General features: G+C 36.2%; 1 protein-coding gene across 1 annotated transcript; it reads right to left on the bottom strand.

Moving 5' to 3' along the window:
• Positions 1-12346: 12346 nt before the first annotated feature.
• On the bottom strand, positions 12347-63852 carry Syx8 (syntaxin 8). The gene is made up of 7 exons (XM_081750536.1): positions 63721-63852; positions 44477-44671; positions 41195-41281; positions 37915-38069; positions 33489-33581; positions 22797-22898; positions 12347-12705 (listed from the first exon to the last, which is right to left on the bottom strand). Exons 1-7 carry the CDS (start codon positions 63750-63752, stop codon positions 12647-12649), a joined length of 723 nt encoding a protein of 240 aa, XP_081606662.1. The 5' UTR covers positions 63753-63852; the 3' UTR covers positions 12347-12646.
• Positions 63853-72089: the final 8237 nt, after the last annotated feature.

Here is a 72089-nt window from a genome sequence, read left to right as displayed (position 1 = left end):
GAGGGATTACAATTGTCATAATTGGATAGCCATATCTCGAATATCATTGAGGTCACACAGTGTTTCTTTCAGAAACAATGTTCCGGGGGGCACACTTAGTATTCCAGGGGGCACTGCTGATACTATTATATATATTGTTATATTATAGACGTATTATTTTGATCTACTCCGGATGGGCACTCTCATAGCTCCGGGAGGGCAGTGCCCCCCCCCCAAAAAAAAAACAGGTCTGGAAGAAACACTGGTCACGAACATTAAATTTGGTATTTAAAATAACCAAAGAAGTGTTTGGGCGTTTTCTGTTTTCTCTAGAAGGGAAGAAAAAGGCGGGTAAAAAAAAAAAAAGAATGGGCATTTAGTTGTTAAAATAAAATGGCATATCTCGAAATCCGTTTCGGTTAGAGACATGAAAGGTATTTACAGTTTTCAGTTAAAATAATTAAAGACGTGTTTCAGTCTTTTTTAAAAATATTTCCCCTACAAGGAAAGAAAAAGATGGGGAGAAAAAGGAGTCGGGGTTACAATTGGTAAAATAGCATGGTCATATCTCAAAATCCCTTCTTCTTAGTCTATAGACCGAGCAAATGCGAAAGTCTGGGTGTGAAGTTAATCTGGTTGTATTGCAGAGTATGTCAAACAATGTCCCTCTCTCGATATTTTCATGGTACGAAATTTCAACGTTTTGTGTCCAGAGATGGCGAGGATCAATGAAAACTTGACTCATGACCCACAGATCCACCAACCATCGTGACCCACAACCCATCATGACCCACTCTAACCCACCATTCATTGTCATCAACTCTAACCCATTATCGAGCTCCTCCGTGGCTTAGCGGTTAGCGTACGCGCCTTTGGCGTGGGAGACCCGGGTTCGGTTCCCGGTGGGAGCTCATGTGGTTCGGATTCCACGTTAATCAGTAGGTCCACGTCTCATATAGCCTCGCTGCTGAACGGGACGTTAAACTCAAAATCAACTCAACTCTAACCCATTATACACGCATTCATCTTAACTGAAAAAAGAGCTTACACTTTAAAAAAAAAAAAAAGAATGTGAAATTATCACCAATCGGAGTTTGAATTTCTACGGTTAATCGGTCAAGCACTGCTCTGTTGTGTCCATAAATAGATAAATATAGCATCAGCGCTGACAGGGTAATTTAAACGCCAATCCAAGGAACCAATAGGAACCATCGTATGTTCCCATCTCAATCCAAGGAACCATCGTATGTTCATATATGCTAAGGCACAAGAATAACAAATAAAGAAAACAGATGGAACCACAGCTATCTGTGTAACTGTTGTCAGAAGATTCACAGGTTTACAACAATATTATTGTGACCGATTACAGAAAACATAGAACATTATTCGTTACTTGGCATAAGTGCCAAAGATATTTCGCAAAGCTTTGCTCATATTAAACGATAAATACCAATGCAAATTCTCTCAGGTAATAACTAGTTATTTCTGACATGCTCGGAAAGCGATCAAACATTCTTGTTTCTACCCTGCTGATATTGATATTTCTTCATAAATCTCTCCCTCGGTTTGCTCCAAGAAAGGTAATCGGACAAAGGCATGTTTTGAGGACACTCGAATAGACAATGAAATAATTAATAAATAACGTATACCAGATGGTTAATAGTTGTAGTCAATTTGTAGCTATGACATTTCCCTATTCCCATTGCTTTTTAAATCGTTCCAGATTACAAATGTAAATAATGTATCAAATTTGCGACTTAAAATTATCGTGATTTCCTGTTTTGTAGCTATTTCCTTTATCTACAACGCCATTTTTCATACGCAAACTGAATATTATCGTTCAATTTCCGCCTCTGACTATGGCAAAAAAAAAAAAAAAAAAAAAAGACAGGGAAAATGATCCAAGCGTAAAGAGAATTCGTAAGGACCTAGGGTCATTTTTTTCGGTCTTAGCTTCTGGAAGCAGTCGAGGTTTTGTGAACAGAAGCACACCACGTCCTGGAAGCCCGAAATCATCGGTAAAGTCCATAATGTAGTTTTAGCCGATAAATGATGGAAAGTGTGCGAGATAACAAAAGGTATAAGGATCTCAAAGGGATAAGGGTTTCACTTATTTTGCATAATGAATTGAGGAACTTTGCGTTTACTCACTTCAGAGGAAAAAAATCAACCAAGCTGCGATTTGAACTGCTTCCGCATCGTGCCTATTCAGGAGACCTAGTTCCCTCTGACTTTATCTATTCTTGAAGCTTAAACTTTCCTAGCACGACGTAAATTTGAGTCAAATGAAGGGATCATATAGGAAATAAACGAGTATTTGAAGGCTTCTCTAGAAAAAGCTCATTTCCGCGAAATAATCTGGTGAAACGTTGGAGTAAGTGCATTGAACTTCGAGGGGACTATGTTGAAAAATAAAGTACGTTAAAATACTCATTGTTTTTTTTCTTTTTTTATTATTTTAAACCAAATCACTCATCAAACCATCCCCGTATTATAGCACATATAGAAAATGGAGGACGAAATTATTACTTGGTAGTAGCATTGTCAAAGATTTTATTTGGAAGTCTCGTCCCGAAAAGGTCCAATGGAAGTGTCTTCTAGTCTCTAAAACGTGTATGCGTTTATATTGGAAGAACCCTGTCTCGTTTCGTCTCGTATCGTGAGGAACACTATTTGGAAATCTGAGTCACCTTCCATAATAACATCAAGTAACTGTTTCTGAGAAAAGGAACATGCGTAGGCGCACACAAACAATGTGCTAGGTTTTCGGATTCCGGGTCAAAATTTTCTTCTTCGAATTTTTCGTTTAGATTCCAAGTTATTCGAGTTGACTTGATTTTCTATTAACGTCCCTTTCAGCAGCGAGGCTGTATGAGACGGGGCCTACTGATCAACATGGAATTGGAACAACATGAGCTCCAGCCGGAATTTAAGTTATTCGAGTTCTTGGGCTTTCGGATTTCAGAGGATATATATATTCTTAACTTTAAGACACGATGGTTCAGTGGTAGAATGCTTACATCTGGTACGTGGGGTCCCTGGTTCGACGCCCGGCCAAGTAAGCTTGTAGTAGACGGCATCGTGTCTCGGGCTACTCCCGTTTTCTCCAACATTCTTATTTCACGATTTTTTTCCATGACCAGTCACTTGTCTTAATTATCGCCTCCCTTAGCCTAAAGGGCGCAATAGTGGGGACTTTAAAGTGAAAATTTTCATTTTTTTTTTCTTTCCTTCAAGAGAAGAAACTCTCGACAAACAACAATCAGGCGTGTTTCTGAAATATTTGGGCAGATACATGACTTAAATTGAAGGTTCCGAAAATTATTTAACATTTGTCTTCACTGAATTGGATTTTAGAACTTGTTTTTGAATTTATTTTTGCATTTATTAAGTCCTATTTTCTATGCTTTAAGTGCCTAAAAATCCGGGTTCTAGTAATAACTAAATAAATATAAAGATTATCTTAATAAATAACTTACTTGAAGGCAAGAAACGCCACGATTCTCATATAGATTTATCTTTTGATGTCTAAGTGTACACACACTTTAAACAAACACCCAACGAATGCATGAAAATGTAGATATGCGCGAATGCACAAACAAAGCACGAAAATGTAGATATGATCAAATACTAACTGCAATCATATTTTGCTTACAATTCATGGATACAGAATAAAGAGCTGGTGTTTGTTTGAAATCATGCAAAGGTATCCCACTGAATATTCCATTTATCCTCCTGTAGGTGTAACCATGTCACAGGTAGATTGACACACAAATTAATACAAAGAAAAATCTATACATTCATTACCCAACTATGTTGTATTTTAATGTGTCAAGCGAGGATATAAAAGTATTGATTCAAAGTGGATACTTTTTCGAGCACGAACACAAGAGGGCATTTAGTGCTTTGAATGGTGAAGATCAATATGTTATTCGCAATAATTTTTCATGGTCATAATAAATCTAGGAATGTTTTCACTTCTCTCCTATACAAATGAATTAAGCACAATATCTTGTTCTTATTGGAAGTTCCACAACAAATCTCAATATTGCGGTTCTGGAAGAAAAGCTGTTATCGAATTCAACAAAACATCTGCTATTCTATTATTGATGCTTTTAGCAAAATTACTTTTATAATTTCTTTTACAGAATATTACAAAGATTTATATTTTTTTCCCTTCAGGTAGAAAAAATAGCTCCGACAAACAAAAAGAAATATTAACCTTCAAATGCTCATTGACGTAACTGCTCCATAGAGGCTTTTAAACCCCAATAACTCAGCCCTTAATTAAGTAAGAAAGGTAATTTTGATATCAATGTATTCCTGAAGGATAAAGCTTTCCGACGATATGCATTTTATGTATGTGGGGGTACCACGGTGGAAAGGAAGGATAAACTTTTATTTTTTGCATGTTTCTTTTTGCGGGGGAGGACATTTACCCTTAGGGTATATGATATATGAAGCAATGAAGTGGTTCACTACATGGTAATACACTGTATGTATACTTGTTGCTTATATGGGGGGAAAGAAGGGGCAAAGTTGGCCAATTTTTTGAGCCTCAGATTTCTGATGTATATTACATTTTTTTGTTTCTTTTTCTACGAATAGGGCTGGAATTGCACAAATTTTACCTCGTTGGAATCTATGTTTCATAAGCTAGCCAGCGATGTACTTTATCACGACTCTGTGATAATTAGGGAGAGTTACTAGGGTCATCAGGGCGAAGTTCTGCAACAGTCCTTCGAAAATTATATACAGGGCGTTTTTATAGGAATTTCGTTCTGAATTTTTATATCCTTTTGTATTGAAGCTTTCGTGTATCAATCATTACTCTGTAATTATGAGGGGAAGGGAAGGGTCACCAGGGCTGCCAACGTGAGAGTCTACAGTTTCGTTCAAATCCATGGCGGGCGTAGAAAGGTTAAACTCATTCCGCTGGTTGGTGCCATAGTTGCCAACCACTGAGGACTTAAAATTCACGCAAATTTTAACTTCTAACAACGGGTTTCACGTGCTGATTCACATATCGTTGAAGAGAGAACGCTCTCATAATGGAAAGAACTCATGGAAGAAAACAGTGGAAGTAAAAAGGATTCCTGAAAAGACATAAATACGATACCTAGGTCAAACATACATAAGCAGAATCAAAGCAGGAACTTTTGAACTAAGTTGAACGATTTACGACTCAACCATCCTGTCTTTCAGCAATGAACATTTTTATTAAATTTTTCAGCAAGATTCTTTTTTTTATTTCTTTATTTTTAACTTACGTTTTCATTGCAAATTTTTAAATTAGAATATTCTAACTGCGGTAGAATTAAAGTAAAATCTGTAGCTTGTTATACAGGGTGGAAGGTAACTCCACCGAAGAACTTTGGGAGGTGATTCCTTATATGAAATGGAAGAAAAAAAAATTCTAATAAACCTGGGTCGAACAACGTCTCCTTTCAGAGTTATGAACCGCCTAAAATTCGAAAAATCGCGTTTCGAAACAGCGAAACGAACGCACCATTAGTACTTAAAGGAGTATCCATATAAGTCAATTTCCCTTTTACAGTTCGTTTTGTCGATAACGGAAGATGGTAAAACACGGATACTTATGGGTCCTGTAGTTTCAAAGGCAGGGCGTTTCGAAACATGATTTTTCGAATTTTAGGCGGTTCATAACTCTGAAAGGAGACGTTTTTCGACCCATGTTTGTTAAAACTTTCTTCTTTCATTCCATATAAGGAATCACCTCTCAAAGTTTTACGGTGGAGTTACCTTCCACCCTGTGTATATATATATATATATATATATATATATATATATATATATATATATATATATATATATATATATATATATATATATATATATATATATATATATATATATATATATATATATATATATATATATATATGGCTAGAATACACAGTACAAAATGTTGGACATCAGCACACACACACACACACACAGACATATATATATATATATATATATGTCTGTGTGTGTGTGTGCTGATGTCCAACATTTTGTACCGTGTTTCACTGCAATGTGGCGAATGTAAAACACAGTGGGACCTCGATAACTCGAAGTGAAGGTAATAAATAAAAATTCCTGTTTTTCGAGTAATCAAGGTTCTTGTTATCAAGATAGCTACAACAAAAATTCGATATACTGAGGTTCGCATTCTCATTAAAATCTCTATAACTGGAAGTGGTGAAAGTTCCTTAAATTAAATAATGATGACTAGTAAAAATAAAATTCTAGACATGAGTCAATAACACAATTACAGTGGACATTAGTAACAATGACAACTACGTAAAAGCATAGAGTTATATAGCTTCGAGTTATCGAGGTCATATCAAGAGAAATTCGAATGATAAAACTTCGACTCGTAGAGGTTTGCAGATACGAAATTTCTAGTTACCGAGGTTTTTTTTTTTTAAAAAAAAAAAAAAAAAAATATGACTATGAAGTCTTTAAAATTCGACTTATCGAAGTTGTAATTTTTAAATATTCGACTTATAGAGATTATTTTAACATTGAGTGTCATGGGGAGTTCAAGGGAATGTGAAAAATTCGACTCATCGAGATCTGACTGTACAAGGAGAGTCATAAATATTGCAATATTGTGGTAACATATCTATAACCATTACAGGACAATGAAAACAGGTTAAATTCAAAGTATACACCTTCGTGTTGGACTGTCTGTAGCTATCTTTCTGCCAGTTCTCGATTCCACATCGATACAGTGTCTTGTCTTACAGGCAAAGAAGTCAGTCACTAATATTTCCACCTTCTGCTGGTTGGTGAAGCATCGTGATTTAAGTAGAACCGAAACAGATAGTGATCCGAAGGGATAAGGTCAGGACTGTATGTCGAGTGTAGCATTAGTTGGTTACCATCAAGTTCCTGAATTTATTGTTTCACTTGTCGACTCAAGTGTGGCTTTACATTATCCTGTTGCAGCAAGGCGCGCTTTCGGTTTACCAATGCAGGATTTTTTTTTTGGCGTAGTGCATCATACGTCCCCTCCAATTGTTTTGAGATAAAGGTTGACATTCATGCTACAACCGACAAATACCCACTTTTCGTCACATATGAACATCCGTTTCATGCAGATTTTGCAGCAGTTGTCGACACATGTCAACTCTTTTCTGGCCTTGAGCTGCGGTCAACTCATGTGGCACAATGCGGGAGCTCTTGGTGGTTTTCCAGAGTTCGTGAAGGTAACGCACTACAGTGAATCAGGACATGCCTAGCTGATTTAACAATTGTCATGCGCCAGTGAGTGGATTTTCCTAAATGGCGTGTTGTGTAACTTCAGAATCTGTTACCTTGGGACAACCGAATCTCGGCTAATCTTCGAATTTTTTACAACCTACACGTAATTTTTGGAACCAGCGAGTTGCTGTGTTGTGGTTCACTGCACCTTCCCCTCTCGCATGACAAATGGTTTGGGTCGCTAAAGCAGCGTCATGCCCAAGTTCGAATTCCTATTGTAACCGTTTACGCATTAGACGTTGTTGAGCATCCATCGTCGTTGCCACTAAAAACTGACTGAAGATACTGACGGAGTGGTGGCCTCTATGTTAAACAGTCCGCTTGCCACACTACCTTTTGGGCGAGTTGAACCTTTTATTCACGGTCGATCACGGCGTATGCATGCGCCTGTTGTTTGGGTTGTGGGTATGTTGCAAGACTTATGACTTATCTTCTAGTGCGAAGTGAGAAAGGAAATGTTCAAATACTCTTTGATTTTTTTTTAATACGTATATACAAAATGATATAAAAAGATTTAACTGGACATGCATTTTAAAATGTGATAAAAATCTTCCACGTCTAACGTTCCAGAATTATGTCCTTTAGGCTAAAGACGATGATTAAAGCAAGTGAATTAATTTACTTGTTCGGGAATCGAGCCAGGGATCCCAGGCTCAAGCGGTAAGCGCTCCACTAACTGAGCCAGTGTGCTTCCCAAATGATATCACAGGCTTTCCAATACTAATGAAATTTATATATATATATATACAGATGGTGATCAGAAAAATGGAAACACCTGTAGTTGGCAACACGTCAGATGTATGGGTTGGCAGTGGTGTTGTGGCGCCCGCAGCGCCAGACCGCTGGTGGTGGTGTGTTAGGTCAGTCTCCATACTAGGTCAGGCGCAGTGGAACAGCAGTGTCCAGTGGCTGCAGCAGACGGAAGTAGTGTAAAATGGGAGACCTCTCAGATTTTCAAAGAAGGCAAATTGTTGGTGCGCGGTTATGTGGAGTGAGTGTGACGGCAGTGGCTACTGTGTTAGGTGTGTCGCGTGGGACAGTGTCGAAGGTGATGACGGCCTACACAACACACGGGAAAACCACATCGGGAAAGCGAAACAGTGGGCGGAAGAAAATCATGAGTGACAGGTCACGCCGGATATTAAAGCGCATTGTCACGCAGAACCGTCGTGCCACTGTGGAGCAAGTGACGGAGGAACTCAATCAGCACCTCCCCCTCCCTGTTTCGACAATCACATTCCGCCGCGAATTACATGACATGAACTTACGGGGTCGTGTTGTACGGGCCAAACCGCTCATCAGAGACCATAACGCTTTCGCACGCCACGACCATGCAACTTGGACCGTTGAGGACTGCAAACGTGTGATATGGTCGGACGAGTCATCCTTCACCCTATTCCCAACCACGGGCCGTGTTTATGTGTGGAGAACGCCCAAAGAAGCTTATGATCTGCAGTGTCTCCGCCCAATTGTGAAACATGGCGGCGGCTCGGTGATGCTGTGGGCCGCCATATCATGGTTTTCATTGGGTCCTGTGGTCACACTTGGCGGACGAATCACTGCCAACGATTATGTTGCAATTTTAGGAGACCACTTGCATCCTATGGTCCGGATGTTGTTCCCGGACAATGACGACACCTTCCAGGATGATAATGCACCCATTCACACAACTGGCGTTGTTGCAGCTTGGTTTGAGGAACATCGGGATGAAGTTCAACAGCTCTCCTGGCTCGCCCAATCCCCAGATCTCAACATAATTGAACATCTGTGGTCCGTCTTGGAAACACGACTCCGGCGACGATTTCCACCTCCATCCTCTCTCACAGAACTGGCCGATGCCCTGCAGGAGGAATGGTGTAAAATTCCACTTGCTACAATTCACGACCTCTATGCCTCCATCCCACGTCGCATCAAGGCTGTTCTGAAGGCGAAAGGTGGCCCGACAGCATATTAATCTGGTAAGTTGCAATTTCGTTCAGGTGTTTCCATTTTTCTGATCACCATCTGTATATATATATAGGAAATCACGACGAGGAAATATAAGAGGTTTCGTGAAGCTGTGAAAAAGGAACATTTCAATTATTTCCTGAAACATTTTGAAGGAACATTTTGAAAGAACAAGGAACAAAAAAAAAAAAAAAAAAAAAAAAAACTCATATAACAATATTTTTACCTTTCGGAAGGAACATTTCAATTATCCAATAGGTAGAAATAATAATTAAAAAACATGGAAATTACACAAATTGTTATATGAACATAAATCTACTCTAAATATAACTAAATGAGTAAATATCTCGTTGCAAAATTTTATACGAGTTTCTTAGGGTTTTCGTACGTAGCTCAACAGTACTAAGCAACGACCATACTGAAACTGTATAAAGGATTTGCATCAGAAAATTAGTGTTTGTAAGTATACGTGCAAAAAGTACAGATACACCTAAATAAATTAATTTATAAGTCTTTAAAATCACCACTCCATAGAACTTTTTAATGAATATGACGAAACTAGTTTATTTTTTGTTCCATTTGGTCGGTATATGAATATTTTTTGCACTAACTGTATATTGTTTGGTATAATTATCTTTAGACAATGAACAGGAAAGGACGAAACACAAAAGAGTCTCCATTCAACCACCGTACTGTGGAGACAAAAGGCCCTCCAACCATCCACACCTTATTTCCTTAAGTTATTTTCACAAGTGGAAGTAGCAATGCCACAAAAATATAAGAGGTTTCGTTAAAATGTAGGAAATATAGTTTATACGAAGAGATGCGAATATATAGGAAAAATAGGAAATATAGGAGCATTGGGAAGCCTGATATCATAAAAACGCGGCTCGATTCGAGTGCTAACACACTCATTCTATGGCACATGGAACTCGAAGATTCAATGCCACGTTTACAATAGCTCTCCACTGACTTCTGTTCCTAGTCAACTGGATTCAGTTTCTACCTTGTATTTTTTATTTCTGCGAAGAGTCTTAACACTCTCCTCCCATCTGAGCCTAGGTTTTCGTAATGGCCTTGATCCGACTGGCTTTCCAGTTAAAATTTTGAAAGCGTTGCCACTTTTTTAAATTCTGGCTACATCATCTGCCCACCTGAGTGTCCTAGATTTAATAACCCTAACAATGTTAGGTAAACAGTTTAAATTATGTATTTCCTCATACTGATGTTTCGGCTATTCCCTATTCCCGTCGATCTTGGGTCCGAATATTCGCCTCAGTACTACGTTTAAAACTTCACTTCAAACGGCTCAGCCGTTTTCATGTGCAAATGCGACATACAACTTCGATGTCTCATTTTTATGCACAGAGATGAACAAAATTATAAGCGTTTCCGAAGTCTTATCCGAAGAAAGCTTACTCCGAAAAGTAAATCACACCATACAGATTTCATGCTAAAAATTGTAGGCCTGGCTGTATTTTAAAGGCACATTCTCCCAACTCTGGGCAGGAATTTTTAATACTATGACTTAAAGAAAGATATGTACTGAAGATGTATTCATTCCATCAATTCTTATGGATTCACATCTTTTCAAAGAAAAATAGATGACCAATTTTTTATAATATAACAAATTGAGCAAGAAATACAAGAACTATTTTCAATATTAATGTAACTTTTCATAGAAACAAACTTATCCAGAGTTCCATATATTTTATATTATGCTCAGATAAAATAATTTTAGCAGTACACTAGTTTGTGGCCTTGTTCATATAATATATACAAATGAACGTTTGGTAGCACACAAAAAGCTTTTTCTGTCTTCATTTCCTGCCATTTTGTGTTACTGTCACCCTAGCGGCGAGATGCGTAACTAACACATCAGCTTTGCCAGATACTACAACTTTATGAGTTTCTATTTCATTTGATATCACTTTCACGTAGTATGTGTTAATAAACGTGAGTTATTGAAGTTTCTGATCGGGAAGATCATTTTGAATAGCCCTGAATAACACAACCACAAAACGTTACCACCAAGAATGAAAATACGCTCGATGTTCTTATATTTATATTTCCATTCTGATACTTATGAAAAAGTTTGGACTACAAATTCGTGAACAAGATGGCAGACTTCGCTTGAAATATAGAACATGCACAAGTAAGCATACGTCACATCAACCTATTGGACAGGAAAAAGGCGGAGTGCACCTTTCCCTCACAAGCAAGCATTACAGAAGGTAACGAAATAGAACTTTCATCATTCTTTTAGGATAACATCTCACAATTATGCACCGAGGGTAAGAGAGACGACGATGAGCTGCATATGCTGGAACGAAGAAAAAGGGAGAAAACCCAAGAAAATCAGGCACACAGTGTTTGTCCACCACAAAGCTAGCTCACTTAGCAGGATCAAACCAACTCCTGACATCAAATTAAGAGGGAAAAAAATGAAATCCTTAAGTTTTACGTCCCACGTTTATGCCGGTTAGCTTAAAGGAAGTGGTGATGATGAGAGATAAGTGAAATGAAGAAAGTGGGAGGAAACGGGAGAACCCCGAGAAAACCCACGAGCACGGTGTTTGTCCACCACAAAGTCCACGCGGCGTGAGCTGGGTCAAAATAAGAGGAAAGTTCATATGGACCTGAGATCGGAAGTGCATAGTTTCGTAGTTCTACTACTCCAGGATCGATCGTAGTTGGGACAAGACATCATTGAGAAACTAATACGTGAACTATCAAAATATCCATCTTTCAGAACCTTCGGTATTTGCACAATCATTTTTAGAGACGCTGTTTGGGAGTACTTGATCACTCTCTACCTACATCTCTAAAAATTAGTGAGCAAGTACTGAAGCATTCTTAAACATGGATATTTGGATAGTTTATATACCAGTTCCTCAGTATGTCTTGACCTGACTACCATAGGTTCCATAAAGGGATTTTAAAAGTTCATTTGTTTCACGTTTACGGCACCCTATAACTCCGAAATTATTACCTTTGAGTACAGGTCCATATAAACTTTTTTTCTTATTTCGATGTGAGAAATATGTTCCGAAAATATTGTGAAATTTTTTTGTAACACCCTGTATAAAGATGTTTAACCGAATAGAATAACTACCTTACAATGCGCAACAAAAGACAAATTTAGGTGATTACAATTGATATATATTAAAATATATATATTACATTTTTTATGCATATATTTACATGATTACCCGTAGTTAACAGGATAATTAAAATTACGCTGTACATCACTCATCGTTGAAAAATTATTATACACAAGGATACTTCTTTTTACACAGTTTCAGTATTGCTTTAAAAGTATCAAAACACATCTTGTGATACTGAATTCACTAGTAAAACAGTCTTTTCCGGAGCTCTTGTAAGTTTAAGCCCAACTTGGAATTCTTCCACTTCTTTTTGATACCATCACAGCCATGGAATTGAAAGCTCAGACGAGTGCAATAATTACAATTGCAACTAGCAGTAAAATAATTATAACCCAATATACTGAAATAAAAAGAGAACATGAAATCAGTATCAAATTTCTATACTATTCATGCTTCTAAGAAAATATATGCTGGGAAACAAACAAAGAAACTGAGAACTGTTTTTTTGCAAAGCTTGCTTACAGAGGGGAATATTTGTTTTCTTTAAATTAATTTCTTTACACACACTGTTTGATTTTGTAATTAACTTATATTACATTAATTCTATAAAACTTTTCCTCAATAAAGAACTAAACGAGCTAGAAACAAGTATGTACAGTCCGCAACAAAAAAACCTGCAACGTGAGCATGTAAGTTTATTGTGAATCTACGCCAAACAGCACAGGGAATCAACATAACGTGTAAGTGGCACGAATCACGCCAGAAGAAGCCTCGTCGTCCGCTCCTGCACACTTATTTTGGAGTAAAAGACTTCGTCGTTTCACAATAAACTTACATGCTCATGTTGCAGGGTTTTTGCTGCGGACTGTATCTTTGAAACATGACCCTGAAAAAAACATGTTTTGTGGGGGGCTTTTTTTTTTTATTTTATTTACAAAATCAAGTTTTGCATAAACGGTCTTCAATTATTCTCAGTAGATGCCAGCAAAAACACACACACAACTCTGTGAGGTAATTTTAGTAACTTCGGGGCGAATTAACCAATTTTAAGACAAAACGTTTTAGATTCGTTTTTTGCTTTGATTTGAGTTCAGTGTCCTTTTCAGCAACGATGCTATATGAGACGTGGACCTATAGCTTACCGTGGGATCCGAACATGAGCCCCTACCAGGAATCGAACCCGGGTCTCCCGGGCAAACGGCACGTACCCTTATCATATAGTTGCGTAGGAGCCCTTAAAATGTATTTGCATTAGCGAGAACATTTATCCGTCTGCTTTCATTATTTCTACATTTACTTTTCAAGTTTTGCTTATAACTGTAATGCACTAAATTTTCGGGTCTGTACGTGTCCATTGACAAACTGTTTAAGAGGGAGAACAAAATGATCCCAAACGGCCTTTCCTAGTAAAATAGTGAAATCGGCTCTTGAAACAAATTTGGTTGTTATCGTATCATACATACTCAAAATTTATTGAAATTCTGGTTGGGTGATTCAAATAATTTGAAAGTTTCACAGATTGTAAACACCATGTAGGTGTAAATATGAACATTTAAAAAACGATGCGTATTTTCGTTTTTTTTTTTTTTTTTTGTGTGTGTGTGTGTGCTGAAAATTTAAAAAGAAATCGTAAAAAAGAATTTGGACGGGGGAGACACGTAGCTGATTTTTTGTTCAAAATGTAATATCCTTAGGTACAACATACATTATTTCAGGGTCTGAAAGTGGTGGCAACATAGTCAAACAAAACTGAAAAAAAAAAGTTTTTTTTAACATTTTTTTCACCATTTTGGGACTCTCAATGTCAAAACTTGGTATCCAACTTAATAATTTAAAAATAGTACTTTAAAAAACTTTAAAATAAAATGTGAAAAAACGTTTTCAGTTTTTTTTGACAATGTTATCATCACTTTCAAACCCTGAAAAAAATATAGGTTGTATCCAAGGATATTTCATTTTAAACAAACGAACAAACAAAATCGCGATGTGTCCTCTCCCAAATTTTTTTTACGTTTTTTTTTGAAATTTCCACGCAAAAAAATACACATCGATTTTTTTTTTAATGTTCACATTTACACCTACATAGTGTCTACAATCTGTGAAACTTTCAAATTATTTGGACCAACCCACCAGATTAAAATATTAAATTTTGGGCATATATGAAAAGTTAGTAATTTAGTAAGGGGTGGGGTTAGAGGATTGAAACAATTTTGAGTTGGTTTCCAGTTAAAACTAATATTTCGGGTCGATAACGACCTAATTGTATGAAGGGTCGATTTCACTATCTTATCAGCAAAGACCCTTTACTGGAAGGCTATAGTAGGTATAGTCATAGTACACTCACTATGCAAAACTCATTGCATAGCAGGTCACTGATTCGCAGACGGACACCACGTGTGTTCCACGCCCACTTCAAGGCTCTATGACGGCTGTAGTTGTGTGTGAGACATTATGGAAAGTGGCTCTTTGAGTGATTCATGTGAAGTGCAACACAATCACGAGTTGACGGCATTCGAACGGGGCATGCTGGTGGGTGCCCGATGTATGGGACATTCGATTTCGGAGGTGGTGCAGGAATTCAACTTCCCACGTTCAACTGTGTCCAGAATATACCGAGTGAATGAAGGCGTCATAGGCCATAACAGGTACCATACTCGCGAGTCCAACAGACCTCAATGATCGTGACCGGCGACGAATGGTCAACAGAAACAGGAGAACAACAGTCCAACAAATCACGGCTTAATTCAATACTGGCCGTAATAGAAACATCTCCTAGTGGACAATCCGTTGGAACATGTGCCCTCGGGCATGGGAGGTATAACCCTACACTGGTGCTACTGCTAACCCCGCGCCATCGAACACTCCGACGTGCATATGTCACCAATCGCTGCGGATGAACATTGCAGCAGTTACGTAACGTTATATGGTTCAATGAGTTACTGTATCAACTGTACTATCTCGATAGAAGGCACTTTTTGGTGCAGACGGCATGAAGCGATGGATCCTGCATGTCAAGACGACGTGTTCCAGGGCGGTGGGGTATCAGTCATGGTGTGGGGTGGGTTTACTTGGCAAGGAATGTGCCCCTTAGTTGTCCTAGAAGACAAGTTACTGATTCGCGGATCGTCAGGTGCTCGGAGACCATCAATAGTTTGTGGCCTTTCAACACCATGACGACACTGCGGTCTTTCAACAGGAAAATGCGCCGCAACATCGCTCCAATGTCATCCGTGAATGGTGTGAAGAGCATGCAGTGGAGGTCCAACGACTGAACTAGCCATTTGGGGCCTTAATATGAACTCCATCGAACATATCTGGGATATCGTTGAACTCAGGCTCCGTGAATTGAATCCTCGACCCACGAATAAACCGCAATTGGTTGCCGCTGTGAAGACCATGTGGTGTCAACTGTCTCCGGAAGTGTAGCCTCAGTTCCACGCCATATCGCTGCGCTCCGCAGGGTCACAGTGGACGCCATCAAATATTACGTGGGTATCCTAAGAGTTTTGCTAAGTCAGTGGAAATCTGTTTCTTCTTACACAACCGAAGCCATCATTTAGTAGAATACCATTTAATGCAATTTAGTTTTAGTATCCCCAGAAAACGATCTGAAAGATAAATTTGAATTTGTCATAGATTTAAGAAACAATATTATCATTGTACGCTTGTACGCTTGACCTGCAATAATTACTAAGTGCTAGCACTTTTTTTTTTTTTTTTTTTTTTGAACGATTGCTTGATGGGAGCCAAAATGGTCACACTAGTTCTAAACCTTATACAATGCTGAAATCATACTACTGGTCCCTTTGTTTCAAAGTTATTGACAAGGAAATGTAAGAAAATTATCTTATTCTTCGGTATTCTTTTCTAACCACTCAAATATATTTTCCCATAGGTTTTCAACTAAAATTCATGCACTGCTTCTATTTTCCATGTAGCTATTGTAGTTTCGCGCTGTGTAACTTACACCGTTTACAAGTAAATAATTCTATAGATTGTTTAGAGTTACAGAACGATTTAAATAAACGTTATGAATGGTCGCTGAATAACGAACTTAATTTTAATGTAAGTAGGTGTTTTGCAATTACATATTCTAGGCAATATGCTTCTCTTAATTCTAAATATTTAAAGGTAACCAAGAAAGTTCTATCGCTTTTTCACCCACAATCTTCAAACATCGATATGTCACCTTTCCCATCAGCATCGACGACCTTCTGCCAACGTTCTGGAAGGCCATGGATTCCATCGTGGTATTACTCGGTATAATTTTAGACACTAGATTTACTCATCATCGACATCTCGAAAAATGTGTTAATGAAACATACAAAGCTCTTGGTTTTCTATTGCGGAATTCTCAATTTCAATAACATTACTTAACAGTACGATTAGAAGTAAGCTAGAATATGTCTCGATAATGTGGAATCCATATTACAAGTGTTACATTAAGAAAATTGAGAGAATACAGAATAGAGCTCCTCCGTGGCTAAGCGGTTAGCGTACGCGCCTTTGGCGTTGGAGGCCCGGGTTCGATTCCCGGCGGGAGCTCTTGTAGTTCGAATTCCACGTTAATCAGTAGGTCCACGTCTCATATAGCCTCGCTGCTGAACGGGACGTTAAAATCAAGTCGTCACGAATACAGAATAAGTTTTTGCTATATCTATACTATAATACAAGAAATCCTCAAATAAAGAAAATATATCATACAAAACATTATTACAAGAACTTAAGCGCAGTACTTTACGTGACAGAAGATAAATTGCAGACCATTAAAACGGAAGATTGTAAAAAAAAAAAAAAAAAAAAAAAAAAAAAAAAAAAAAAAAAAATTCGTGATCGTCTTCTACTACGTAATGTTGTGAGACTTCGTACTTATCAATTATCCCGCATAGTGGCTCCCTTACTACGTAATGTTGTGAGACTTCGTACTTATCAATTATCCCGCATAGTGGCTCCCTTACTACGTAATGTTGTGAGACTTCGTACTTATCAATTTTCACGCATAGTGGCTCCCTTGTTAAGACTGTATTCATGAACTCGTTAAACATGGTGCCATCTACTGGGTGCGCAATGAATTATATGAAATAACGTGGTTTAATTCATCCTTATAAACGGTGTATTTGCCGTCTTATCAGCAGCGAATGGTTCAAACTGAGAGTATGTCTAAATAAGTTTGTTAAGTCTGATCATTCAGTCATGGTGTGGCATTTTTGCAGGCGTTATAGTAAGTGATGAAGAGGAAACTGTAAGTTATGCCAATATGAGCATTGATTACGGGTGTTCTCAATCAGATTTACTTTATATATATATATATATATATATATATATCTTTTTGCTTGTAGTAAACTTGAGTTGGTTTTATTGGGGACAACTTGTAGGTGATGGCCATATCGGCTTATTAGCATCAGATTTGGATGATTGGCATTATGAAACCTTTTGGATATTAGTAATCTTTCTAAATATGAACCTCAAATTTATAAAATTAAATGATTTGATTGCTCCTATAATATATAAAATGTATGGATATGAATGCTACTTTCGTAAAGGACGTTTCTGAGGTTAGATGCTTCGTAGTTTTCTTAGTTGTTGTTTTGAGGCTTTATACATTTCTTGTTAAATATTTCATCTTGTTAAAAATAAATGTTAACATTATTCTTGAAACGTCCGCTTAACGACATTATTTGCATATAACATGTGTTCTACAAACACATACAGCTGCTTAACGTATTCAACCGAGCATATAGTCCTCCAATCTCGCTCCGAGGTCAAACGCGGACTTACCAATAAAAGAATTTAGTTGACTTCAAACCGAAGTACGTTACACCATATTTCTATATAAATTAGTTAATGAAATATTTGAAAATGGACAGAAATTACACTTTAATATAAAAAGAAATTAAAAATTACCACCAAAACAAACATTCTATTGTAAAAAAAAATCTAATACGATATTATATCAAAACTCACCATTTGTGAGAGTTACAAGGCAATACAATTTCTTAAATAGAGATAATACAAGTGTTGATTTTTCTATGTCATGTAGTAAATTTATATCTCAAATAAAAAATGTATTTAAAGATTCAGTATGAGAACGAACTTCTCACAATTTTATATTTTGTTTTCTTGTCTACTGATGTATGTACCAACTAAGCATATATGTCGTATATTGTTGTTTCTCGTTTTTATTGTATTTTTCATTTTTATTCTTTTTTCTTTCTTTTACAATTTCATTTACCAGAGTTCCTTACTTTGCATTTTAGTTTGCATTATTATCATTATTACGTGTCATTTTGTATGCATTATGGAGGAGCGCGGTGGCTCAGTGATAAAGCGTTCACCTCCGGTGCTTGGGGGTCCCTAGTTCGATCCCAGCTCGCGCCGTGTGGACTTTGTGGTGGACAAACACCGTGCTCGTAGGTTTTCTCGGGGTTCTTCCGTTTCCTCCCACTCTTCATTCCACCATTTCATTCATTTCTCATCACCGTCTCCTTTAGCCTAATCGGCATAACTGTGGGACGTAAAACTGAAAGATTCCATTTGTTTTGTATATTACATACTGTTAATTTCATCCTAATGTATTGTAATGTCTATTGTAAAAGGAGCAATAGCTGTTATATGCAACAGATACATAAATAAATAAATGAATCTGTTTGTCCGTTTTTGCTTCCAATATATATACAGTTTTTCAAAACACCCGACCTTTGGCCGCAAACAATACTAATCCCCTGGCCTGGATACATGATTCCTTTCAAAGTAGCCTCCTTAGAAGTGTATATCCTTTTCTGAGTGGTCCTGCCATTGTTGAAGTGGAAAGGTCTTTGGAAAGGGTGCCCCCTCCCCCTATATTTCAGAAGCAGAATTTACAACTTATTGTAAAACATAAACAACTTCTTTTCCTCTTCGTTGTTTTCCAATCCAATTTTTTTAAACACTCGCTTACTTCCCAGTTGTTAATCATTTCAGGCGGAAAGACATTTGTGGATTACTTATAATTCCGTCAGTTTTAAAAGAGAAACATAAAAAATGAAATCTTTAAGTTTTACGTCCCCCGGTTATGCCGGCTAGGCTAAAGGAGACGGTGATGATAAGAGATGAGTGAAATGGTGGAATGAAGAAAGTGGGAGGAAACGGGAGAACCCCGAGAAAACCCACGAGCACGGTGTTTGTCCACCACAAAGTTCACTTGGCGGGGGCTGGGATCGAACCCGGGACCCCAAGCACCAGAGGTGAACATTCTACCACTGAGCCACCGCGCCCCCCAAGAGAAACATAAATATGAACTACTTGATGATTTTTATATTATTATTATTATTATCGGTATTCTGCCATTATTGGCAGGTCACTTGACGCAACTGAGAACTTCCCATTTTCCACGGCCTTCCGCAAACCTCTTCGTCTTTACATACGATTTTTCCGTGTTGATATCGTCCATTAATTGTAGCCTCCTTCGCCCTCTCCCTCTCTTTCCTGTCACCATACTCTAGCACGTACCTTATAACACAGTTCCTTGTTATCCAATGCCACAACCAGTTTCTCTTCTTCTTCTTAACATCTAAAATTGTTCTTTCAACCCCCAACATTTATAAGATCCTCTCATTCGTTTTCCGTTCGACCCAACTAGTTCTCTCCATTCTTCTCTATACCTACATTTCAAATGCTTTTAGTCGTTTCTTATTATCTTTGCGTAATGCCCATGTTTCTGACTCATACAGTACAATACTCCACACGAAGGATTTTATGACTCTTTTTCTCAACTTTTTAGGCAAGGTCCTACAAAAAAAACTTTTTTTTTTACCTCCTAAAGATTTCTTTCGCCATTCCTATCCTTGCTTTGATTTCACGTTCGCACTTCGTATCATCACTAATAGTACTACCCAAGTATCGAAAACTATTCACTTGTTCTATTTTTTCCCCTCCTACTTCTATATTTGTCACCGACCGCTTCGTTCCGATCACCATGGCTTTTGTCTTTCTAACATTTTATTACATAAAATAACTAAAGTACTTATGTTTATACTTATTTATAACTTAGCAATATTCAGGATGCGATATTACCGTCACTAAAGCGACCTCTCTCTGCCATTTTCCTACGATCACAGCCACCTATATTTACATCGGTAACATATTGTCTGTTGAGAAACAGAAATAGAGAGACTTGTAATATCTGTTAAGAGTAGTTCCTATTGTGTGGGGAAACGTGTCGGACAAGCTTTTACTGAAGAGCGGTGAATAAACACGACGAAAGAAAAATATCGGTGTTCCAACGTGGAAAGAAAAAGGACAATAATCGGACAATTTTTGACATATGATCGTAAGGTAGGATTTAGGATTTAGATTACTGAGCTTTTGGCATCTAAGGTCATTTAGCCCATCACGTTTTGAGGGATGACATCCCTCGGCGAGCACATTATCCGGGGAAAGGGAAGGAAGAAAGAATTGGGTGAGAAAGGAAGCGGCCTGGGACCTATATGTTAGGTACCACCCCGGCATTCGCCTGGTGTGAAGGAGGAAAACCCAGGAAAACCTCATTCAGGGTGGCTGGCCTGAGAAAGCGTTTTACACCTTTTCGACTTAGTGTCCCCACCGGAAATCGAACCCGGGACCGCTCACACCAAAGGCGAGAACGTTAGCGACTACGCTACGCGGGGGCACTATGATCGGAAAGTGTTAACACTTAAGTTAAAGTGTTAAGTTAAAACGGAATTCTACATCAAGATGAAACAGTTAGTGGAAGACCGTAGAGTATGGACACTCAATCTGCAGTAAGTGATCTGTTGGAAAATACGTAATTTAAGTTAAGTGAACTTAGTTTTCTAAATTGAAACCACAGTGAAAACTTCACTGGAACTTCTCCTTTATAAAACGTGAAAAAATAAAGAAATCCCAGAGCAAATATCACGGTGATTTCAATTCAGGAAATTAAGCCCACTAAAGATTTAATTTGTGGACACTCAAAATTACGTTAGAGAAGTTGTGTTGTAAAATTTCCGTTAAATTTTAAACCTGTTGAAAAAAAAAATCCGGAAAACTAGGAAAAGAACAAAAATCTTAGTATTAGGTTAATTTTACTAGGAACGGAACATTCTTTTCTTCGAACGCGTGAAAAATGTAAGTTGAGAAATTTCAGTACTGCGAAGAAAAAAAAAAAAAAGCACTCGAAAATAAAACTGCTGCAATTATGCTTGAAAATTAATGGTCTGCACTCATTTCCTTTATGTGCTTCCTAGTCGTTTATACGTGGATGTGCACTAATTATAGAACTTTTACAGTTACATACAAGTCTACCATCATTAAGCTTTTCTGTTAAAACATAGGTCTCTTGAATGAAACTGAGTTCTTAATATGCTCTTTGATCTGGTAAAGCTTTGGTTATTTTAACCAAATTAATTCTTAAAAGAAAGAGCAGTAGGCAAGATTCACTAATACTCATGCACTAAAACATATAATTACTATTATTAAATATTTTAATATAGACTATTATATAAACTTTATATACAAAATTCTGTATGAAAATAAGTAACTGTTCTCTAGTTAGACAAATTATTTGCATTAATAACGAAGTATTTTGACAAAAATGTAACGCATATTGCTGAAGAAACTTCAACATCACTATCTGAAACAAACGTTTTTCATTTTGTTATTGTCGCATTGTGTTGTAAACTTTTGTAGTTATATATATAAATTTCCCTATTCTAATACAAGAAACGTAAGTAAATGAAATCTTTAAGTTTAACGTCCCACGGTTATGCCGGTTAGGCTAAAGGAGACGGTGATGATGAGAGATGAGTGAAATGGTGGAATGAAGAAAGTGGGAGGAAACGGGAGAACCCCGAGAAAACCCACGAGCACGGTGTTTGTCCACCACAAAGTCCACACGGGGATCGAACCAGGGACCCCAAGCACCGGAGGTGAACGCTCTACCATTGAGCCACCGCGCCCCCCAAGAAACGTAAGTACTCAATGATCTTAACTGTAATTTAGTAAATATGAAATAGTTTCCATTTTAAATGCATAATATTCGCATATAATATTAAAAGTATACATTTAAATATTACAAAATTTATATTTTTACCAAACTTTTTTTTTAAACTAAATACTGGTTTCTTACCCAAAATTTCCAGTTTTTTTTCCAGGCCTTTATAACGCTATACAAGAGACAACCATGTTTCTTGATCTAAGGGTGGACATACAACAAACTAAGGTGATTTGTGTAGGGGAGATAGTTATGGAGACAAGTGGTACTTTTTGTTCACAAAACTCATGCGTTCCACTTTTATTTTACAGGACAGTAACTTTCATTAAACATCAAGTAATGCCAACGAAAAGATGCGGTTGATTGAAATTATTCAGGATTAAAAAGGATATTCGTCGTTGTACAAAGGTAGGTCTACTGATGTTTCGATAAAGGTTATCGATTTTTGCTAGTTAATGTACAACAACGAATAGTTGTTTGAAAAATTCGTAATACATACTATGAATTAAAATGTTACTTACTCCACGTTCGATCTTTCCGATCTATCACACGAACATGCTTTGTTTCCGAAAGCAATCGAGCGTCAGTTCTATCCATGTGGTCAGCTAAATCATCAATGATTTCTGAAAAATAAACAACAATATTTAATATATACACACATGTATATAATATAAATATAAGCACGATATTCGCTTCAGAACACTGTGTATAAGCATTACTACAAACAAAAGAAATAAGGAATTTAAGGAATTTAAGAAATAAGGATTTCAGGATGTTTAACACAGCTTTTCGTTCATCACTACGTTCCTTGTTTGCCCCAAATTTGTAATAAGAATAGACATCTCGCTCCAAGTTCTTAAGGTTAGTGTAAAGTTTTGCCGATAGATGGCACTACAGTCTTCGTATCTCTCCCATGTATTTTTTACCTTTCACGAAAATTTACAATTTCTCTTACAAATTTTTAGAGAAGGAACTTCATAACCTGCCGATTTTTTATTTTGAATTTTCTTCATTGTTGAAATGGATATCAAAACCTTTAACAATGGAACTGTTTCAACAATGAAGAAAATCTAAATAAAAAATCGGCACGGATTATTGCCTTCCATAGATTATAAAGTTCCTTTTCTAAAAGTTTGAAGTCTGTAGATTGAAATTTGTAAGAGAAATCGTGACATTTTGTGAATGGTAAAAAAATACATGGGAGAGATACGAAAACTGTAGTACCATCTATCGGCAAAACTTGTCCCTTTAAACCAACCTTAAACTAAATCATGCTTCTTCAGTTATTACTAAATCACTTATTTGTGAAATACAAGCAAAATTCGTTCTCTATTGCAGTTTACTCTATAGCGATCAACGTTAAAACCGGAAGTAGTTGATTTCTACCACTGCCGGTTTGAATAGAGGATAAAGAGAGAATATGGTATCTATTCTTAGAACGCTATACTGAAACAAAGAACGCTTCTAGCTATCTCTCATCGTTTTTTTTTTTTTTTTTTTTTATGTAGAGCAATATTGAAACGAGAATTTCTAGTGAATTTCTATCACTTCAGGTCTTAGTAGAGTGTTAAAGAAAGAAGTCTCGGGGACGCTTAACGGATTTCAGGAAACCGCTTTTTGCTATATATTACTAATGTTGCTCTATAGTGATCAACGTTAAAACCGAAATTATTGATTTCTACCACTTAACGATTTGATTATCACCTACACAAACGAACTCAATTCTTAACTTTCGACATTCTATTTCCTGGCCCAGTGTTGGTTGGTTTAAACTAGTGGTGAGCACAAAAACCGGTTTTTCGTTGAAAATTTTCAAAAAACCGGTTTCGGTTTTCTGTTATCGGTTTCCTTCAAAACCGGTTCGGTTTTACACCGAAACCGGTTATCGATTTTCTCCAAAACCGGTTCGGTTTTTTAGCTGGTCCGGTTTTGGTTTTCTTCAAAACCGATTCCGGTTTTTTCCCAAAATTTGTTCTATTTCTGACCAGAATGGTGTTTCCTTGTTCTCCGAAAACCGAATCCATTTCCACAGAAATAGTTGTGTGTGTTTTCGAAAAGTTTTCACCGAAACCAGTTTCGGTGAAAAACCGAACCGGTTTTGGAGAAAACCGAAATGTCGGTTTTTCTGGTTTCGGTTTTTATAGAAACCGGTTTTCGGTTTTTATAAAAACCGGTTTCGCCCATCCCTAGTTTAAACCAGCTGGTTTAAAAAAACAACTGGTTTAAACCAAAAAAAAAAAAACGAAAAGTGCTTTAAATCGTGTGAACTTAATGGTGACGTTTCCACATATCAAACCATCCGCATTTGGTTTATCTACTTTTCACCTTTTAATCAAGGGGTCCCGTGTTCGATTCTCGGTCGAAGCACAACCCATTTTTCAAGTGTAAACCAGGTAGTGATTCAAGGTGTCCCTTTAAGCGAAAGTCTTCTCCGTGATAACCTTGGTATTTCATTAGAATGTTAAGCCTAAACATACAAAATGAAAACAAATTATATATTTCAACTTGAATGAATGCCTGTTGTTTTATAAAGAAGCCAAACTTGCCTCTTGTTGATAGAAATGGGCAAAATATATCAACTGCCTACATAACTTCCAACATCAACTTGGATTTGACTTTGTTTTAATTTTATTGAATGATATATACATACCAAATTTGTAATTTAATACCTCAGTTTTAGCGTAGTGATTATGATATGTTGACCTTAGAATTTTACATACAAATACATTTAAAGTAATAACAGGATTTTTCCAATGGCTAAGGCGGGAGTTTTCCGATTTATGCATAATTCTACTTGTGTAACTCTTTATTTGTTTTATTTATTTTTTTTATTTTATTTTATTTTTTATTTATTTATTTTATTTTATTTATTATTTTTTTTTGTCCTTTTGAAATGACTCTTGACAATTATAATAACAAATACGCCTATGTAAAGATCAGTACAACGTATTTTTATCAGGAGTCCTTCGTGAGTGAGTCGGCAATCGCATTTGTGACCAATTAGTCCCGGTTTCGTGTCCAAATGGACAATTTCTTTTGGATGTAAGTCGAGAAGCGGTTTGCATTCCGCTTTCAGCTTATGTGACCCTTCCAGCATAACCCTGTTGTTGCATAATATCACCAAGACGAAACAAACTAATTTCTGTCCATATCTAATATAAATACATAGAGTAAATTATTTAAACCAGAAAAACCTGGTTTAAACCAAAAAAACAGGGTTTAAACAAAAAAAAACTGTTTTTTTGTTTTTTTCAATAAAAAACATTGTTTTTGCCAACCTTGTCCTGGCCAACATTGGCGATTTTCCATCAAGTATTTCTTGAGATTTCTTGTCTCCCAGACAGACTGACAAACAGACAGGGTAAATATATAAAGGTATTCTGGAATTCCTTAAAAATAAACATACTGACGTGGAACTGCTTTTGACAAAGTTACTGAAACACAAGTAAATAAAGTGGGATTTGTAGGGTGATAGTATAAGGAGCGATCAACTGAAACCCGATCGTTCCATGTATTATTGGTATAGTATGTAGTAATGACTACTATCCATTTCATAAAGATAGGCCCCTGACTTCGTGGTGCTGCCGTGACGTTCAGTCAAAACTTATATTGCATTGTCGTACCTCGTTGGAATTCCTGAAATGTTGTCTTTTCAATACTTAAGACATAAAAATTTTCTTTGTACTATGTAGTGAGAAAAAAATAAAAATTAATGAAAAAGTGCGTATTTTTTCGTACTTTTTTGGTAGATCAATGTTTATAGTACTATATCTCAGAAAAGAGATCACGTGAAATAATTTCCTGTGTACAATATGTAGATGCATCCATTAACTGTAAGTTGTGAGAATTTCAATTTTCATCACTTGATACTTTTTGTGTAATTAAAACAAATGTACGACGCTCTGATCTCCTTTACCATGGTAGTTAGAGAAACGTACAAAACACTGCTCGAAAATTTGGAAGTCTAGTGTTCCAAATATTTGGAACTATTAACAAAAAAGGGTTTAGTTGTAGAGTATTTATTTTTTTTAAAAAATTCTTTTACTTCAACATGTTCTCTGCGTTAAGCGGTGAGCCATGTTGCAGCCCAATCTTTAAATTCCCCGCGCTTATATGAAGAAACAGCATACAGTAAGTGGAAGTGCGGCAACGCTGTCGTGCAGTGTTGTCGCGTTCAGGAAGCTTGTAGCGCGAAGCTTACTTCATAAGAATGTAATAGGAAAAAGTATTTATTATAACCTTTCACAACATCATAAAAATAATAATAATGCATTACACATCTCAATTTAATCGAAATAAAACGTTGAAGTAAAACATCCAAAAACTCATCTCTTAATCTATTTACTTCATTCACTTTCGTAATGGGTTTGTTGACTCATCGCTGCTCCTGTTATCTTCCTGTACACTTATTAACAATGGCTCCATTTTTACCTCAAGATCTATCCGTATACACGCTTTCCAGCTTACGAACATGTTAAAGGTTAAAAAGAAATGTATCCTTGGCAATCACGTGTTCACCCAAGTTCTGCGATCAATTCCCCTGCCGAATGTATACAATAACACAGAATGGGTCCTTTGTTTTCTTTCAACGAAAGAAAACTATGCAATGTGTAGGTGACGAGGGCTGTATTTGCGTCTAATCACGTTGCACTGATTACGCCTTCAACACTTCCCTTCGGTTCGTAGGCGTCAAAAACTTAGACATGCACTCACACCATATGGGTTCATTGCAATGAGACGGACGAATGGGCATTTATATTTTTCTTAGTATATGTCGTGGTTTTTGATTAAAATATATATATATACACCCTCCATTCCAAAACAAACCGAACTTTTGAAAACAAATACTACCACTAGTGCCATCTGTTGTAATATTTTACCGGTAGATGGCGTAGTCCCTCATTGACAACTGGTATAAATGTCATGACATTTGGATGCACGGCAACAAAGTTATTGCGTTTCAACTGTCAGTGTGTTGTGTACATCGGTCGGAAAATGAGTTTCAAACAACGAGCTGCAATTGAGTTTTGTGTTAAACTGGGTAAAACTTTTAGTGAAACGCACCAAATGCTACAAAATGCATATGGTGATGAGTGTCTATCCCGTACGCAAGTTTACGAGTGGTTCAGGCGATTCAAATCGGGTAGAGAGACGCTGGATGATGACGAAAGATCAGGCCGTCCCAGAACCGGATTATCGGAAGAAAACATTGAAAAAGTGTGTGAATTCATCAAACATAACAAAAAATCGTCGGTGAAAGTTATTGAAATGGAATTAGGCATTCCTCAAACAAGCGCATACCGCATTTTGACCGAAGTTTTGGGCCTTAAGAAGGTTAATTCGCGGTTTGTACCACACAAACTCCCGAAGACCAAAAAGTTGATCGAATTGCGCATTGCAAAGACATCGTTAAAAGTGCTCGGCAGGATCGAAACTTCTTGAAATCGATTGTAACTGGTGACGAGACGTGGTGTTTTGAATATGAGCCCGAAACAAAGCGGCAAAGTGCTGAATGGAACGCCGGATGAAGGAACACCAAAAAAAAAGTCGCTTGGTGAAGTCAAAAGTTAAGGTGATGCTGATTTGTTTTTACGATTCAAAAGGAATTATCCACAAAGAATTTGTTCAGCCCGGCCAGACAGTCACTGGAGAGTTTTACTTGGGCGTCATCAAGCGTTTGCTGGCAAGAATTCGTCGTATTCGGCCCGAATATCGCGAAATCGGCAGTTGGACTCTTTTGGACGATAATGCACCATCACATCGTTGGCGACTTGTAACTGAATTTTTGGTCAAAAATCACATTATTCGGTTGCATCATCCGCCATATTCACCAGATCTCGCTCCGTGCGATTTCTATCTGTTCCCGAAACTGCATTTGGCGATGAAAGGAAAGTGGCACGCATCGATTGATGCCATTGAGAAGGCGACGACCGCCGTCCTAAAGACCATTCCAATAAAGGACATGGAGAAGTCGTTTGACAACTTGTTGGAGCGTGCAAATATCTGTATCGATGCAGAAGGGGAATAAATTGATTAATAAAAATGATTTGTTCCAAAATGTACATTGTTTTTTTTGTTTTTTTGAAACGTTCGGTTTCTTTTGGAATGGAGGGTGTATATATATGGATATTCCTTTACGAGCGGCGGTATTACAAAAAGAAGAGGCAAAATTTTTAGCGATAATGAAATTGCAGAACTGATGAATGACTCCGACTCAGACGGTTATGAGTTAGTAATGATAGTAATGACATTGATTATTCTGTGCTCAGTGGCGTATTCGGGAGTGAACAAGATAGTAACTCTATTTCAAGTGAATCTGCGGCTGCGCCGGGAAAGAGAGAAAAAAACGTGTCGTTCCTATTCAAAGACAGATTCTGATGTAGCTTGGAGCGATAAAATTCAAGTAAATGCAAAACCCCTGTTTAGTGGTATCCCGGGGATTGATCAAAATGCTGGGTTATCTACAGAGTATTCCGCATATAAAGTGTTTCAGCTGTTTTTACCGATAAAGTTTTATAGTAAAAAAAAGAGTTGAATTGATTTTGAGTTGAACGTCCTGTTCAGCAGTGAGGCTATATGAGACGTCGACCTACTGATTAACGTGAAATCCAAACTACATGAGCTCTCCCAGGAATAGCAGTAAAAGTTATGAATCAATGCGCAAAACAGCAGATTGAGAAAAAGAAAAAATACTAAAACAAAAATCTGTGTTTTCTAAATGAAAGCGTGTTACTTTATTTAAAAACCAGGAACTTTTTACACTAATTATTCACATAAGCCTTGCACGGAAGCCAGCTTTACGCGATTTTTACAAATCAACTACGCAAGAGCTATTAGTATGTCTGTCAAGTGGTGGAACAGATCTTCTGTGAAGTGTAAACGCAGTATTACATATCAACTAAGGTTGTATCATATAATAAAGTTTATGCTTGTATTTGTTTCTGTGCAAGTGTATTTTGTACTGCGTGCAGTAAGTGAAAAACTGATAAAAAGCAACAAATTTTCGAAGACCATCACATGCAAATCCAAACAAAATAAGAGTTCGCTTTTCTAATTTTGAACATTTGGCATATATTCTGTATATCCTGTTAATTTCTAAGAAATTGGTTTAAAATCTGTGGAGACATAAAATTTTAAAAATATATCTAAAAAGTGCCGGACAGTGTGCGTGACAAGTTTAAATACCCGTCCGTCTGAGAGTGTATACGCGCCAGGAAAATGTGGCAACGTAGCACTCCGTATAAACTGCGATAGCGAAGGGCGCAAAGCTGAGAAAATCATAATGTCATATTTGTGATTGTTTATCTTTTAAAACAAGTCAAAACAGTTTGGTTGAAAAAGCTACTTTAAGATCTTTCTAAAAGTTTTTTAAGATTGTTAATACACCGCAGCAATTCAGAGATAATGATGCCTCACTTTTTACTGAATAACAAGAAAACTACTACGTGTTCAGTAATGAAATTTTCAGAACTTACAGGTAACATATGCATCTACATATGGTGCACAGGAAATTATTTTATGTTATCTCCTTTCCGAGATATAGTCCTATAAACATTGATTTACCAAAAAAGTACGAAAAAATACGCACTTTTTCATTAATTTCTATTTTTTTCTCACTACACAGTACAAAGAAAATTTGTATGTCTTAAGTATTGAAAAGACAACATTCCAACAATTCCAACGAGGTACGACAATGTAATATAAGTTAGGACTGGACGTCACGGCAGCACCGCCAAGTCAGGGGCCTATCTTTATGAAATGGATAGTAATCAGGATGTCTACTGAGTTTCATTCTCAAAATTCCAGTATATTCAGTATGACTATCAGCTAAAATTCTTGTACCTAATAGAATATTTTTTTTTTAAAAAAAAAAAAGTTCTTTAGGAATAATTACACTCTTGATGATTTCAGGTTTGTAATTGTTTTACCATCCAAAGAATATTTTATTTTTAATAAATTTAGTTAACCCTGATTTTTTAAATACAATAATTTTTTTTAACATTTTAAAGGACCTCCCAATTCCCCTCACAGCTCTCCACTCCACCCACTGCTTTAAATTATACTTACAAAATGTATACAACTCTTGCTTTGGAAAGTTTTACAATCTCAATGGTAAAACAATTACAAAAAAGTATTGTTACAAATTAACAGTTTCATGATTTTTTCCAGTATGTGGATCAAAATTCCAGTATATTTCCAGTATCAAAATTAAATTCCAGTACAATTCAAGTATTTTTAGTATCACTAGACACCCTGCCAATGTCCCTGTGTGTTGGGTGTAGGAATGTTGTTGATACATGTTTCCGTTTTGCAGGTATAACGAGTGAAAAATGGCGTTCAAGATCCCCAATCCGTCTAAACAGGACCAGCGTGCCGTCATCCAGTTTCTGAGTGCCGAAGATTGTCAACCAGATGAAGTGTTCCGGCGTATGGTGATGCATGCGTCTCCAAAACAACAGTGGTGGACTGGGCCAGAATGTTTCGGAAGGGGCGTGAACAAACCACTGATTATATCCGTCCTGGTGAAGCCCATGTTGTTGCCCCAGAAAACATGCGTGAAAAGGTGAATGCGGCTATAGCTGCGGATAGACGCATTAGTATTCAATCCATGGCGAACGGGTTAAACATGAGTTATGGTACTGCTCAGAAAAGAAAATTGTGAAAGATCTGAGGTATCATAAAGTGTGCGCGCAGTGGATCCCCAGGGTGTTGACGGAAGACCAAAAGTCAAATTTTATATGGACGGCACTTGTAAGTTAGTGATACAGCGGGACAAGTGTCTCAACGCTCATGGTGACTTCCTGCGAACAATATTTTTACTGCACGCTACCCATAGACGCCTCTAGATAGTGTACAAGTTTCCACTCGAAGTAAAATTTATTTCATGAATTATGACCAATGAACGGATTTCAGTTGATCGCCTCTTATATTACAATAGTCAGACTTAAAGAGAAAGATCTTGTGACAATATAAACATACGCGTAGACCAATGAGTACGTGATGGAAGAAAATACAAAATTTAGAATTCCCACACACAATAAAACGAATGCATACAATATGCTAACACGATCGGACGTTTTAATAATCATTTTACTTATGTGTAATTCTGATTCCTGAAAATCCCTTGCACACTCTAGCTTTCGGCTTTACCCCTACAGCCTTGTTTACCGAGGATAAAAACAAAAGGAAAAATGATAAACATCAAAAAAATGAGAGATACGGACTCACTAGGGTAAAGCAGTGCGAAGAACAGTTTGTCTTAGCTGCCAGTCACACATCAAATGGTGGAGTAGTACACTGAAATGGCGAGTTCAATTTGTTTAGAAAGGGAAGGGTACTAACTCATATTAGTGTTTTTGTTTCTGTACCAATGTTGTATGTACTTTTTAATTATTGTCTCCCATTCATTGCTTAAGCAACTCAAATCTGTGTTAAGCTTTTTTTTTTTTAAAAAAAAATGTTTAAATTTTTTTTTTCTTTTAAATTCCATTCTTGGAAGAACAAACGCTTTTGTGACCAGAGTATACACACATATTTATTAAAACTAAAATAAAGCGTTACAATTTTGATAACGTAATTTTCATCAGACACAATGTCTGATGAAGCGTGAAGAGTTAAGTGTCTGATGAAGATAACGTTAAGTTATCGAAACTGAACGCTTAATTTTAGTTGTAATAAATAAGTGTATATGATTTGATCAGAAAAGTGTCTGTTATTCTTGTAGTAAGTTTCAGAGTCGTGATGGATAGAGCTTCATTCTTGGCTCTAAATAATACGTATTTTTAAATCAGCAATATTGTGTTACGTTTCTTTCAGATATTGCGAAAGGCCTGAAACCGTTTCGTCCTGTATTTATCCTCCGTGAAGAAGGCTGTAGGGTAGAGTCGAAACTTACAAAGTACACGGTATTTTCAGGAATCACAATTACATGTCAATAAAATGAAACGAATGCATTTAAAATTGTAAAGGGAGATGTATATGTATATGATTTTCCGGGAAATCATGCATCACTCCTGACTCCAATCATCTACTATAAATTCTAAATGGTTAAATCAAGTGTTCCTATCGATGGATCTGTTACCACGCAGTAATAATACATGTTCTATGAAAAATTGTAGGTTCCATAAAAATGAAATACAGGCTTTCAGTTTAACGTCCCACGATTATGCCTTTTGGGCTAAGGAAGACGGATGATTAAGGCAAGAGAATGATAACAGAAGAACTGGTAGAATGAGTGTGTAAGAGGAAAAGGTAGTACCACGAGAAAACTTACGGACATAATGTTGTCCACCACAAGCTTACTTGGCCGGTGATCGAACCAGGTACCCAACGCACCAGAGATAAGCATTCTACAACTGAGCCACCGAGTCCCCCTTCCATAAAAATCAGGTCATTACAGACAATAGGCCAAGTTAACTGAGTTTTACTAAATCAACGAAACACACACTGAAGAAAATATTAATGTAAAAAAATGTGTTTTTATGTTTTAATATTCTACTACGATTTTCTCTTCTTTACACGTCGCATTTCGGAAGCGTACATCATATATTTATATATACAAGGTGTTTCAAAACAACACCGACAACGTATGGGAGGTGATTCCTCACACCAAGATAAGACAAAAAGTATTACACCAACCTGGGTGCACAAATGCTTCCTTTCGGAGTTAAATGCTGCAGAAAACATGAAAAAAATGAAATTCACAGGTCCATAGCTTTAATACTATGGAACCTACCGTAGTCGGGTCAAGACTTTATTTAGGAACTAGTATGTGCCCTATCCAAATAGTCATGTTTCAGAATCCTGCAGTACTTCCACAACAATTTTTACAGAGGTAGTTGATTGAGTGCTTCAAATTATATGCCGGTAGCCAAACTGCCTCTATAAAAAATTGTTGCGTGAGTACCTTAGAATTCTGGAAACATGAATTTTTGGATAGCGAACATTAGTTTCTAAGTGAAGTCTTGACCAGACTATGGTAGGTCTCATAGTTTTGGAGCTATGGATCTTTAAAGTTCATGTTTTCAATTTTTCGCCAGCCTATAGTATTCGAAAGGAAACATTTGTGCAACCAGGTTCGTCTATACTTCTCGTCCTATCTTGGTGTCAGGAATCACCTCCCAAACGTTGTCGGTGTTGATTTCAAACACCCTGTGTATCATCCATTACTATGAATTCATTATCAATAGAAAATGTATGTATTACATACTTACCATTTTGTGTGTCTACTTCATTGCCAATTACTTGTGCTATTTCCTTCTGCCGAGAAATTACCTTCGATAACGCTTCCAGCCCTGCATCTTGATCTGTAACAATATACATTAGAAGAGATCAATTAGTAAACATACATATATATGTTCCCTCTGTAATTGAAGTTAAACAGATATTACCAACTAAAGCGGTCTTCTGGGCGTACCAAAAGTTCAACATCATTGCACTCTTGAAACAAAACATTTACTTCCGTTTTAAAACATCTTTGTTTCTTGCTTTCTCTCTCTCTCTGTCCATTTTATCTTATTCATCTTCCTCCAACAGCACATTTCGAATCTCTCTAAATATTTCTTCTCTCATTTCTGTAATGTCCAAGTCTCTGAACCATACAGTCCAATACTCTATATATAGCACTTGCCCAACTTCTTCCTTATTTCCACATTAAGCCTCCAAGTTAAAATTGATCTTTTCTTGTTGAATGCTTCTTTAGCTATGGCAATTCTTCACCTGATCTTGGATGCAGTAAGCATCTCTCGTCAAAATACTTTCCACATATTTCAAATGATCGACCTCTTCAAGTTCTCTTTGTTCTACTCTGACCCGTAAGGACACGTCACCACGAGATATTCTCATGACTTTCGATTTTTCGATGTTGATTTCCATTATATACAGTGTCCCAGTGTCAACTATCTTGTCAATCACCACCTGTAGTCCTTCGATTCTAGCTATAATAACCTACCATCTACATATCTGATATTGTTAATGGTTTGCCCTTCAATCTTAAAATGTCCCAATCCCCATTAATGCTTCCTTCTTTAAACACTCACTGTAAATGTTAAGTACTTTGGGCGATATAGTACATTCTTGTCTGACTCCTTTTCAAATCTCCACACTATTGATTTCTGTTTCATTCAAACACAACCTTATTGGAGGTACTTATTTGACTCAGTTGTTGTGCGCTGAGGTCGTATACTGCATGACAATGCTCCAGTCTACATGACTGTTGTTACCAAAGCTGCAGTGAAAGACTGTGGCTTCGAGGAGATTCAGCATCTATCCTATAGCCCAGATTTAGCACAAGGCTGTACTGAAAGACTATGACTTCGAGAAGTTTCAGCACCTATCCAACATCCCAGATTTAGTACAAGGCTGCAGTAAAAGACTGTAGCTTCATAAAGTTTCAGCACTCATCCTACATCCCAGATTTAGCACTAAGGCTGCAGTGAAAGTCTGTGACTTCGAGGCGATTCAGCATCTACCCTATAGCCCAGATTTAGCACCGCAGCCTTGGCAACAACAGCCGTGTGGATTGAAGCGTTGGCATGCAGTATGCGAGCTCAACAGAGCAACTGATTCAAATTATGCTTCTAATGAACTGGCACAACTAGGCAGTTAAAACTCGTGTATTATTTCTTTCATAGATGTCACTAATATCAGTCAGGTCGAAAGCTTTACGAAGTACCCTCATAAATCTCGTTTTGCTGATATTTACATTTGAAAAAGATAACAGATGTTACTGAAACAGTCATCCACTTCAAAGGTAGACGGAAGTGAATGATCGAGTAGAACTTTCTTTTAATTTTGATTGTTTCCTCAGCCCTGTACTACCAATAGCAGTGAATGAGGTTGAAGTTAGTAAAATGTTAACCTTACGAAATTACCCATAAAAATGGATCACTATTATTAATAATCACCTCGAATAATAGACAAATCATCAGAATCTGACAAAAAGTTTACAAAAGTTCTGACTTTTTAAGTAGCACGTTGGTACCAACACAAGCAAATTTAAGTAAGTTATATTTGGTTTAGTGTTGTTGTTCAACCTTTTAACATGTGCTTTTTTTAAAAAGGAAATTTTAAACTTTCAGTTATGTAGCTACTGCTTCAACGATATTGACACGAGCAACATAATACGTATGTCTTCTTCAGAACTTTCACGTGGTACCATGTACTCATGTGCCTGACGTATATGGAAACAAATTCAGATATAATTCGAGAATTCTCCTGGAGTGGCCCTAGCTAAAACTACACGAACATAAGGTAAACTGAAAAATACTACCGGGTGTAAGTAATGTCTGTGGTAAATTTCCCTGTTAAAACTTCAATAGGTATGAAGAAAAAAAAAATAATTCTTTCTCTCGTCATAATCGCTTTCGAAGAGATACTATCAGAAAATAGAACTCTTAATCTTTTGGTATTAACAAGCAGAGCATTTAAAATAACCCAAACCAACACCAGCTTCTCTAAAATACACTCTCTGATACTAAAATCAGCTATCTTTTGAAGCAGAACTACGCGCGAAGCAAAAACTTTCTAAACATAGGGTGGAAAGGGGGTATGTTAAAATATTATTTTTACTCCATATTTTCGGCCCCTACTCGCAACATTGCATTTCCTGTTATTGACAGACCGTTATTTTTAAGAAATGAGAAAATAAAATAACTGTCATATTTTCTAAGGAATTTTAATAGATGGTATATGCATCTATCAGCGCGTGCTACATACTCGTTAAAAGAGTAAATGAAAAAGCAGTACACCTGTACATTTTTGATAAAATTATACATGGATTCAAGAAAGTTCAGCTTGTAAAGTAGATCATCGCATGAAGAGGAACACAGCTTAAGAAATTTTCCGAGACCCAAAGTTTCAAGTAAGATACAACTATTACCTCGAAGTACCAGTGGAAGTGACAAATCATTTGTGTATTTAAGTCTCCATAGTTATTACAAACTATTCACTGAGGTTATTATTATTATTATTATTATTATTTTACTCTTTAATTTGTTTGAGCATGTTACCGATAAGCACAACTTTACCGGTAAAATTTTTCACAATAATGTGTAAGTGACTGCAACAAGAACATTAATGTAGAATTTGCTATTAAATTTTGTTACAAACTATTCATCAGTTAGAATGTTAAAAGTTAGCTTAACTCTACCTGCAATTTTTACTATTATTATTATTACCATACACACACAGTAGAACCACGAGTTACTAACCTCACCGTTTAGAAACAACTTTTCTCTCGTCTTACGAACAATATTTCGGAGTACGAATGCACACACATACGAGTGTACTCACAATCGCACGCGCCCAGTATTAGTTTTGTGTGTTTGCCGTAAACATAATCCGTCAGCATTGTGATCAAAAATGACTCTTTTCTGTATTTTTTGTGTTTTTGTAAACCTCATACAGTTTTATTTAATTTACTTGTCTTTATAATGTTGTATTGTCTGCATATTGTTAATTATTTGTCTTTAAAAGGAATGTTATTTTCATTCTATAATCTTCATCACAGAAACTCTTAAAAATAATAATAATAAACATATAGTACCATATTTTTCCGGTTAGAACGGATTAATTATATTTATGTTATTTTCAATGGGTAAAATAATTTCAGTTTACAAATATCAAACTTCATTAGGGGATTATGGAATTAGATTTCTGGGCTTCCGGCATTTATGGCCATGTTAGCACGTCACACATAGAGGGATGACGTCCCTGGACGACCACACTGCCCGGGGATTTGGAGAGGATGAAAGGAATGGGGGAAGGAAGGAAGTGGCATGGGACTATGATGTTAGGTACCATCCTGGCATTTGCCTGGTGTGAAGGAGGACCACCTCATTCAGGATGGCTGGTCTGAAAAAGCTGTTAGATCTTTTCGACCGAGTGTCCTAACCGGGAATCGAACCCGGGACGCTCGCACCAAAGGGAGCCCCAAAACTACGCTCTTTGGGGCACAAAATATTTAAGTCCACGAACAGCGTTACGAAACGGATTAAATTCGTAACCCAAAGTTCTACTGTATCATGAAAGCCAAGAGATGTGATTAAGATAGCAATGAGTATTTATGTATTTATAAACAAGTCACTGCCGAAGGTAGAGTTTCCTTTCAAACTTTCGGTATTAATAAATATTTATGTGCTACTGACCAAAGTAAACTCTAAGTAAGTTTGAGAGTCGGAAAATATTAATAGAAATCTTAAAAGAAAACAATTAAAACTACAAAAACTTTAAGTTCTACGTTCCGCGGTTAATGCCGGTTAGGCTAAAGGATACGGTGATGATGAGAAATGAATGAAATGGTGGAATGAAGAAAGTGAGAGAAACGGGAGAACCCCGAGGAAACCCATGCACATGGTGTTTGTCCACCACAAGGCTTACTTGGCGCGAGCTGGGATCGAACCAAGGACTCCATGCACCAGTGGTGAACGTTCTACCACTAAGCCATCGCGGCCCCTAATATTAAAATTACAGAATGAGAGCTTTCATCACTGATAAACACTAATCTTCCCATTCAAGAAAGTACACAGTTACAAATTAACTTGCTTCCACAATTATATTTATGTATGTATGTAATAGACATTCCATACAGCTTTTCAAATATAAATTCACAATGACATTGTAACATTATTATTATATTACCTGCCATCATTCTTTGTTGATGAAGACGCAGGTCTGATATTCCAAGGTTTTGTGTATCATCTGTTTCTTCCTCTGTACCCCAATCCGTCGTTCCAACGTCTGCAAATGCTGAGCCCGATAACAATTTTGATCTCTCCATGGAAACAGCAGACACCCTGTTAGAAAAAAAAAAAAATACTTATTAAAATTTGAATAAGCGGTGCTTACATGCCAATTATGAAGAGAAGTAAACACTGAAAAGAGATTTTAAAAATTTTCTTCTAACTGCTCCTTCCCCCTCTGGAAATTATGGGGACATACATGGGATAATCCATGCTAAATCGACCATTTAGAGAAGTTGTGGCTCGTGTGTTTCCGATTTTTATTTAAAAAAATGTATGTGAAAGCACATCGTAATAGGAGCATAAATGTGGAGTTTTGGCCCTGTCACTTGGGACTACGAGGGGGACGGATTCAAAATGGCTGACCTGAATATTTTGACTTATTTTTAACATTTTATAACTTCGGATCTACTGGTTGGAGTTAAGCTTTCGAAATATCGCTGGAAAGTAGATGGACAGTATATTTTATTGTGATTAACATATTTTGGATACACAATTGCATTCACACTGAAAAAAATGTTAATAAAAAACAAGAAAAATGTCCGAATATCAAGAATTTTTCTTTCTTTTGACACAGAGGTACAAAGTGTTTATAACCTACGTAAGTCAAACTATGTGTGTCATGTGATTCTAACTTCAAAGTTATTACAGTTATGCTAAATCTGATTACTCCAGGCCTAACGTGCTCCTACAGTTACCAAGTCTACACTCGCTTTCATTTTATAAGAAATGGTAAAGGATTTTTTGACTCATCCTATATATATATATATATATATATATATATATATATATATATATATATATATATATATATATATATATATATATATATATGAACATAAATGAACCACACAAAAATTCAAATAGGAAATACTATGGGGTAAGTCAAATGGTGATGTCGTGGTGCCACCTAGGGCAGCCCTTCATGGGAGCCCAGGGCTCAACTTTAAATTCTAAATAGAAACAAGGGACGAGTGATACCTCGTTCGATAGATTTTTAAAAATTAAAAAGCCTGTGGCAAAAGATTATTCATATCGGTCACCATGTTCAAACTCGCGGCCAAGATGTATTATCTGTATCAGACAAAACGTCCAGTACCACTAATATGAAAACGATTAAAGATAAATGAACAGAACAAAAATTCGAATGGGATATTAAAGAGGGTATTTATCATTCCACGACTCGAGAATGTTACAACAGAGGAAAAGATGGTTTGAGTGAAAGTGCCATAATGCAAAGGAGGAAATCTAATTCTAGAAAATTATCGCTCCAACCTCCCTCCGTAACTGGGTGAAGCGGGAAGGGACGTGTGAAATTGTAAATGAAAACCTTCGATTTTGAAAATTGTATCTACAAAACAAAGTTACCTGAAATGTGTTTTTATAAGAGATAGATGTCTCTGTTATGGGATAAAGTATGTAAAACTCTTGTTAAATGGTACCTTTCATTTTGATTGCAGGCAATAATTTGATGCAAAAATGAATCAGCTGAAATGCGAAACAAATTTGTCGAACAATGCAATTTTAGAACAACGTGTACAAACGTTGGTTTTGTTCAACAGTCGTCTGCACGATATTGGTTCGATTATTTTCCTTCTATGTCTTCTTGCATGTGATAGAATATGAGCTTCACTGAAATGTTGTCCAGTTACATTCAGAATAACTTTCAGCGATAATCTCAGTTGTGATCCTCAATAACGAAACGGTACATACTCATGCAGATGTCTTCAAACATCTTGCACGCATTGCGTTAATTGATCAGGGGCGGGCAAAATGTTTGCAAGTTCCAAACATGTTTTATTAAAAACCTTTCCTTCTCATTTCAGTTGATTCTTCTTTCCCATCCAGTCACACTTTGCAATACAAATGGGTGTTAAACTTGAATTTCACCTTACTTTTCATTCATTATAGTACCACTCACTTGAACACACAAGTGTTTCAGACAAACCACACCTATTGCAAGTAAAAGTGGAGTTCTCATTTGAGATTTTACCATTCATTCCCACTTCACCTACTTACGGATGGAGATTGGAAAAATAATTTTCTAAGAATTACATTTCCTCTTTTGCATTATCAATTATACTTTAATAATCTTTTTCTCCGTTTCATTATTCTCGAACCGTGGAATGATAAATAGCCTCTGTGATTTTCTATTCGAGTTTTATTCTGTTCATTTATCTCCCAACTTTTCCATATTAGTGGTACTGGACGTTTTATCTGATACAGGCACCATGTCTTGGCGGTCATTTTGAAAACGATGACCCATATGAAAAATCTTTTGCCACAACGCTGTTTAGTGTTTAAAAATTTATAGAACAAGGTATCACTGGTCCTATATTTCCGTTTAAAATTTCTAAGTTGGGCCCTGGACCCCGTGAAAGGCGGCTCTGAGGGCACCGCGAGAATATTATTCGACGTACCCCATGTCATTTTCCTGTTTCACTTTTTGACTGTTCGTTTATCTCCAACCGTTTTCATATTAGTTGTACTGGACGTTGTATCTGATATAGGTACCATGTGTTGGCGGCCATCTTTTATACGGTGACCAATATGAAAAATCTTTTGCCAGAACAGTTTTTAGTTTTTAAAGATCTATTAAACGATGTACCAGTCGCCCCATGTTTCAATTTAAAATTTGGGCTCTGGGCCCGCATTAAGGGCGGCCCTGGGAGGCACCGAGACACCATTCGGTGTGCCCTATGGAATTTCTTATTTGAGTTTTTATTCGGTTCATTAATGTTCAACCGTTTTTGAGATATTTCCGTGAAAAAATTAAAATGGGCCATCCTGTATATACGAATATAACCACATAAGAGAGTACCTAATTATTAATTCTTTCCCTATACACTCCAGATGTCCTTTCACTGATGTAACTCAAGGTTTTCCCCGTAAATTAGCTTCATAGCACATGAAAACAAATCGATGAATTACGTTTCGTTAAAAAATTTCGGGTCATATCAGTAGAAGTTTCTATAATCTGCTTAAAATTCGTATATTGAAATACGAGGTAAGCACTACATACCACCGATATGTCAAAAGCTCCAAAGCCTGCCTATAGTATAAGCACCAGCTTGTAAATTCCCAATCTCCTTAAAACAATAACAGCATTAAAAAACAGAACTGAAGGAAGAAACAATAAGTAGGCATATCAATGACAACAGAAGCATGAATAATATTACCTATCATTGAACAACTGTTGCAGATGAACTTCTTTGCTTTGTAATACTTCTACAAGACGGCCTCTTCTTTCTTCTTCTCTTTGGGTACTGTAAACCCATTAAGGAATATATTTCTCTAGTTTGCATATTAACGTACAAGCAAAAGAAAATGAAAATATTTGTGTGACGTCAAATACATTACACATTTAATGAAAAAAAAAAAAAAAAAAAACTGAAAATGTAAAACCTACAGGGAACATTCTGATGTGGTGAATTCAATTGCTTAAATGATTGTTGGCACTGGATTCAGCATCAAAAGAAACAGAGAAAAAGAGGGTGTTTAGTGGCAGACCGTACACAGGGTGGGAGATAAATGAGGGCAAAGTGCGAAGATAGAACGTAGAAAATGTCTAGAAATGCCACGTTAATTTTGAACCGAGAAGAGGGATTGAGATCAAATGTTAGATATGAAGAATGCATGTAGAGCTCCACTGAATAGACGTAATGTGAATCATGGGGGACATCTGAAAAGCCGCCATGTTGGAATTAGCGCAAGAAGAATATACGGGAAAGGGATCATGTGACATGGCTCTTGACGCACACAGTCTATTGAAATCAATAGTGTCCAATAGTTTGAGACCTCTGTTTAACTGCAGCTGTTTTGGAACATAAGAATGATTGTGTAGTTGATACGAAAATGGAGGGAACAGTATGCGCATTTGAAAAACTATAAAGATGGACAACTGGGCTCGTCATAGTTGTCTCCGGTATTGAAATTGAACCAGGTGTCATGAATGCGCCAGGTGCTGTTTAAAATATCCAGTTTTTTTAGGAAACATATCAAATCATAGCTTGGAATCTTGGTGCTGTAAACTGGAAGTGAGTGAGTGATTGCAAGTTAATGAAGTTGTCCCGTTGTCATATTTTGAAGTCAGATGACAGAAAAACAGTGTCTGTTATATATTTTATGAAATTCGTATATGGACGGAAGAAGAACATCCAACGGTTGTATGAGTGACGTTCAACCATCAGGAATAAGGAATCGGGTTAGGTTCAACATTGGACGGTTTCTGCACCAAGTCATCATCTTTAGTGGTTCAACATCAATCAAAGAGGAGCAACAGTTTTATCTACTCTATAGAAGGCCAGAAAACGTCAGTCATGAACTCTTTCAGGTGGTCTTTGGTCATATTTGCACCTTTACCAGCATGTAAACGAATACTAGGTGGATTGGAACTCTTGTTGGCTGGAAAGCCACCTTTACGACAGTGTTGCTACGTTGCCATAGCGTGGAACGACTTCTGTTGCAGAGGTCTCAATCAGTATTAGCCACTATTGATTTCAATTGACGGTATGCGTCAAGAGCCATATGCCACATGACCCCTTTCTCGTATATTCTTCTTGCGCTAATTCCATCATGGCGGCTTTTCAGATGTCCTCCATGATTCAGATTACGTCTACTCAGTAGAGTTATACATGCACTCCTCATATCCAACATTTGACCTCAATCTCTACTCGTTTCAAAATTAACATGACATCTCTAGACATTTTCTACGTTCTATCTTCGCACTTTGCCCTCACTTATCTCCTACCCTGTATACGGTCTGCCAGTAAAGATCCTCTTTTTCTTTCTTTCTTTTGGGGCTGAATCCAGTACTAGTAATCATTTTCAGCAACCGAATTCACCAAATCGGAATGTTTCCTTGTTAGAAGTGGATATAGCAGTGGTTTTCAACCAGTGTGCCGCGAGATTTGGCATGTATGCCGAGAAAATTTTGAGGTAATATGACGCTGAAAGTGAAAAACAATTAAAAATACAATAATAGTCGATATAAATTTGAGAACAAATAAGAACAAGAAAAATATTCTAAAAGCCAACACATATCTATTTTCCATAAATGTTTCAAAAATGGAGACTAGTAATTAGGGACGCACACAGGACTTTATTTCGGAGGGATCCAAATTTGAGGATAAATAATATAATAGTTTGTAAAATTACCCTAAAAATTAGTCAAAATTTACAGTGTAATTACCCTAAAAATTAGTCAGGATTTAGGAGAAGGGATCCGGACACCCAGGACCCATTCCTTCTGATAGTGGCAAGAAGCCTTATCTTCGACTGAGGACATAGGTGATCATGCGAGAATGATATGAAATCTTTATGTCCCACGGTTATGCCGGTTAGACTAAAGGAGACGGTGCTGATGAGAAATGAATGATGACAGTGGGAGGAAACGAAAGAACCCGAGAAAATCCACGCACACGGTGTTTGTTTACCACAAAACTCATTTGGCGCGAGGTGGGATCGAACCACGGACCCCACGAAGATCATCATTCGAGTCGTATAAATAAAAATGAAATGAAATCTTTGAGTTTTACGTCCCACGGTTATGCCGGTTAGGCTAAAGGAGACGGTGATTATGAGAAATGAATGAAATGGTGGAATGAAGAAAGTGGGAGGAAACGGGAGAACCCCGAGAAAACCCACGCACACGGTGTTTGTCCACCACAAAGTTCACTTGGCGGGGGCTGGGATAGAGTCCGGGACCCCAAGCACCAGAGGTGAACGCTCTAGCATTGAGCCACCGCGGCCCCACTCGAAGGAACCAGGAGTTTCAAACTGGTGAAATAAATAATTTTAAAAATACACGGTGCTCGGCAAGTCTCTATACACATGATTCTGGCATATTCAGTCACAAAGACAAATATTTTATGCAAAAGTTTGCGAGACTGTTTATGTTTATTTGAACTTTGATAGTGGTATCAGAAATTTCGATAAATATAGGTTAAATGTAAATTATATGTGTTTCTTTCAATTTTCGATAAGATTTAATCGAACTCACACAGATTACTAATAATACTCCAACTGACCAAAGCATTGCTGTATTACATATATGCTGTCAAATTGGATATTTCTCTCATAATGTGTCTAAGGAAGGCTATGTTACATTGCCGAAACTTTAACACAAATATATAATTTTAATATATACATATACTGCTTTGGTTAGTTGGAGTTTTATTAGTAATCTTTAATTTTCCAAAGCTTCAATGAATAATTTACAAACTCATACAGGTATGTAAACTTCCCGTACACCTTGTAGGTCATATTAATAACAAAAACATCCAGAAGAAATGTGTTACTAAGCACAATAGGACATCTTATTGTCATTCAACCACATTTATTATAAATTTCCTTTGCGTACAAGGTATAACCATGGGACGTTGAACTGAAGATTTCATTTCCCAATCTTGATATTATAATAATCACATAATCCAGTAAACCTAAAGCCATAAAAAGGATACATTGACCGAGATCTCGACGCCTGAATGAGTTTGTCCTTCAGTTGCTGGACTTCTGTGGAATACTGTCTCAACCTCAATCGAATGGCAGCTGAAAGACTAGCATACGCTTGGGAGGTCTTTTGCTCTCGACTTCTAGCTGTAAGTTGCTCACGGATTTCGCTGTACAATTTTTCACAAGCCTCGTGTTCTTTGAGCCTGCAGAAAAAAAAAGAGATAGCATTTAAAGCAATGACTAAACTGTTATTGTTAACGATGAATAAAACATTCAGTTCAAGGTAATTTCAACGTGCTCTGACGTTTTCTTCACCAACTCTTGAAACTTGTTACATTGTACTCATTTGCTAGGATTTCCCTTCTCATGATACTGTCCTAGAAAAATTAATGAAACATAGACCATCGGAAAATACAGGGTGTCCACAAAGTCCTGGAACCGTTAGAATGAAACATAGCTCGTAAACTATAGCAGATAAACACATGCGGTTTATTGCAATGTGTTCTACAACTCTGCAAGTTTTATTCACAATTACAACACTTCCACTCGCGCCCCGTTAGTTGCCCCCAGGACGTCGAGGCGATATTCAATCTACCCATACATGCTACAGCGTATCAGCATCAATCTGTTGGATAACGTTGGTAATTCGAGTACAAAGTGTGGCAATATCTGGAACAGGGGTTTCGTAAACACGATCCTTGACGTACCCCCAAAGGAAACAATCCAAGGGAGTGATATCAGGGGAGCGCGACGGCCAAGAGATTGGTCCACCGCGGCCAATTCCTCTCCCAGGAAAATGTCTATCTAAAAGGTCCTTCACATCTAGAGACAAATGAGGAGGCGCTCCATCGTGCTGGAAGATTATGTGTGGCTGCAGTTCCAACATCTAAGGAGTAGGTACTCATGAACCATGTTGTAGTAAATAGGCTTTGTAACAGTGTCCTCAGCAAATAAAAATGGAATAAGTGCCCGATCATGCATTAGAGCACACCACACGTTTAGTTTTGGGCTTGATCGAACATGTTCACGAATTATGTGAGGAGATTCAGAACCCCCATATGCCAGTTAACATATCCAGATACGTGGAACGTGGCTTCGTCTGAGAACATGACCAGTTGCAGATACTGATTGTTTTCGATGATTAACCCCAGAATGCGAGCAACAAAGTCAGCCCGCTACGAAAGATCAGTTCGAAACGTGGGACGTAAAACTGAAAAGAAGAAAGATCAGTTGGCTCCAAAGTAATTGTGAATAAAGCTTGGAGAATTGTAAATCGCGTTGCAAAAAACCCATGTCTCTATCTGCTACAGTTTACGAGCAATGAAGCAAAGAAACATCGTGAATGGGAATATGGGAACTCTGTACTTTTAGGCAACAGATATAGTCAATGGGAGGAGACAATAGAAAGAAAAGGAGAAACACTGCTTCTTTTTTGCCGTTATGTAGATGACTGTTTAGGAATATGGAAGGGAACGAAAAGGCAGCTGGAGAAATTCATAAGAGACAGGGAAGAGAAAGGGATTAGACTAGAGAATGAGATAGAGGTAGACATGGAGATAAACTGTCTAGATATCAAAATAAGAAGTCGGTAGAAGAAGAATTCATTACATTCTGCTACCAGAAAGTGTGTGTAACGTGAGTGTATTGCCACAAAAGTGAATGGGAGTCCGAAGAAGAATTTCATAAAAAGATGGAGGAAAGACCTAAAGGCAGATGAAGAACAGAGGAAACAAGATTTAAAGACGTTTTGGACACAACTATTATCGAGTTACTGAAAGGTGGCCTCTGACAGATACCTGTACATGTAAACAAAACGAGAGGGAGGGTTGTTCGCCAATCATAGAATTATTCTTTCACGCTGTTGCTAGGCAACGAAGGTCATTGACCGCGCTATTGCCGGAAGTTGAGACGACTTGTTAAACGTCTTGAGTTTGTCGCCAGAGTTGCTGTCTGTTAGGGAGCCTCTGGCAACAGCGCCTCCAATACTCCAAGTGTTCTATTCAACTGTCAGAAGCCACCTTTCTTTGCGCATACAGTAAGGCGAAATGGATACAATGGAGAAGCTAGAATAAGACAAAACGTAGCAAGCGAGGAAGCAAGAGGAACGAGGCAAGAAAAAACAAACAAAAAAAAGTTTGGTACAGAGAGCCTAGGCAAAGAAACAGAGGAGATAAAAAGGTCACAAGAATAAGGACATACAGGAAAGGAGGAAGCAGAATAATTGAAGTAGTGAGAAAAACCAAGACAAAAGGGACTATGGACAAAGATCAAAGCGGGGTAATATATAAAGTGGGATGTGCGGAGTGAAACAAAATTTGCATACGAGAAACAAAAAAGGATGGAAGAAAGGATAAAGCAACACAAGGATGACGTAAGATTGAAAAGGGACAACAACGCAATATATATTAAATGAAGCGCCAATCTCGACATAAACATAATATAAAATAGATTGCTATAGTTCAGCAAAAAGAAATAAATACCGGGAGATTAAAGAATCATTCTTTATTCATAAATATAAACCTGCTTTAAAGCTGAATACTGGCAATATTGATAGAATTTGGTTACTTACCTTTGATACATATTTTGAATTTGGCAATAGTGACGTTAACATCGACATCGCGCTTCCTTTGATTCAGTTCACTCTTTTGCGCTGCTTGTGACATATCAGTATCCATTGTTTACGTTACATTTATTTAGTGATATGTATTCCTTGTTTTACACCTTTTATCTCCTCTCCGTTTATATTCTTGTTACCTTGCCACTGAAGACAGAACCAGCTTGTTCCGAAACGTATGAAAAATATTTAAGCTTCCCAAGAGAAGATTCATTGGTAAGTAGTCAATCTTTTTGTTAATTTGAATTATCCTCTCATGCGCCCATATAATTTTAAAGCTTCTTGTAAGTTGAAATTTAGGGGTCGGGGTGGTTCTGTGATAGAGTGCTTTACTCTGGTGCATGCAGGTCCCTAGATTAATAAAAGTGAACTTAGTGGTAGAGATGTACAGTATGCGTGTGTTCTTTTGTTTTCTTCACTACTTCATACTATAATTATAATCATCATCACCGTCTCCTTTAGCCTCGTGCATAAACATAGAACGTTTAAAAAAAAAAAAAAAAAAAAAAAAAAATTCCAGACCCTCAACCAAATTAAGTGTATGGATTCAATAACTTAAAAATCATGAAAAGAAAAATTAAACTCCTTCCATAAGCTCTGATCTATTATACGATTCTAGAATTTCTTTTAATGAATTTATATTTCTTCTGCCAGGTTTTTGTTCTTGTTCCTGATTAATAGAATCGAATACTTCTTACATGTCTGCGAACCTAATTTATTGGTTTTACATTCATGTAGGCGGAGATTGAAAATTTCAATTGTATGGTTAACAATTATTTTGAAGTTTAGCGCTGATCAAGAACCAAACATGCTACTATCTTGATTACGTGAAGGCACTGTGACAAAGTCAGTAAGTTACAAATGAGCCTTTGACTTTACCATGGATTGTATCAACCAAGAATAACTCACTGACATCAAGCTTTTAAAAACGACACTTTGATGAAATAACAAGAAAATCATAACGTTAGAGTGGTTAGAGCCTCGAACTACATCAATTTAATTGCGAGTGACACGGTTAGTTTCTTCTGTAGTTAGGCACCATATTTCTTAAGGCTTTTTTTGGTTATATAAAAGTTTTTGTGTGAACTTATTTCGAAAATTGAATGAAAATACATAAATACCGTATTTGCGCGAATATAGGTCGCACCTAAACTTTTGATACGAGATTATAGAAAAAGTACATTTCGAATATAGGTCGCACTACTAAATTTACGAGAAAGTTGTGTGTTGCAGTTTTGGTGGATGATGTGTGTATCAGTCATCCATTCAAAGCTAGTGTATGACAATTCTATAGAAATTACATAGTGAACAAAGCAACTTCGATGCCAGGAGTCAGTTTGCAACGTACATCTGTGTCAGAAGTGTGCCGTTGGATTTTGCCTGCTTCGCGGTCAATATCGGAAAAACTTATGAAAAGTTTAAAAAAAAAAATCATTAATCTTGATGGGACTGAAGATTACCTTCTTTGTGATAGTGACTCTGAGCAGCATTCTGGATCGTCTAGCGAGGGTAAAGAATGAGACGTTGGTGACGCTGAAATGGTGGAAAGTGACTGTGTTTGATTTAGGTGAGTACAAACAAGCTGACGCAGTTTTGATAAACAAAGTTCCTTTTTCTTCTTAGAGAACAGGTATTGTATATAAAGATACCATAAATATTATATATACTATATACCAAAGATACGTATTCCTGTAAATAAAAGCATTAAGTAATACAAGTGTTCTTTGTGCCAATGTAAGGTGTTACCGGTACCCAATGAAGATGGCAATTTATGCGAACAAGGTGTTTTTCTGCTATTTTCTTCTTAAGTCTTTGATGGTTTACAAAAGTAATTGCAGTAACTTATAATGGTATTAATTTTAAGCCAGAAGATACGTGTATATGTCATTTTGAAATTGACTTTTTTTTATGAGGGGGAGGGAATCTCTATTATAGGCAGTACCATGATTTTTCAAGCTAAAATTTAGGGAAAAAATCAGGGTTTGAAAAAACCCGGGCTTTTTTGAAAAAGCCCAACCCACCAGGGCCCATATGAGTTTTTTCGGTTTTTTTCCCCGAAATATTTCAATGTCTTTGGGGTAAAAGTGTTAAAATGTGATTTATATTTCAAGATTGTCATTGTCGTCTTGCAACAATTTTCTACTCACTGCTGTTTTGAAAAAATGGCCGCCATTTTGAAATTTTACATTCGATCGTCGAGAAAATCTATACAGCAAATTTAGCATATCTCGTGCTTCCACCGTCAAAGTTTCAACTTAAAAGACTGAAAATTGCGCTTCGTAGCGTGGATATTCGCTGTTTTGAAAAAAATGGCCGCCATTTTGATATTTTATGTCGGTATACCACCAAAATCTATACAGGAAATTTAGAGTGTCTTGTGCTTATACTCTGAAAATTTTAACTTAAAAGGCCGAAAGTTGTGCCCTGTAGTGTGTGTGGTAGAGGCAGATAAACGAGCTGAGCTGATTTTGTGTATAACGTCCCTATATGAGACGGGACCTACTGATTAACGTGGAATCCGAACCACATGAGTTCGGTGCAGGAAGCAAACCCGGGTCTCCCACGCCGAAGACGTGTACACTAACCGCTTAGCCATGAAGAAGCTCGGCAGACAAACGAACAAATGTAGACCAAGTCATCCAGAAGCCTAGCTGACATTCGCCAAATATGAATACCAAAAGGGGTCTATTAATTTAAAACAAAGATACAATTCATGTTGTATCAAATAAATAAATGTTTCAAAATGTCTTATATGAAATTAACATCTTCCAGCGTAAAATAAATAGTTTTATTGTTGAAGTATTCATTTCCGATCCTTCTGCGTTTAATTCGGGAATTTCCGAGCACTTCTTTCACGGCGTGTACATCAAAACTTCCACTAGTACGGAAATTTGAACTCAGCACTTGAAATAGTAAGCGTTACATAGTCTCCGGAGCTCCGAGCATTAAGCTTCTTAAATTTGACAAAAATTTTTACGTTATTGCTGGTGTTGATTCTACAGAATGCTTATTTGAAGAGTAGCAACTAATGACTGAACTAAACTGTTGTTGTTGGAAAACCAAAATTTAGTTGAAGAAACTTCTGTTTTACATCAGAGGTAAGAAATAATACTAATATATTTACATATGTACTATTAGTACCGGCACCTATGACCTTAAACCCGTCAAACGTATGAGTGATAACGTCCCTCGGTGTCGTCGAGTGGACGAGCACATTATTCACGGAAAGTATTTTCTAAAGTACAAAATTACTTATTTTACTTTAAATAGGCTATAAGCATAATCCATACATTAATTTGTTTTATAACTATCTCAAGCTGTTTCTTTTTAATTCATTTAGTGCATTCAGAACTTTATATGGGTCTTATGTTGAATTTGTTGTGTACCTTAACGTGAAAGCCTCTAATTCGCCCAAGAAAAGTCTAAAATCTGATAAAAATCACTTTCAATGTGATCACCTTAGTTGTACCAATAATATACTAACAAATAGCTCAAAAACCTACCGGCTTTTTTCGGGCTAAGCCCACTTGGGCAAACCCTGGAAAATATGAGCCTATATTCGCGCAAATACGGTAAATAAATAAATGCTTTAGCTTAATATCCATGGTTATGTCCCTCAAGTTAAAGGAGATGAATGAAAGTGAATGGTTGTAAAATTAAGTCTAAGGTGCTTTCTCACCAAGTATGAACTTATTTGTCATGTTTCAGTCGGGAATAAATTAGATAACGTTCGCGGTGTTTCCGATCGAATAATCTAATCATACCACCTTCAGTTAGAGCAGCGTTTCCCAACCTTTTTCAACTTGCGGCACACTACGGATGTAACTTGAATTTTCGCGGCACACACACACACACACATATATATATATATATATTATTTGTACATATAAAATACCGTGTTAATTGTTTTCTGTGATTACTGATCTCCTTCTCACAGAGAAGAAAGCTCGAGCACTGCTTGTCACCCGTGGTAAATCATTATGCTTATTTTTCATTCTAATTTAAAAATAGAAAACATTTGCAATGAAATATAGGACTTAGGTTATTAAAAATACACTTTCTTTTTCACCAACCTTTCACTAAGAACGAAGATCTCTAAATAACGAACGAACAAACAAATCTCTTGTACTTTTATGTAGGTAACTTGTGTGCATGTTTGCTTTGTCGAAAGGATTGAATGATATTTTAAAATTTCAAGTTATGAAATAATCTACAACAATAAAGAAGCAATAGATAACAAATATTTTTCTCAACATTAAAAATCTACAGAAAAGTAACACAGTATAAAACTTATAATTTATTAACATGGTTAATATACGTTACAATTTTTAAATACTATATGAAGATTAGAATTGTTCAATAATATTAGTAACGTAACAATTTGTCAAAAATAAGTAAATCAAGTTAGTGCACGAAGCAAAATTAATGTGCAATTTGAGCTTGATGTTCTTTCATAATCTTCTTCAATTGTGGACGAATAATTGATAAACACACCCTTATATCGTGTTCCGGAGTGACCTGTTCTTACACTCAATTGTGTTCTTTACACAAAATCCTGCTTCACTTAAGTAGAATGTAGAAAAGGGAATGAAAACTTTCATAGCCTTTATAGAAATAGCTGGATATTCTTTCCGGAGAGAAATCCAAAATGATGGCATGTCTTGCTGTGAGTGTTGGAGCTTCAAACCTCGGTCCTTCCTCACATCGACAGGTTCATAGTAATGTGAAATACAAATACATATTTTTCCTATGTCTTGCAATTTAGTTGCTATAGAATTAATAATTTTGTTTCGATTTCTTCGCGGCACACAGGCTGGGAAACGCTGAGTTAGAGTAATACGTATTTTCATAATCTAATTTGGCAGTTTTTTTTTTTTTTTTCATACTTGAAAGTTTGTAAAGATTAAGAAATGAAATTAAATCTTTTGAGTTTTACGTCCCACAATTATGCCTGCTAGGCTAAAGGAGACGGTGATGATGAGAAATGAATGGAATGAAGAAAGTGGGATGAAACGGGAGAACCATGAAAAACTTATGCACACGATGTCTGTCCATCACAAAGTTCACTTGGCGCGAGCTGGGATCGAACCAAGGACCCCATGCACTAGAGATGAACGCTCTAGCACTGAGCCACTGCGGTCCACTGTAAAGATTAAGAATATTTTTTTAAATATACAAGTAAAATTAGTTAATTCACAAAGGAAGAGTGATGTATAAGTGACTTAAAGCAAGCATTTCCTTTAGACAATTTTTTCATTATTTCGATTTGCAATTCGATTCTTTCAGTTCAGTGATTTGGTTTAGTTCGTTCCGGTATGTTGAACGATTCTATTCCAGTCGCTACGTCAGAGTGACTCTTGTAAAGCAGGGAATAGAGAGGTCACGGGGTTTCTCTGTTGCCTTGCAGTAACTGTAAGTCGGGCAGTGTGTGATGAGAGGGAAATGTGGCGGGCAGTTGAATGTTGTTTGAGTTTTAAAGAATATCTTTACTGAGTACTCCTTTACATCAGAGTTAAGTTCAAAATCTGTTTGTGGCTAGTTGATCTACTGCAGAGAAGTATGTTTGGAAGCGGTTGTAAGACACTCCGTACATCTAACTGGGGGACAAGGGTTAACTGTTGACGTTGATGAAGCTTTTTTTGGGCGCAGAAAATATAATGTTCGATGGTTAAGAAAGAAACCAATTTGGGTGATTGATGGAATTTGCCGAGAAACTGGCAATATTTCTCTTAGAGAGTGTTTGGATAATGAACGAAATACCAAGAATCTCCTTGATGTAATATCAAGACATGTCAATAGGAATTCAGTTGTTACTACTGATTGCTGGTGAAGGTTACTCTGGGTTGAATGATAGTAAGTGGTATCATTTAAATATTAATACATTTTTTAAATTTCTATATAGAATAGCGGTTGGTCTTGGAGGGTTAGGGGAGGTTATGCTACGAAAATTCCGATATAATTGTTAGTTCTAGGTTTTCATGAATTTTCTACTAGAACTTGCTAGAGCTGGAGAATACAGTGATTCCTAGTGTAGTATTTTAATTTTTATTTTAAACATATAATATTTTAAACAGAGTTGGCTGATTTAAACCAGCTGGAAAAAAAAAAGTTTAAACAAAAAAAAAGAAAGAAAAAAAAAGAAAAGAAAAGAACGACAAATGCTTTAAATCGTGTGAACTGCATGGTGACGCTTCCACATATCAAACCACCTGCATTAGTTTTATCTTCTTTTCACCTTTTAATCAAGGCATCCCATGTTTAATTCTCGGTCGAACCACAAACCTTCTTTCAAGTGTAAACCAGGTAGCGGTTCGGATGTCACTTTAAGCAAGTCTTCTCCTTGATATCCTCGATATTACATAAGAATGTTAAGCCTAAACATACGAAACGAAACCAAACTGTATATTTGTGCTTGCCTGAATGCCTGTTGTTTTAAGAGGAAGCCAAAGTTGCTTAAATATACTGATAGAAATTGGCAAAATTTATCGACTGCCTACGTAGCTTGGATTGGACTTTGTTTTAATTTCATTGAATGATATCTACATGCTAAATTTGTAATTTAATACCTCAGTTTTAGCGTACTGATTATGATACGTTGATCTTTAAATTTTAATGCCAAGCAATAACGGGATTTTCCCATTATTGCTTTGCAATTAAAGTAATAACAGGATTTTCTCAATGGCTACGGCGGGAGTTTCCCGATTTATATATAATTCTGTATAAGGTTTCACTTGCGCAACTGTTTATTGTTTTGTCCTTCTGACGTGACCCTTGACAATTATATTAATAAATATGTAAAATCGGTACAACGTATTTTTATCAGGAGTCGTTCGTTCGTGAGTTGGCAGACTCGTCGGATTTGTGGCCAATTACTCCCGGTTTCGAGTCCAAGTGGAGGACAATTTCTCTCGCATGTAAGCCGAGAAGCGGTTTGGATTCCGCTTTAAGATTACGTGACCCCCTTCCAGCATAACCCCGTTGTTGCATAATAACAGCAAGGCGAAACCAACTTATTTCTATCCATACGTAATATAAATACATAATATATTTATGTCCAGATGTATTATAAAAGCGTATATAAACAAACAAACAAACAAAAAAAAGGATTTGCCGACCCTGATTTGAAATATTAATTTAGAACTATTCTAAAAGTGGAAATTAGGAGAGCAATATACTTTCCGTCACTGTTTACAATTATTAGTGATAGAATAACAGCAGGAGCCATCATGATTCCTAACCGATTCCGTTTCAAAGGAACTGGTTCCTCGGAACACTGAAGGAACTGTTCCGAGGAATGTAATGAAAATCGGAATCATTGAACGAATCACAAATGAATGATTTTTTTTTTTTTTTTTTAAAAAAAAAAAGACTTATTTATGCAGACGCCAAACATGGAAGTCATTTTAGTTAGTCTTCTAAGGCTATGAGCCAGGTGAATATATTGACATCCAACGTTTCGAGTGCTGACATTGCATTCATCTTCAAGGACTGAAATGTAATATATGAAAAGCGTATTGACATCCAACGTTACGAGTGCAGAAATTGCATTCATCTTCAAGGATTGAAATGTCATATATGAAAAGCATTACGAAGTGTGATTTATTATGGTATTATTATACGTAAGGAAACAACGCACAGTGAAGATAAGACCAAAATGTCTAGTGTATATATTTGTACTCATACAGTGACAGCCGACAGGACTCGCTTTCGTGCCCTAACTCTCAGTTAGTGATGTGAGGTGGAAAATTTTCCATTTTAGAAAAGTTTCCCCTATATGTTTTCGGAAAATTTTCCGTTCTAAACAAATATCACCTAACAATTCCTCATTAACCATAAAATTGATTGAATTCATGTATAGAAATGTTAAAAAAAAAAATGGAAAATCATTTAAAGAATCTGAAAATTTTCATGGCTCAGAAGATTTCCGGTACTATGTAGGAACAAGTAAAACAGTTTTTCATGAATCGAAAAATTTTCTGTCGTGTATGGAAAAATTGAAAAACTTTTTATAAGTAGGAAAAGTTTCATAATTTTGAAGCAAAAAGTACAAACAACTTTTTATGAATCGGAAAGTTTTATTTCTCTGTAGAAACATGTGGAAAAACTTTTCATAACTCGGACAATGTTGATTATATATAGTGATATTAGGTGGAAAATTTTTCACTGCACTGCAAATTGAGCTATAAAATCGAATTCCTCTACAGGAAAGTTAAACAGAAACAAATTATTTTTTCCATTTAGCTTTCGGGAATTGGAAATTTTTTTAATATTTCGAGTTGGCAAGTAAAAATTAACATAGTGTTTCTCTCCCTCTGTGTGTAAAGTGCAGGAAATATAAATCGAGTAGGTAGAGTACAAATATACCATCGTATTGTTTAAAATGTAAGGAGAAAGCGAAAAGACACCCTTGTGAATTTATCAGTTATTTCAAAAACAGAAAATTCTACTATTTCTTCCCATATACGGCTGCCTATGTACAGGAATAACTACATAAAAGTTTCAGTTCCTTTATGAAGATCATTTTTGTAACAGAAAATAAGAAGAAATGTTTGATTTTATAGTGTTTAAAGCTATGAGAAGACAACGTTTTACGGGTATTAAATTAATAAAATGTGATTTTGTGAGATCAAAGGTGAATTTTAAGGAAAGAATACCTTGAAGTTTTTGAAACATTTTTGCAGATATGAAGAATCGTTAGATTTTCACTTCATGAGACTTCTTTCAGACAAATTTATTAGAAATAAATTTTACGACTAAACAACGACGTAGGAATAAGTGGAGTATGTTTTTATGAATCGGAAAATTTTCTATTTCAAAATTTTAAGGAAAATTTACATCACTGCTCTCAGTTCAACTCGCCTCCTTCCGCTTTCTTCGACCCTACACTCACAGCTGAGCAGGGTTGGCAAAAACAATTTGTTGTTTGTTTGTTTAAATAATTTGCTCTATGTATTTATACTGCATATGGACAGAAATAAGTTTGTTTCGCCTCGGTGTTATTATGCAGCAACGGGGTTATGCTGGAATTGGGGGAGGGGGGTCACATAAGCTTAAAGGAGCAGTTCGAGTTAAAAACAAGTTTGGTGCAATAGAAAGAGTAACAAAAAATAAGAGACCCGTATTTTTTTATATCTTGATAGGCCGTCTCGTTCAGCTTCTACAGACATTTGTTTCTGATGAATCGTAACTGCTTACGTCATTGGTGGGATACGCGAGAAACTCAATGTGAGTCAGCAACCACTCCCTTGTACGCAGCTGATAAACCTTTAATAGTGCATTGGATTTAACAGATTGTGTTTTGGATTTGTTAATTGCTCTGTGTTGAATTGTTGAGGGAAGTTTTTGTAAGTTGTTTTCCTATAGCATTAGTATAAAAAAAAAAGAGTAGCGAGAGAGAGCAGTAATTACGTTTGTTGTGCGAAACAGTGTTTCTTCCAGACAAGTTTTTATGGTGGCACTGTCTCCCGGAGCTCTGAGAGATTCCCCCGGAGGAGACCAAAATAATACGTGTATAATGTAATAAATATAATAGTACTGTGTAAAAATAATGTGCCTCTCCGAATACTAAGTGTCCCTTTCTCCCCCCCCCCCCGGATTTTTTTTTCTGAAAAGAACACTAGTGTGAAGTAGAAAACACGTGTTAGTACAGCGCGTGCTGTGTCTGTGAAGTGAAATAGAAGTGCCTAACACCTGCTGTGTTTTCGGTTGTAATTCTTGTGCAATTGAAGCTAAGGACGTAAAGTATCTTTTCTTACGTTTCTAGGTCGTGAGAAATCACCAGATCGATATAAATTATGGCTCAAGAAAATCAATGGGGAAAAATGTACCAAATAAAATCACTCGTGTTCCACACATCTTGAAGAGCCTGCCTTCGAGAAGTCAAGTTTACTGAAAGAAAAGTTAATGCCAGTGGCGGATCTAGACTGGGGCTGGGGGCCTAGGCCCCCCAGTTTTTGAGTGACAAAATTGATTTAAGCTATTATTTAGATATTTTTGAAAGTTTTTAGGAAACGTGATATACATATCATAGTCTGGGTTCTGCCTTCCCCCCCTGAGTTTTTACCGTCTAGATCCATTTCTGGCTAATGACAGGAGAATTATTTACACGCAAACTGAGAAAGAATGCTGTTCCAAGTATATTATTGAAAGGTTTAAAATCTGAGCCATTAAACAAGCACCGATCTATGTCCAGTTACCAACGTACAAATATCGTACAAGACGCAATTGACGGTTGTAGTCAAGACGAGGCATTAGAGGGTAATAGAGACGATGTCACTCATGATTCTGAAGATACTGCTTTAGAAATAAGCTATACAATATGAATTAGGGAGTGGAATATACCGGCTTGTAGAAGGAATCAGTGATGATGACTGTTCCTCAAGACATTGATTCATCGTTTAATTTCTCTGTATCATGTGACAATGATGATGAAACGGGTGATGAGAGTTGTTCCGCGGACAGCTCTGAGAATAAAAGAAATTTAACCGGTGAAGTGTTTTTCGTATTCTGGCAAACTTTACAGATGTTATTTCATTTTTGCCTCATATGTTGCGCTCCTGTACATACCTTGAAGCACAAAATTATAGGGTCAGCGTTAAAAATTGCAACAAAATGTGAAAATGAATATACTTATGTTTGGGAATCTGAAGAATGATTAAAGAAAAGGTACTTAGGTGTTGCACCAATCTCGTCCGTTATCTATTTACATATTGGTTTCGATTTTTTTTTTTTTTTTTTTTGAAACGCTGAACTCATGCTTTATAGGATACGTTTTATAATATTATAAAAATGTTTGTACAGACCACCATCAGATATCATTTTCTACATGCAGATGATATTTGTAAGTCTTTGCAACCAGTTCTGGAAAAGGAAACCGCACTTAGAACGTGCCACCGCACCTCTCACAAACGAAATGCTTGGCACTGTGTAATATGTATTGTAAGCCTGCTCTCGCTCTTTGCCCACCTATGACGTCATCACAAAATCTTTCTTCCTCTGTTACTCGCTAACGACTGAACGTATCGCGATCAAACAAACACCATTCCTTTTAGAATTTTCAACTCTACAAATGGAAATAAATTGTAAAAAATGAATTTCTAAGTCGAACTGCTCCTTTAAGGTGTAATCCAAACAGGTTTTCGGCTTACATCCGGGAGAAACTGTCCTCCATTTGGACTCGAAACCGGGACTTATTGGCCACAAATGCAACGAGTCTGCCGACTCATTCACGAACGACGTCTGATAATACGTTGTACTGATCTTGACATACTCGTTAATATGACTGTCATGAGTCATTTCAGGACATAGAAGATAAACAGTTGCACAAATGAAACCATTATACAGAATTACATATAAATCAGGAAACTTCCGCCTTAGCCACTGAGAAAATCCTCTTATCGCTTTGCATATAATATGTTAAGGTCAATGTATCATAATCAGTACGCTAAAACCTGAAACCGGTTGTTAAAATATTTCGAGTTCGCAGAATCGTTTGTTATATCCAGACATAACAATAAATTTTCCTCAGTTACACTAAGGAACAGTGCATTTCAGTTGAACTATCTTTGTTTTTAGAAATACTTACAGCTACAGGATTAAACATATGATCTCTCAGAACAAGATATAAGCGTCCATTTCTTAATCTCAAAAGCTCAGACATCACGAGTGAGAACTGGGATCACATGAGTGTAGTGGTGAGGGTTATTTAGATTTCAAACGCTTACATGCAATCAACAATTGTCGATTCTTTGCTGGATTAAGATCTTTCCAATACTTTTTGACAACCATCTACTTTAAATCACTCATTTCCAAGATATTCGCAGTGTGACCTAATTTCGTCCCACTCCCTTGTGTTAGGATGCTGTGTAGAGGTCTACTTGCCACTTGTGGTATCCATTAAAAATTTTGCTTTTGTCTACCTTGCGTAGTTTCCTGAGAGAGTTATATTTACCTATTCATCTACTCTCTAACTCACTCTCTCTCTCTCTCTCCCTATATATATATATATATATATATACAACCGGTTGTTAAAAAATTAGAATAACACCACTGGTTAAAATTGAGGTATTAAATTATAAATTTAGTATGCAGGTATCATTCAATAAAATTAAAACTGAAAGTCCAATCCAAACTAATGGTCGAAGCTATGTAGGCAGTCAATAAATTTTGCCAATTTCTATCAATATATTTAAGCAACGTTGGCTTCTTCATAAAACAACAGCTATTCATGCAAGAAGAAATAACAATTTGGTTTCGTTTTGTATCTTTAGGCCTTAAGTAATACCGAGGTTATCAAAAAGACTTTCACTTAAAGTGAGATCTGAACCATTACTTGTTTTACACTTGAAAGAAGGTTTGTGGTTCGATCGAGAACTGAACATGGAACGCCTTGATTAAAAGGTGAAATGGAGATAAAACTAATATAGATGGTTTGATATGTGGAAATGTCACCATAAAGTTCATACAATTTAAAGCATTTTTCTCTTTTTGGTTTAAACTACCCAACCCTGCAGTTGAGTCACGAGACAAAATCCTCATACAATTGGAATGCCTAATAAATGTGATCCGTGTATATTGCAAAAATAGTTTGTATGACAGAGAAGAATCTATAGATTGCAAATAGCGCCAACCTTCAGTGCTAGTCGCCCCTCTGGGTTGCACTCGGTCACGCCCCTCATGCCTACGTACAGTAATGTATTTCTTTTTTTAAAAAATAATGTATATTAAAAATGTTGTTACTGAAATTTAAAGGAACAGGTTAAGAGTCTATAGACAAATCAGGGTTTGAAAAAACCCGGGTATTTTTGAAAAAGCCCAACCCACCTGGGTCCATGTGGATTTTTTCGGGTATTTTCGGGTTTTTTCGACATATTTCAATGTCTTTGGGGTAAAAATGTTAAAATATGATTTACAATGCAAGATTGTCATTGACACAACTTGAAACAATGGCCGCCATTTTGAAATTTTATATTGGATAACCCAAAAAATCTATAGAGCAAATTTAGAATGTCTTGCGCATCTACCCTCAAAATTTCAACTTAATAAGTCCGAAAAATACACCTTGTAGTATGGATATCCACTATTTTGAAATTTTAGGCCACCGAAATATATACAGGTAATTTAGTTTCTCGTGCTTATACCCTGAAAATTTCAACTTGAAAGACCGAAAACTGCCCTTTGTAGCGTGGATATCCACTATTTTGAAAAAAGAAAAAACGGCGCCATTTTTTAATTTTACGTTGGTATGCCGCCAAAATCTACACAGAAAATTTAGTGTGTCCCAAGCTTGTATCCTGAAAATTTAAAACACCGAAAGTTAAACACTGTGTAGTACAGGCAGACAAACGAACAAATGTAGATCGAGTCATTCCAGGAGCCTCAGTGACGTTCGCCAAATATGAATACCAAATATCTATATTAATTTAAAACAAAGACATAATTCATCAAAATGTCTTTTATGAAATAAATATTTTTCAACGTAAAATAAATGGTTTTCTTGTTGAAGTTCACTTTCGATGCTTTGTGCGTTCAACTACGGGAATTTCCCAAGCACTTGTTGCAAGACGGTTCTTTTCTGAAAATTTATTTAAAACAATTAACAATTCATATTTTATAAAGTAAATGTTTTAAAATGTCATAAATGAGATTAAATATCTTCCAGCGTAAAATAAATAGTTTTATTGTTGAAGTATTCACTTGTGATGCCTCGTGGGTTCAATTGCGGGAATTTCTCGAACACTTCTTTCACGACGTCCCCCCCCCCCTTGAAAATGTAGCTTTCTTTACTGTACATCGAAACTTCCGTTAATACTGAAGTTTGAATTCAGCACTTAAAATAGTAAGCGTTACGTAGTCTTGGAAGCTCCGAGCATTAAGCTTCTTAATTTTGACAATTTTTACACTATTGCTGGTGTTGATTCTACAGAATGCTTATTTGAAAGATAGCAACAAATGACTGAACTGAACTGTTGCTGGAAAACCAAATTTTACTGAATACCTTTGTTACCATCAAAGGTAAGTTAATACTAATAGTTTTACTAATGTATTTACATATTTACTGCTAGTACCGGCACCTATGATCTTAAATCCGTCCACGTATGAGGGATAACGTTCCTCGGCGGCGCCAAGTCGGCTAGCACACAATTCACGGAAAGTATTTTCTAAAATATAAAATTGCATATTTTACTTCAAACAGGCTATAAACATAATCCACACATTAATTTGTTTTATAATTATCTCAGGCTAAGGTGATTTTTTTCTTTTATTCATTCATTCAGTGCATTCAGACCTTTATAAAGGTCTTATGTTGAATGTTGTTGTCTACCTTAACGTGAAAGCATATAATTCGCCCAAAGAAATTTCAAAATCTGATAAAAATAACTTTCAATGTAATCATCTTAGTTGTACCAATTATATACTAACAAAAAGGTCAAAAACCCAGGTGGGTTTTTTCAGGTGGGACCAAAAAATAAACGAAGGGTCAGAACGGTGAGAATGGACAGAATAGTCAGACACATCTGGGATAATAGTGTCCACTGCATATTAGTTTCAACCCATATTACAGTTCTATACGCTTAACTAATGGGCAGGTGCGAAGAAAATAAGGAGTCTAGAATGCATTAGGATACTGTTTACGCCAAGAACTGTAATATTAAAATGGTAACGACTTACAACAGGGATCCACTATTTGTAAAATTTACAGAAGAACTTTGTAATAGTATTCTATTAGACCAGTATTTCCTTATTTCAGTTGTAATTCTATTTCGCTAATATTTGTTAAGTTTCTGATTTCTATATTCTTCACTATCTCCACATCCATAATGTACTACTGCATAAAAGTAGTACTTTTAACTATTTCGAAACAAAAAAAAAAAAAAAAAAAAAAAAACGATGTTTTAATGGAATTATAAACTCGTTCCCTTACTTTATCACTAAGAAGAATGTAGCTTCGCTGAAAAACTACAGCGCATAAAACATGTGCTAGGTGACCACTAGGAAGCACGAATGCTATCTAACCGTGTCAAGGCAGGAACATAGCAGAGGGGCCGCGCAGGGTTAGTCCGTAGGGAGCAGGCGCGTCAACGACTGTGGCGTGGGTACATGCATAAACGAAGATAGTGGAAAAATACTACCAGTAGATGTGTTACAAAAACCACGTCCTGAATGTGGCACAGTTTACGGCATTTCCATGATCACTTTGTAGACTGCCTTCATATAGCACTTCACTTCATCATGTCTTGCTTATGGAGTAATAGGCTACGTGGTAAGAAGCACATTTTGCACTTCGTATTTTTACCTTATTACACATGAGAGGTAAGATCCCGATATATTTTGATTACTTATACTACCTGATTAGAAATTAAATTACATACATTTCTGTTAGATTTCACAAATTTACGCCCCCTCCCTCCAATAAAGGATAGCACCCAGCCTCGAAGTGGCGAACTGTTGTGGGGCATCATCGAGTGTTGGTAGAATCAATAGACACCTTTCCCACCCCTATTGCATCATACACTTCCTATGTCAGTTACTAAGACAGTGGGTCTGACACACTGACACATTAAGCTCTACTGTCAGTTTACCTAAAATGACGTCACTCACTACGCACCTTGATATAGCCCAAGTTTAAACTTAATTTTTCTCCGTAATTAGTCACAGTACAGTGATGACCATTATTAACTCTTTTGTTTCTCATACCTAAAATTTCGTAATTTTTTTTTCAATTACCCCATAAATTGGTTATATAGTGCTTTTTCCATAAATTCTTTTAGAGTGAATTTGCATTGACAAGTACAAATTCAGCCTCCGAAAATAATTCTGTAATTACACAGAGTTGATTTAGTGCGAAAGAAGTATATGTTCAATGAATTTATGTATGAATCCATACAATAAATCTGAACCGTATATTTTATCTAGTGACCCCATATTCTTAATCTAGACGGTGGTTTTTCGTGTTTACGTAGGGATACCAACTGACATTAATGCAAACTTCACCCTCTTGCCTTTTTACAAATATTTAAGTTATGATAGCTTCTCTAATACTTAATTTAACCACTATTAGCACTACATATTTAGTGTTCCCAATAAAAAAAAATCTAATTCAGAGCTAATTCTACACATACATCGTCAAAAGTAGATCCTAGCTACGAAAAAGCAGATTGGGATTGCACTTTGTATTATACACATAACTGTACAAAATAATCTTGGATGAAAATTTAATTGTATCGACGATAAGTTAGTATCAAACTGTTTGTAAATTCACAAATAATAAATCTAATTTTATTTGGAACGAAATACGTACGAACTGAAGTATTCAACAGTACATGGCTGCTGATCACTGGACCTTCGATAACTAAGACTTCCTTTATAGCTAAGACTCAAAGTTTACAAATAATATCTAAAAAAGTTCATAGGACAGCAAAGGTCAATATGCAAATTCATTTTTTCAATGGATGTAATGTAATTCATTCAATTTCTATAAAAATAATTACCGGATTATTACGTAGTGTACAAGTCAGTATAATAGCTAGGCTTATTATCAAATCATCACCATTATTAATTCGCATAAGAATAGCAGTTTTTGTGTTGATTTAATAACAGAAGACTTTGCAAATGTCAATTTTGGACCAAATTACTCACCATGGATCGCTATCAACATACACAAGCGCCATGATGGAAAAAACATGTGATACTCGAGAATTGGCCAATAGTACCAGATACACAAGATGGTTACATCAACCAGACTTTGGGCTTTTTTCAACTTTAGTGCACATTCATGTTTTCGGTTCAAGTTACAATATTGTAATTTCACGAGATTTTTGAAAGTTATTATTATTATTATTATTATTATTATTATTATTATTATTATTATTATTATTATTATTATTATTATTATTATTATTATTATTATTATTATTATTATTAGCTGATTCCGTAAGATTTTCCGAATTATTATTACATTGGAACACGCCAAAATTACGTACAGATTTATCAGGGGCAGACTGGGATGAAAATTTCACTGTGGAACAATTCCACTAACCAGCTCCTTTGAAAAAAAAAGTAGCCCCTACTTTTTTGTTATCCAATAATAATTTTTATAACTTCATATTTTTTAATTGGTCCTCTGTAAATTAAGGAATATACGCTCTTATAAATGAAATTATGTTCAATTCGAGACAGATCTACTTTGTGCTTTGTATTCTAAATGTTCGTTTAGCACACAATCGTCAGAATAATATAAGTATTCTACTGTTTTATTAGAAATATTTTTTGTGTATTTAGCTTTTTATTTTCAACTTTATACAAAACAAAATTTTGAGAGTTGGCTGGCTGTTCTATATTTTAGCAAGTTTTATGAAGTTGTGAAGTGAATTAGAAATATGAGCATATAGCTACAGTCAGATATTAATACATACGTACATATCTTTCAGATTACTTTTTCAAGTTATTAGTAATTATTTTAGAACATAATTTTCCTGTGCTACGCTATCTATGATATTGCCTACATCAATATATTGAAACATTTCCTTCTCCACTCATAAGCATAAAGGATCCATTATGCTTATCAGGATTCCCACTTATCCTGTGATAGAGTCGTTCTCAGTCTGTTTTTTATGAACTTTAACACAGAGAAGCTTCTCTCGCATGCTACCTGTGTAAAAGAAAGTATGAGCATGTACTTGTAGGCAAATCCTATGTTACAATACGTTCCTCCCCAAAGATTATACATGGATCATTCCATGTCAAATCACCTAGAGCACTGTGGTTCAATGTCTCAGATCCTCTTCAAATTTTTTTCACACATAAATACCAAGGAAATTGTACTAAATTAATTTTTTCCGATTTTTTGGATGATAAATGAGCCGGGGAGAATTTTTTGAAAAATGTGAATTTTGCTTCAATTTCTCTTTTTGGCACTCAGCATCATGGAACTAAATTACCATAACTTCCTTATTTTTGAAGTTAATCCATGAGCACCCTTTTTATATTTTAACCATATTATGTATGTGATAAAATGATTCTATAAAAAGAAGCTTCAAGAGTGTCATAGTTGTAACTTATGAGCAATGACACAATTTATAACAAAACTTAAAACTGTATACTTCCGTACATGTAAAATAAAAAAGAAAATACAAAAATATCAAAAGCACCCTTTTTATTTTTTAACCATATCATATATGTGCTAAGATGACTCTATTTAAAAAGTTTCAGAAGTTTCATAGTTATAACTTACGAGCAATGACACAATTTATAACAAAACTTAAAACTGTATATTTCCGTACATAAAGATAATAATTACAAAAATACAAAAACCACCCTCTTTATAACCATACCATGTACGTGTTAAGATAAATGTACAAAAAAAAGTTTTAAAGGTTTCATAGTTGTAACTTTTAAGCAACGGCACAATTTGTATATATAAAAAAAAAAACTAAAATTTGCTTTGTATGCCCATTAATGTTTGACAATGTAACTTTGCAAACTTGTTTAAGATGTACTGAAAGAGCGAAAATAAGCTTTCATTTGACACCTGGATGAGCCCAATACCTTCAAAAATAAGGAAGTTATGGTCATTTTAGTCTCATGATGCTGAGTGCCAGAAAGTGAAATTGAAGCAAAATTCACATAAAAAAAATTTTCTCCCCGGCCCATTTTTCATCCAAAAATCGAAAAAAAATAATTTAGCATAATTTTATTGGTATTAATGTATGAAAAAATTTTGAAGAGATCTGAGACATTGAAACACGGTCATATTTTCAAATTAGGTAATTTGACATGGAATGACTCACATACACAAAAGTCTGTAGCAACAATCATAACAGTCCTGGCATGAACGAATACAATTTTTTTCAGAGTGAAATCATCCGGAGAGATAATGTATGGTTTCAACCTCCTCTTCTAATTCCATTACATCATATTATCTAAAGCACAGACTATAATACAACTTCCTATATGCGCTATTGAAATCAGTTTGGATCGTCTGCACAGCGAAAGAACCAATCAGCGCTTTCGATGGGCAGGATCAGTGTCGTCGTGGGTGATTGGCGCTGACATCGGTCTTGGAACGTGATGTCATGGGTTGTCATAGTAACCGTTGGATTGTTTTCATCTGCTTCGCATCTGTGTTAGATGTAGTACAGAAAGATCAGAGAAGCTAATGTTCACTTTTCTTGTACTATCTCGAAACTAGACGTTCCATTCCAGCTTTTTTATATTAATAGATTTTTCTTTATTTTAAAGAGGTCAGTTTGAAAATACCTAAGTTCCGCGAAGTACGTACAGAAAAAGCTGTCCCCCAAATGCAACTAAAGGAGTGAAAGGGTACTAGGTACTTTCGAAATTTCATAGTAGGTGACGTCAGATAGACTGGTTAGTCCCGTCGTCACGTGTTAGAGGCGCTACTGTCGCCAAGTTTCCCGTTTTTTGCTGAGTTTATGGTCAGTATATTCTAGTCTGTGATCTAAAGGGTACTGTTTCTGTCTCTCCCAATGATTAGGTAAACTGGTCAGTTCCATTCTTAATAGATCTGCTGTGATATACAATTTAAAATATGCCATTGTCACAGACTAGAATATACAGACTTGCAAGAAGTGTATCCGAAAACAAGCTGGTATTGAAGACTATTTTCAAAACAGAAGAGAATGATTACAAATTAAACCTGAACAAACCTAATGGAACTACTCGTAGCCGAAGCAACTAGAAGCGTCATTTCAGGTTTTGCTTGTGGGGAAAGATTCTCCACTTGTATACATAGAATTCCACGTTTTTCATTAGATTATTAGAGTTGCAATCAGGCCTGCAACCAGAGGGGGCTAGGGAGTCTGTGCTCCCTAAACTTTTCGTGGCCCCTCCAGACATTAACACAAAATGCTATTATTAATATAAAAAAAGACAATTTAGCTATTTGTAAGAGAATTTTTAATGACTTGTCCCCACTTAACATATTCATGGCCCCCCAAACCTCCGTGCTCCTCCCAAGAAAATTTCCCTCAACTAATACACAATTTTCCCTTTTCTTATCAATTTTTCCCTAGTTCGTTCAGTGTCCAATACCTACGGACAGAAGTTATGGGATAAGATTAATTGAACTATTTTAAAGGAATTGCAAACTACATTTGTTTTATTCATTTGCTTTCTGTTTCTATTTTTCCCTTTACTTTTTCATTTTTTTTCTTTTTACAAATGTATACACACAAATACACTCAGCCAACAAAATGAAATGAAATCTTTGAGTTTAACATTCCACGATTATACCTTTAGGCTAAGGGAGACTGTGATTAAAGCAGATGAATGATAATGGAAGAACTGGTGGAATGAGAAAGTGGGAGGAAACGGGAGTAACTCGAGAAGACCAACAAGCACGATGTTGTTTGCCACAAGCTTGCGTGGCTGGGGTCGAACTATAGATCCCAGAGGTAAGCACTCTATCATGATCTACACTGAGAAAAAAAAATGTAGGTGGCATACTTAAAAACGTAGGTTACATTCGTAATTCCTGTAGTTTCTGGACTTAACGTACAACCGTATATAGCATCCTGCAGCAAACGTATAGCTGAAAAAGTATGTATTATACGTACTGTCTACATAAGTGCAATGACGTCATTCGTGTGACGTCATCTACAGTAACAAGTATATACGGAGGTAATATCTAGCTTTGTGACGTCAGGATCGTATGTAGCATGTGGGTTAATAATGACGACACTCACTGACTATCGGGACGGAGCGTAATTTCAAGAAGTATGCAATATACGTTCTGTACGTGTGTTTCTTGCGTTCAACCCCGAGACAGCATCTATATTGTACTTGTGCCCCGTACGTACGACTAGATACAGTGTACGTATTGTACCTATGTATTATACAGATTTTCCTTATGTCGCACACAGCTTGTCCCGATAAAGCATACAGAATATCCGTATGCACCATACAGAGTGCACATATGCAGCTTACAGACTGTCTGCATGCGGCATATAGATTACACGTATGTCGCGTACAGGCTGGCCATATGTAATGTATGGACTGGATGTATGTAGCTTGTAGATTGTCCATATGAAATATACGGATTTTACCTGTATCGCATACGTATTGCCTTGTTGTAATATATGAATTGGACATATTCAGGATCTAGATTGTACGTATAGTGCACCATTATTGAAGTGCTGCAACATACTGAGAAATGCATGATACATTCTTACTGTAATGTTGCCACATATTGTTTTTCTCTGTACGGAAACAAAAATAGCTTAAAATATGGTTGATCTCCTTTGTGCCAATAATAATAAAACTAAAAATACTACACTTTTCAAATCTTAGTTTGGAGCAGTGAAACTGTCCAGAGAAATGTATTTATCTGCAGGATGTAAGTTTGGACTTCCTGCTAATTCTTTGGAAAGCTACTGCAAAGCCAAGTGTTGAAAAGTGGCACAAGAGTTAATTTTAAAATTATTGGCACAAAGGAGGGTAACCATACGTTAAACTATTTTAGTTTTCATACAGAGTAAATCAATATGTGACAATATTACTGTAAGAATTTATCATACCTTTTGCAATAACTTAGTTGCAGCACTTCAATAATAATGCAAAATGCACAGCCATGTACAATCCTATGTTCAAACTAAAAAAAGACTCAGGTACAGTCATTTATTAAGCCGTTATCATCCATTGCTTGTACAGTCACGAAAGAAAATATTCTTCAGTTGACAAAATTTGTTTTCCTAAAAACTCAACAATAAATTAACCTATCAGAGTACCGACTTTGGCAGGTTGTCAAGTTATAACTATTCGAAGAATAACAACAAAAAGATCCAAATTAATTAATTTGTTGCCGAGCTATTGGCAAAAGAAAATTTGTCAACTGTCAAATACTTTCTTTTCCGTGTGTACTATATAAAGACGACTTTACCTCATTCTTTTCCTTAATAATATCCTCTTCCAAAATGCAGAAGTTGTTACCACAAGAGGCGTGAATAGGATTTTCCAGAAATAACTTCTCTGAACATTTTAATTAACAGATAAGTTATTTTTTAAATGAAGCTATAATTAAAAACATGGTGTCAGCTGAAAACGTTTTTCCTCACAAGATGATTCCTAAACAGTACTCCCCATTAAAAATGAAACTTCAAGGAGACAGGGTAGCTACGCCAAAGTTCCCAAGCCGATATCTAATAGTAAGTGTCGAATATGCTTAACCCTTAACATACCAAGCGGGGTACTCTAGGGACCCCAGAGAGTGATATTTGGTGATACTGCCGCAATTATAAGAATCAATTTATTCTCGATTTTTATATGTATCCTGCAACCCTTTGAGATATCAATTACATGATTAGATCAACGATGCGTTTCTTTAAAAAATACAAAAAATAAAAACACACTTCAAAATGTAAAAACTCCATTGTTAAACCTGTGTTTCAGATTTACGAACACACAAGTATGAAATTGTATGAAGAACTGAATAGTGTTCAAATATACATAATATTTGACGTCAACAATGTTCATTTAACTTAAGTATGCTTCTAGACATCCAAAAAATAATAGTTGGAGTAACCCTCTGCAATACTATGTTGAGAAATTAAAATAATACTTGGGGTCCCCAGAAGACTCCAGCTTAGTAAACAACTTTGACGACTTAGGCTTGCTACGTTAAGGGTTAAACTTACCGCTGTATTCGCTGTGTGACAACGTGGTGATAGCAGAGCAGAACTGACCCAACATTGACAACCAGAACGACTGTAACACAGCGAGACATCGAGAGGATGTTCTCTTCTGGTATGGTAAGCCATGCGTCTTACGATCCAATGCCACAGCTCATCAACTGTAGCTGGCGGAGTTCACAGGTATGAGAAGCTGTGCAGCCATCGACCAAACATATTTATCCTTCCCTGCTCTACACATTCTGCAAATTTGGACTTTCCTGGATGTATCCTTCTTAGTTCAACATTTTAAGTAACGAGCAGTGTAATAGTCTCATACATTATTTAAAGAAAGAGCGATGATTCTCAGAATTACTCGGAAGTTTCTAGTTTACAATTGTATACATATATACATATATATATATATATATATATATATATATATATATATATATATATATATATATATATATATATATATATATATAGATAGATAGATAGATAGATAGATAGATAGATATAGATATAGCTATATAGATAGATAGATGTACAATAATTTAAAACGGTTATATCAAAGTTTGCATTCAGAGCACAAAAAGAAGTATAGCTCTCGGAACATTGATTTTAGCCAGATAATACCACTAGTAAACTCAACCACACTCAGTACCGTTAGTTGCTTGGTATTGTCTATGAGGCAAAGATCATCGTATCTCATTGCGTGTAGATTTTTGTATTTGTTTAACACTAAAAATTGTTTGTCGCTAACCGAACCCAGTAACATATATATACCGACAGGACGTACGTTAGTCACAAGGTTACATGAGTGAAACACTAAATTATTCGATTGACACTTGCGGCCTTGTCAACACTAGAGAAAGGTACAAAGTGATTAAATAAATACGAAACACAGTACATACAAAATATAACGATGTATGAAGTCTCCTTTTCATACGATTTGGAGAAAGGATACATCTGTAGAGAGCAACATAAATGATTTCTTTGGATAATTTGGATTAGTCCAGAATTCGAATAAAAATAATTTTGAAATTCGTTAAGTCCAACATTTTTTCTTTCTTTCTTCGGATTCTCAATAAAGTTGACTACTGAAAAGCTGAGTTACAGATTTTATGTTAAAACATATTCACTATACCATTGCCTTATTCACAGAACAATACATTAGTTATTAATGTATGACTGAAATAATAGTGCTTCGTGCAGATTTACTTTATCCAATCGGAATTGCACAATGATAAAAAAAATGTTGCAAGGTATAATGTTCTTATTTACAGAGAAAAAGAGTTGAAAAGACTTAACGCTAACAAATATTTTCTTTAAACAGACATACATTTATTCTAATTTATGGAAGAAAGAAATAATTTGCGGAGCAGTATATTTATTAAGGTTACATATTTGTACAAAAGAATGTAAATACAATCGGGTCTGTCTTCAGAAAGGACGTGCTTTTAGCCACAAATTACACTGCTTCTTTTCGCTGTCTTTCATGCAGAATCCTGGTTTTGTTTTGATACATGAAATACCTGAAACAAAAATCCAAAAATATTTAAAATGTTACATTTTAAAATATTTAACATTTTTTTTAGATTAAATGGACAAAATCTGTTCGGTCAGGTATGGACTTTTGGGTTTCTGGTAGAAAAATGATGAATTAAAAAAAAAAGTGTTTGTTGATGCTGAACAACTCGAAATGTATTACTATGCAAAAGTAAGTGGGTACCCACTGGCGTTCGAAATACCATGGGGTACCTAATATGTCTGCATTTTTAGATATGTGGAAATATATGTCTCTAAAATGTAAAGAACTGATATCTGTTTAGTACAGAAAACCGCAACTCGGTAAGCCTTATGGATACCGAGGTATGGGAAAATAAAGGACAACACCATAGAAGTGTGAGTTTTGCGTACTAGATTGTGCAGTTTCGAAAACGTAATTACTGAGGGCTAACAACAACTTCAAAAGTAGTTTCAATTCAATACACTACACACACGTCCTTATGGGGGTTTTCGGGTACTATGGCATTCGCAGACCTCCCATTTCTAAACATTCTAAAATATATCTTAATAAACTTATAAAGAACGTTACAGGTGTGTGTTTACCGAAACCGCAAGTCGGTATGTTTAACAGTTACCGAAATATGGTGAAATAAATAGGAACACCATAGGTATGTGGGGCTTCCATACTTGACAGTAGTTTAGAAAATTAATGAAAATATGACTAATGGCTATCAAGATATTGTCAAATACAGGGAGGACCCACACAGTTATGGGGTTTTCGTGTTAGGTGGTGAAATTTCCGAAACCGATCATGAAATCTGAATAAGCACCAGTAGCAATTTCACCCTAAATAACTGGGTATTTCCATGG

Source organism: Thermobia domestica, chromosome 3, assembly GCF_964235325.1.
Source record: "Thermobia domestica chromosome 3, izTheDome1.hap1.1, whole genome shotgun sequence".
NCBI lineage: Eukaryota > Metazoa > Arthropoda > Insecta > Zygentoma > Lepismatidae > Thermobia > Thermobia domestica.
This window is presented reverse-complemented; position numbering and strand designations above follow the sequence as displayed.

Excerpts from the sequence above, each read along its gene's own strand:
- Syx8 (XM_081750536.1), bottom strand. The coding sequence starts at position 63,752 with ATGGCGCTTGTGTATGTTGATAGCGATCCATG. Across the intron at positions 41,282-44,476 it reads GCGTCGAGATCTCGGTCAAT|TACCCAAAGAGAAGAAGAAA; the intron begins GTATCCTTTTTA and ends ATGGGTTTACAG. Across the intron at positions 33,582-37,914 it reads TCAACAAAGAATGATGGCAG|ATCAAGATGCAGGGCTGGAA; the intron begins GTAATATAATAA and ends ATATTGTTACAG.